The following is a 72,089-nucleotide window of genomic DNA, read 5'->3' as shown; positions in this document are numbered from 1 at the left end:
TCCATCAGCCAGCTCTGTTTGAGTTTAAATTGAGAGCTGAGCTCATTTTGCATATGGCGAATTTAAAACCAGCCTAATGTGGAAAATGAAATGCTAGCATTTGAAAAACACATCTTTATTAACAGGTCTGAGAATGCCATTGACATCCACATTGACGATGAGGTCATGTTTACACAGCGTCTGCTTGAAGATGAGCCCTAGAATACACACACACACACACACACACACACATTCATAAAATATTAACGGCTGTCTTTACCATCTCCGCAAACACCAGACTTAGAGCTGTATGATTAATTGTTAAAAGATTGCGATCTTGATTCATACGATTTTACGCCTGTGTCTATTAAACAAAATCACACTAGAACAGTTGTCATGTTTAGGTATGAAACGGCTCCACAAACAGTCTTTTCTACCACACAGTTTTATTATTTCTGTGATACAAATATTCATATTATCACAGAAGGGATACAAGATTATAGTTTGGATATAAACACTGATGTCTATGGTAGCGATCAAAATAGAAAATCAAGTAAATTGGCACTTCAAATCACGGTTTTATCATTACATGGTTACACCAGTAGGTGGCAACAAGTGACGTAAAATTTAATGTCATTGAATCGTTTATTCATTGATTCAAGAGATTGTTTCAAAAATGCTGATTCAGCCAGTAATGAAACAAGTGAAATATTTATGAGTGAGTCATTGAATCCTTCATTCATTCATTCATTCATTCATTCAAGAGATTCATTCAAAAACGCTGATTCATCCAGTATTGAAACGATTATTAATGAGTGAGTCATTGAATCATTCACTAAACCTGATATATAAAAAAATTCCATCAGATCAATTAAACATTTTTAAAGGCACACTATGCAGGAATTCCGTTTTTGTCAAACAGCGCCCCCTAGAGTCGCCGTAGAGTACTTGTATGTAACGTTACTGTCGTAAATACCACTCATGCAGAGCGTCTCTGCACTTTATAATAATAAAGTAGCCTACGGCGTTTGATGGCTTATAATGTATTGACATGATTGCAGCTAAATTGCACCATTCAACCCGAAAAGAGCTATATAACCATTCCAATAACTCCAAAGCTGTTCAGTTAAGCTAAAAAACTGCATAGTTCCCCCTTTAAATTAACTTCTGCAAATAACATTTGGTCAGAACCTCCAGTAAATGAAGAGAATCACAATCTCTATTTGAATCATGATTCTCAATTTAACCAGAGTCGTGGCTCTCTAACCAGACTTATAGATGATCATGGAGGTAGATCTTCTTCAGACCAAACAAAACAAAAACATCCGCCACTGTGGTCCTTCTATGCTATTTTGAGATGCTTCATTTCAAAAGCTTTATGCACAACTATAGAAGCGTCCCAATTCACGTACTTATGCACTATTCAACAACGTTTGTATAAATCATTCTAATTCTTGTTCTCCCAGTGCGACAAGTGCCACAAAACCTTTCTAAAATGATCAAAATAGACTGCGTTGAAAGGTTAGAAAACCAACAAACTACCTCGGGCTGGTTTGAAAATCGTATTTAGCATGTTAAATGCAATTGCACCCGTCCTGGTGGATAAATAAAGATGATTTTCTCATGGAAAAAAATAGATTATATTAGCTCACAAAACCCGCTACAGGCTAAGCAACAGGCCAGGTAAGCTGTCATTATCCGAAGCGAGATCGTGTTATTAAGATGTCACACGGTAGCCAGTTTAATGTGTACGCAACTTGATTGATTGTGTGAGAGATTCAAGTGATAATGGAAAAGTCACAAGTGATTATGTTTTATGTTTTCTTTGACAAGGAGCACTAGCTTCCATTTCAAGCCTCACGTCACGCTAACCCAAACCCAGGGGTGCGAATAATCACACAAGACCGCTGAAAACATCCAGATCTAAAACAGCATCGGCCCTTTTCTCGCCCTTAATGATGGATGATTTAAAGTGACCTTTCTTTGCGGCGTTTCAGTCTTCAGAAACATCCACACGTATCACATTAGCTGCCAGGCCGAAGGCTGACCAACAGTTGTACCATGTTTGGATTTCGCGTGAAAGAAATCTGTGTGATCGCCAAGATCTCCAAGCCACAGTTTAATACACACGTCTACATTTACAGCAGATTTTGTGCTGAATGTAAAGCGGCAACATCTAATATTGTATAAACAGTAATGAGTAATGACGTGTGTGTGTGTGTAAGACTGATTTCAGTAACGCCGATGGACATCTGAGTAAAAAATGGCGCTCATGAGAAGTGTTCTCCATTATTTTTATAATGTTTTTTTTTTGTGCTAAAATACTATTTTCTATCCCAGTTTATTTGGATAGTAATTGTTTCTAATGGAGAGTCTGTAAATAAATACTTTTGTGAGCCATCATATTTTTTAAATTTGCACTTCATGGTCAGTCAGCTGTAAACAAAATGTCTGTTATTACTTGGATAATTAATGCATTAATATTTTATTTAATAATTGTAAAATAATATCATTTTTACTACACTATTAATGGTTTTCTGTCTTGCATTTTATCTCTCAAAATGATTGATGTCATTTTAAAAATGTGGAAATTAGCAGAACATTTGATTTAGCGTAAACATTTGACCCGGCTACTTGGTCAACTAGTAAATCATGCTGTCATGTTCTCTTGTGTTCGGATGCTGGTGTTTGGGAACACAATCATGTGAGACGCTTGCAGAGGGAAATTAAACCAAATCATTCTGATGACAGTCTTTGACTTTAAAACAACAACATTTGAGAAGCTGCAATGCGATTGGTCCACTGGTTAGTCCATTTATCCAATCACATTCACTGTTGAGGCGAAGTCACGTGAGGTTGTTTTTTTTCGCATCAAGGGATTTATTTTGCTTACATTTGTAGTTTATGTGCATCTCTTCTTATCGGATAAAAAAGATGTATCTGCCTTAAAACTATCTGCCTTGATAGTTCCCAAAAATGAAAATTCTGTCATCATTAACTCACCCTGAAGTTGTTCCAAACCTGTATGAGTTTCTTTTTCTTACATACAAAAGAAGATATTTTGAAGAAAGTCGGAAACCATACAGTTGATGGACCCCATTGAGTTCCATAGTATTTTTTTTCCATACTATAGAAGTCAATGGGGTCCATCAACTGTTTGGTTTCCCATATTCACTCCGTTTCCGAATCATTTGAATCTGTTTGTAACACTGATTCATGATTCTATTAACAATTCTCCAATAACCAATAATTGCTCACACAGCGCGATTTTCAGAGAATGCGATTGCAAGTCCTGAAAATGTACGGGTGTGAGTTCTGTTATAGAATGTGGTTCTCGTAATCACGTATTCTGCGTATTTGTACTTGTTTTAAAGGGTAACTAAACCCTAAAACAACTTTTTTTAGTTAATGATCTGTAAGAATGGAGCTTCATAAATGCTTTTCATTGATTCGAGTACAATTTTTGACATTTGGGTATAAAGTGTTTTAATTCTACAATATATGGTGTAAAACCGTCTCGAGTCTCGAGTGACTTTATTGCATGTGCATTTGTAGGAGTTTCCCTTTCAGATGCTAAATTTAAGGGAGGAGAGTGTTTAAATGAATCACTCAAGGTGATTTACAAAGGCTTGCAATTTACTTCTATTTGCACCATTATTTACCGCCCAAAAAAAGCATGTCTTAAACCAGACGCTAGATTGCGTTTATCATTATGGAAATGATCCGGATACGCTAATTTGCCCTTTGTCTTATATATATGAAGTCATTTTGCATCTCCAGTAAATGTATCTTGATTTAAGAATGTTTAAATATTTGTACTGGAAAACAAGACAAAAAATCCCGCATTTTTTTGCGGTGTGCAGCATATCCCCACTGATGTAAGTTGCGTTGATTTGAACCGACAGCTTTAACTAGGGTTTTCCAGAAGTGTAGCAAGACAAATGGTTTCATAAACAGGTGCATGACACCACAGGGTAATTATACACTAGATAATGGGGAATTAAGGGAGAGGTGATAAATCAATATTCTCTTACACCGACTGCGGCAGTATGTAAAACTACTCTAGACTCCACATCATATTTCAACCAGAAGTTCAAACCACATTCCCGTTATGCCCCTTTGGCAGCTGTATTGTTGAGTCCATGTGCATGCAATGTGTAATTGAGAATTTGCTTTTCCTTCACAGGCATCATTCTTCAGAAAGGTCAGATGCAGATGGCGTGAGTGGCTCGCATTGTGTCCGGTATCGCCGTGATCTCATCATGCTGCAAAAAATAATCAGTAGTCTATTTCTGTCTTGTTTTCCAATACAAATATCAAAACATTCTTATAGCAAGATACATTTACTTGAGAAGCAAAATGACTTGAAATATTAGAACTGAACAATTATGGATCAAAATGAATTGTTAAAAACTAGAAAAAATATCGGCCAATGCGGTCGGAAAAATTATTTTGGCTCTTTACTCTGCTCAAGAAATCCACACTGTAAAAAATCATATGATCAAAATTTTATGACAACATATGTTTTTCCATTGCTTTAATTCATCAAAATGTTTAAATATCAAAAAAATTCTATAAGTTATACAAAATTCAACTAATTTTTAATTTTTAAGTCAGTTTAATGTAATTTACGTTTAAATGTACTTAAGTTTAAGTTTAAGTGTACTTAAATTTAAGGCAGCAACTTTTTTTGTTGTTCTGAGATAAAAAGATTGAGTTGAAAGTTCAAAGTTGGATTATTTTCCTTGTTTTGACTTGTTGAATTGTTTTAATATATTTGTGAATTAATGCTTAAAACAAGAAAAAGTATCTGCCAATGGGGTCAGAAAAATAAACTTAATTTAAAGGGACAAGTTTATTTTTCTGACCCCTTTGGCAGACATGTTTTCTTGTTTTAAACACTTAAACGATACTTTTTTTTTCAGTAAACAAGACCTACAGTATCATGTCATTTTACTTCTTGAGTAAATTTGATTTAAGAATGTTTAGATATTTGTTACTGGAAAACAAGACAAAAATACTCTGGAAGAAAATGATTTTTTTTGCAGTGTTATCGTTGGCTAGAAACTACCAATCCTTTATCGCAAATACGAGTTTCCTAGTCGGAAATTTGACACGAACGCCCTATCGAGTCATATTTACTGCTGGGAAACTCAGTTGGGCGTGCCATAAACTTTATGGTATTTCCTGGTATCCTTTATTAGTTTTTTCCACAACAGCTACAGTACATCACCTTCTATTTTTGTTAAAGTAGAGCATATTTACATACATGAATAATCATTTGAAGCATATTGAATGTTTTATACACAGCAAAAATAGCATGAATTTGTCTGAAATTTCCAGAATCTCAGCAAGCTGACTGTTATATGGCTCTACATTTTATTCAAAATATATTTTCAGTACATTTTGGCTCTTAATTAGATTTCCTCAAGAATTAAGCAAGAATAAATATGTTGTCCTCCATGATTCCCATTCTTTCCGACAACAAAACATCTGAATGCAACACACTCGAAATCACGACTTTTTCCACAAATTCCCAATAGCAGGTGAAGGCAGTATTGATACATTACAGACATTGTAGTCTCAGTAGTTGCCTGATCAGAAACATAGCGTAGTGGGCTTTTGGAGTCGGACCCTGATGCAAACTGAACCTCATCTGCAAATAGAAAATTAGCTTCTGAGGGTTTCTACATGAGAGGAACATCGCTCCCTATTGACTTACGGATCCTTATCCAAGCTCTCAAAATGTGGCCTTCAGGCTTTTGGCGAGCAGCATCACAACCTCAAGAAGAAAAAAAAAGCCTGCTTTCCACTAAAGACATGTCCCAGCATTCAGACTCGAGGTAATGGTGCTGAGAACAGAAGCCAGACTGTGGATTCGGCCCGGTGTATCTGCATACACTGCTCCTGGATTGAAAACGAACATGACTCGGCATTCATTATCCATACCAAACTGTGCATGAATAGAAGAGAGTTTGGGATTTATGTCGCTCCAGGTTGCTGATTTTATGTTGTGCAAGTCTAGTAAAGGTCGTCTAGATAATCCAATTTGAGGTCAATCAAGTCTAACCAAACGCTTTCCATTACAGTAGCGTTCATTGTCAAAGGTGGTCGACGGCACAGCAAGCATGATGTAAGTGCTGCTTATTTTGCAACTAGAGAATAAACACCAGGTCACTTCATCTTTCTGATTTGTTTAAACGGTCTGCCACATAAATGTGTCTCCGCAAAATTAATATTAGGGTACGTTTACATAATAACGATATGCTTAAAATAGAGACGTTTTTCCTTTGAGTTTTCCGCATACAGACGATACCATTGTACAAATGATTCTCATTTACACGGATCCGCGAAAATGACTTAAAAACGCTGTATTCTGCTGCCAGGCCATTAGATGGCGATGTAATGCTGTAGTCTGAATACACGTATGTGCATGACATCAGTGTTTTCAGAGATTCGCGTTTTTGTTGTTTACACCGAGACTGTTTTCAAAAACTTGAAACCGTTTTTTCCAGGCTATGTTTACACAGAAACGATCTGAAGAGAAAACGCAAAAGTGGTGTTGCGTTATCATTTTTTATTCTGCGTTTAGACGAGCGTTATGGGGGGGAAATCTGCGTGCATATGGTGACGCAAGAGTGTGTGAAATTTGATGTAGTATGCACTAGGGTTGGGCGGTATTTCGGTAATATCGTATACCGCGGGGTCTTAAAATAGCAACGGTATCAGTTTCAATACCGTCATTACCGGCACTTATATATAATAAATAAATATAATTTATTCAATGCCTAAAAATGCTTATGTAGTTGTCATGAAGTGACAGTGTGGAGGAGAGAGAGAGAGAGAGAAGGGAGAGGCGGTAAATACTGACAGGCAATTTGTAAATGTTGCAATAAAAAAGGTGACCGCGAGAGATGGAAACACCTCTAACCTAATGTCGCATCTCCGAAACAACCACACACTCACTGCTGCGAGGATGCATTTTGCCCCGAGTTCATTAAATAAGCGCATTCGTTTATATTTGTTAAAATATTATAATGTTATTTTTTTTACGTTGATAATGAAAACTGAACAGCACGAGTAAGATGGGATGCATCGGGAGTCAGACATTGACCACTTAATTAAGTTTCATTTTGTAAAAGGCCTTTCTTTAAAGTGAATTTCGTTTTGTATAAATTGTATCCTAATTTTTGTTTTTTTATCAACCAATAATAAATCAGAATCAAATATATCAGACAACATAATCATGACTTGATCATGCGCTGGCGCGCCGCGGTCACTTGCATTGAAATCTCATCATAAATTAACCGAAACTCAGTGTATGTCTCACAGACATGACAGATATCTAAATAAAGCTTGAAATGTCATTAAACGAAACAATTCAAAACGAAAAGAAATAGGCCACTCGCTGATTATTTAATCCATGATGTGCATTTCTCTCTATGCGCGTTCATACGGAAATGGCGATCATCAAATTAAACGAAACTATTCCAAACGAAAAGAAATCGGCTAGCCTACTCTCTGATTATGTAGCCTAATCCATGATGTGCATTTCTCTCTATCGTTCACTATGGAGATGGCGATTCGTCAATTTCTTTAAACGAAACAATTCAAAAGGAAAAGAAATATAGGCAGCATACTCTCTGATTAATCCAGGATGTGCATTTCTCTCTATTTGCGCGTTCACTACGGAGACATCAATCGTCAATTTCTTTAAACGAAACAATTCAAAACGAAAAGAAAAAGGCTAGCCTATACCTTCTGATTATGTAATCCATGATGTGCATTTCTCTCTATATATGCGCGTTCACTAGGAGATGGCGATCGTCAACTTAATCTTTGCAGCACTGACAGAAAAGTTGTATTAATAAAAATCAATGGACGCATGTCACCGGATTTACAAATGCACTTGTTGCTTGTTGCTTGTTAATTTAATTTAAATGAATGAATAAAATGAATACAATTGTCATAATTAAAATAATTAAATATTATTAATTGTCCCATTTTTGCTCATTTATAAATAGTATTTATATCTACCACCCAGCATCTGGGTTAAACAATTATTTGGCGCCACCATATTATAACGGCCCACGTATTAAAAATAGTCGAGTCTAATAGGGCTACGGCTCATATTACATCTAATGCCGTCAGCAGGGATCAGACACAACGTGCACGGGTTGGCCTTGATTTTTTTTGTTGTGTTTTTTATGCCCGATCTGGTATTCAGTTTCTGAACGCTGTAGACACAAGCCAACAGTTTGGTGACGCTGTCTGAGCCTTATGTCATAATTTTTAATTAGTCACGGTAATACCATATACCCCGGTAAAATAGGGAGGAGGTTTGACGGTATCAAAATTTGGATACCGCCCAAGCCTAGTATGCACTCTAGGCAATGTGAAGCACTGCCACACAACAACACCAAGTCCGCGCGCCTGCGTAAACCTTCCTTCCACTTCTCTCCCTAGTTGCGCGAAATCAAAACATGGCGAAGCGAACAGCAAAAAGACTCTTGTACGTTTATCAGCTGCTAGGGCAACTTGAAGGTCCGACGTATGGAAATAATCCGACATGTTGGTTGTTATTTTCCTGTACTGGTGCATGCCTGTGACGTGAACGCGTACGCGACAAAGCCACCGTGAGCAGATTTGCGTTTTTACCCTTTAGACGGGAATGTGACGGTGGAGCGTTTTTAAGATTTCTACTCTGGAGGGTGATTTCATTTTTTTGCGTTTTAAGCCCCAAAAACGGCGTCGCCGTGTAAAGGAAAAGCACATCTGATTAAATATTTTTACGTTTTCACCTGCGAGCGTTCTCTTGCAAACAGAGCCTCAGGCTCCCAAAACGCATAGTTTTACATTTTTAGTTGAAAACGGTGTTGTGTAAACAGCCCCTAAATCTGATCTTCAATTACTGCACTATATGCAAATATAACGGAGTTTACGTCAATGAAAATTTGTGGTTCACTTTATTTATCATTAGCTAATTTCAAGATCAAAGGACACAATAGGAGAAAGAGCGGCATTAGCACTGGTAAGATCATGAAAAGACCAGGGCCCGTATTCATAAAGAATCTTAATGCAAAAAGTAGCTCCTAGTGACAAAATTCTTAGAAAATCCTTAGAAATGTGGGCGTTTACTCTTAAAATTAAAGAAAAAATCCTAGTAAAGAAAAAAGTAATTCAGAAAGCATCTTAACCCCTAAAAGAGGTCTTAAGGTCAAAATTGTAAGGAGCACGATTGTTAGGAGCACGAGTTGTTGTCAACTCGTGTAGTGCGTTACCTCCTGTTGCGGATCAATCACGCTGTGTCGTGTGGTGTGAACAGCTCAACAACTTGAACAGTGTGAACCGCACAGTTCAGCCCGACGTTTTAAAATCATGTAGTGTGAACTAGGCTTTACTCAGAGTTGCTCTCAGATCGATCCCGAATCGCTCTTAAGCTAAGACTCCTACGTAAAAGATTTTAAGCTAAATTAAGAGTTTTCTGAGAGGATTCTTAGAATCTTTATGAATACGGGCCCAGGTGTAAATACCCTCGGCATCATAGTTATAGAAATAAATGTTCCCTTATGACCATTTCTGTGGTTGTCTTCGCACTGCCAGTGGAAACTTTACCTGGTCATCTATGTCCTGCCGCTCTGGTTGTTGTGCGGGACTTTTATTTTGACACAGAATAAAATATTTTAAAAGATAATTGCGACATTTATCTCACAATTGCGAGATTTCATCTCGCAATTCTGATTTTGTTTCTCAGAATTGCGAGATATAAAGTCAGAATTGCGTGTTATAAAGTCAAAATTGCGAGATATAAAGTCACAATCGCGTTATAAAATCAGAATTCTGATATAAGCTCACAATTGCGAGAAAAAAAAGTCAGAATTGTGTTTATTTCACGCAATTCTGACTTTATAACTCATTGTGACTTTATGTCATGCAATTCTGAGATAAAAAGTCAGAATTGTGAGATAAAAGTCGCAAGTAAGTTTTTAATTTTTCATTCTGTGGCTGAAACAATCTTCCATAGTAAACAGTGCTACTCACTCATGCAACTTTGATGCTTTTATCAGGTGAAATTGAGCACATTAGATTTGAATAGACATTCATGAGGAGTTATGCAATGAATTTTAAAACTTAAAGTAAGTGGGTTGGTTCAGATCTCCAGCCCTAAATATGAGAATTATCAATAGTGATGCAGTTTTTTATTATGATTGTTGCTGTAGGAGGCCTGTAAGGGCTCGAGCCGTGGACAACCAGAGGCAAACCGAGACGCCTCTCTTGGGTTTGGCATCCCGGATAAATCGGTTTCCCTGTCCGGGAGAGGGGCTTCCAGCTGAACCAGCTCCTACACAAACACAACCTTGCCCACTGGCTGATTTTATTTAACCATTGGTCAAGAGTACTTAATAATATTTAAAGAGACAGAAAGATGTCGCTTCGCCAAAAAAGAAAAAAAGCTTAGTTAACTTCTCTGTACTCACTCTAAAAAATGCTGGGTTGTTTTAACCCAATTTTTGGTCAAATATGGACAAACCCAAATGTTGGATTAAAAATGCAATTTAAAATGGTTCATCCATTATTTGACCCAAAATTGGGTTAAAACAACCCAGCATTTTTTAGAGTGCAGTAGAGAATGAGTGAAATGCAAGGAAGCAGACTCTATTGGGAGCGTTCAGCTGGTTAAGAAAAACTCAAGAGGAGAAGGAGAATTACGTCACGTTAGCGCTGATGGCGATCTAGTGGTCAAAAACCGGAGAGTCTAGTTACCGGCAATGACAGACTTAAATACCCAGAACTCCAATATATGCTTGTTATTTTTCTGGCCTGTACTGGGATATTATGATGAGGAACCCCATCACATATATAAAGTACATTTATCTCAAGGAGTTCTGGAGAAAGTATCTGTTACACTGCAAAAAATGCTTTTGTCTTGTCTAAACATTCTTAAATCAATAAACATTCTTAAATCAATATACATTTACTTGTGATGCTAAATGACCTAAGATATTATGTCTTGTTTTAAGACATAGAAAACCACAGCACCAATATAGCAACGCTAAGTAGTTGTTACAGAATTGCTAGATGGTTGCTAGGGCGTTGCTATATTGGTGGTGTGGTGTTCTAAGTAGTTGTTACAGAATTGCTAGATGGTTGCTAGGGCGTTGCTATATTGGTGCTGTGGTGTTCTAAGTAGTTGTTACAGAATTGCTAGATGGTTGCTAGGGCGTTGCTATATTAGTGCTGTGGTGTTCTAAGTAGTTGTTACAGAATTGCTAAATGGTTGCTAGGGCGTTGCTATATTGGTGCTGTGGTGTTCTACGTAGTTGTTACAGAATTGCTAGATGGTTGCTAGGGCGTTGCTATATTGGTGCTGTGGTGTTTTAAGTAGTTGTTACAGAATTGCTAGATGGTTGCTAGGGCGTTGCTATATTTGTGCTGTGGTGTTTTAAGTAGTTGTTACAGAATTGCTAGATGGTTGCTAGGGCATTGCTATATTGGTGCTGTGGTGTTTTAAGTAGTTGTTACAGAATTGCTAGATGGTTGCTAGGGCGTTGCTATATTGGTGCTGTGGTGTTCTAAGTAGTTGTTACAGAATTGCTAGATGGTTGCTAGGGCGTTGCTATATTGGTGCTGTGGTGTTTTAAGTAGTTGTTACAGAATTGCTAGATGGTTGCTAGGGTGTTGCTATATTGGTGCTGTGGTATTCCAAGTAGTTGAATTGCTAGATGGTTGCTAGGGTGTTGCTATAATGGTTATAATGGTTCTGTATTTACTCTATTTTGATCACTAAAGTGTTTATATCCAAACAATAACCTTTTATCCCAGTACTTCTGTGATAATTTGAATAATTTTAAGACAGAAAAAAATATACTGTGTGGCTTAAAATACTTTATTTAAAGCCGTTTCATACCTAAACATGACAACTGCTCTCTAAAATGTAAATATCCCGGTGTGATTTTATCAAAGGTTTAATAGACACAAATTTGAATCGAGATTGCCATCTTCAAACGATTAATCTCGCAGCTAGATATTTGTACTGGAAAACAAGAAAAAAACATAAGTAAGAAATCGTTCCAATTCATCCTAATAACAGTTGTTCGGTCACTGGTGAAGCATCTGTGTAATTGCAAAACAACCACTTTTGCGGCACATATACATGCTGAGGCTAACTGGAACAGTTAACCAGCCAAACCCTGACCTAATGACAGTCTGGTAAATCACCGTCTTTACTCCTCTGCTTTGCCCAAGTCAGTTGTGTCTTCTGCCTGTGCTAGACACACATAAATTATCTCAAGACAAATGAAATGAGTCAAAGTGTGGTTTTCCACAGGACATTTGTGTAAACTCAGCTATTAGCGTTTACAGTAAATAGAGGTTGATCAGTTCACTGACTCGCACGGTTTGGTATTCAGGACCATTTTTATTCATCTTGTCGTTTATTAGTGCTGTTTGTTACTCTCTGTGCCTCATGTAAACTTATATCAGAATAAATTCAAGGGCGGGGCAACCTGTCACTCACATGAGATCCACCAATAGCAAACCACAACCATCCAATTAATTTCCTAAGGACAAAATCAAGCCCCGCCCTATATTTGTTCTTGTTCCAGAAGCGTTTAACTCGGATATACGTCACAACAGGGAAGAAAACACTAGTGCAACTTTCTTTTTCATGCTGACTTTAATATTTTGGCTTTGTTCTAAAACCTAGTTTTGCTGTCTACCTTCTAAGGGGCCGTTTACACGACACCGTTTTCAACTAAAAATGGACAACTTTTCTTCGTTTTGGCCATTCATTTACTCTACGATGGTGTTTGGGGGGCCTGAAAACGCAAACTTTTGAAAACGTGTTTCAAAGTGCAAGTTTTTGAAAACCATATCGTTATCGTCTTCGTGTAAACTACAAAAATGCAAATTTTAGTCTATAGGCACGTAGTTTCTTAACAAAGTTACATCGCCACCTACTGGCCTGGCATGAATAATACAGCATTTTTAGTCGTTTTCGCGGATCCGTGTGAACGGGGATCGTTTTCTTTTTTTTTTTTTGCATACATTGTTGTTCTGTAAACGTACTATAAGACTGCATCATAACTGGAATGGATCACAGGCATCAGAAAGGAAACCTCATACAGTAAATGATCAATCTGGAACACTTAGCAGGCAAAAAATTGCGCGACATGCACAGAAGATTTGACCATTGATTTTAATAGTGTTTGCTTTCAACATGTTGCAAGGAATGCAATTCAAAATCAAATAAGCATAAAAATTAGGGATGCACGATATATCCAATATATACTGTATATCACGATATATCAGATATATCACGGCCATCATATTGGTATCGGCTGATATATGTTCATTTTTAATGTTAGCGTTATCGGCCCGATAAGAAAATTTATAGATATATTAAAGCTGATAAATAATGGATTATTTCGTTCAGCTGAGACTCTTCAGTTGCGCACTGATCAACGTGATGGTGTTGAGTTGCTTGAAATATGATTGGAATCACTTCAAAAAAGGAAAACACAGTTCAGTGCAACACGGCATGGCAAGTCTGTCATAAAAAAATATAATGAGAACGTTAGTTTTGTGTGCTTAGGAGATGGATTTTAATGGTGGGGCTTTTGTTTTTGTAATCAGGCTTTCAAAAATTATACAAACATTTGGGTTTAGATTTATCAGCCAATATATCGGTTATCGGCTTTCAAATGCAAAGATTTATCGGTTATCGGTATCGGCCAAAATTTTCATATCGGTACATCCCTAATAAAAATACAATATTGGGAAAACTGAATGAATTCGAGCGTGCTTTGAATTTCAACTCACATTAAGGTTTTGGAACAGAGCCAATGCATAAGAGTAAGCGCTAGTTAACTGTGTTTGTTTTTAATAGCTGTTTATGTTGCATAGGGGAATTTCACATCTCAAACAAGAGTTTATAACCTACTGCTTTTCAGTTTATAATACAATATCTTTAATAGCTTCTCACAAAGCTACTGTAAGCTAAGCTAGCCATTCATGGAGAAGCAATTTGTGTGCATTCGACCTGTTTGTCTTTATATGACATCATACTTTGTCCTTTTTGAAGTCCTTTTGGAAACACATTCGACTCAAATAAAGCGCAAAACCGTCTGCACGCACACAAACATGTGGCGTGAAAATGCACTGACACATGCCATCCTGACAATTGGATTTCATAAATGCAGCAGATTGGTTGTCCTTTAAACATTTTAATGAAGCAAAATCAAAAAATTATGGCCATGGTGACAAACAAGACCATGGTTTTATGCGGACGCTTCAAACACCGCCTCGCCGCAACAATCACCCCCTGAGCGACTTTATATTGAGCTTCAATCCGTCAAGCGACCATCTGGTGTAACTGTGAGCTTGTTTTGAAGTGCGCTCTTAAAACTGTAAAAGAAGGGATGTCAAGGAACAAAGCATTTCTGTGGTTTGTTGGGTTTTCTCTGTCAACAAAATTGAACCATCTGAACAGATGAGTGACATACGAGTGCCATTAACAGGAAGTACTGGAGAATCATTACTTCATAAGTGTGTGTGTGTCCATCTGTGTGCCGCCACGTTTACATTTGTAGGCCTCGGTTTTTGTCTCACAAACTCTTAATATCTCAATTGTTTCTCTAGGAAGCGGATTAAATGGAGACTTTTGCTCAAGTCAGATGTTTCTCCTCATTTAACATCAGCTGGATGGTTGCTAGACTGTGGGTCAGTGATTTATGTTCAATGATATATTAATATGCAAGTACGATTTACTTCTAAAGCTGTTTTTTGGTGTAATTCTTAACTGTACACATCAGTAATATCTTTGAATTACCTTTATTTGAGGGCTTTTATATAGACCATTGCAATTCATTTCATTGCATTTTTTTATTTAAAAAAGTTCATTTTGCATATTGTTGAGCCTTTATAGTTCAGTTGATGTTGCCATGGCAAAAAGATTTTCTTCAAGGGATAGTTCACCCTAAAATGAAAATTAAGTCATTCAATACAATCATTTACTTTATTAAATCAGATCTTCAATTAAATAATTTACTCACCCTGGTGTTGTTCTAATGCCGTGTGAACTTTTTTATTTTATGGACCCCAAAAGGAGAATTTTAAACGTCAGAAAACATGCCGTATATTAAGTGTTCTGGTGGTTTATGATAGGGTTTGGTGAAAAACAAACCAATATTTAATGTATTATTTAACAAAATTTGTCAGTCTGGCACAGAAGACCAATGGCCAAGGTCAAAAATGTTGTTAAATAATACATGAAATATTGGTTTTGATTTTCACCAAACCCTATCGTAAACCCCCAGAACATTTGGAATCATTGAAATCATCATTCTATGATACTTTTTCATCTTTTTTAGGCTGGTCTCTATTCACTGCCATTATATGGACAAGCCCAAGTGGGACATTTTTTAAAGTCCCTCTGTAGTCAATTGCATCTATTAAAACTCATATTTGATCACCAAAATGTCATATTTAAAGCTTTTTCCTTTAAAAAAAATGTCTATGAATATGCAAATGAGCCCCGCCTCCACTCGCTCACTCAGCTCAGAGATCCACTCGTTGACGATCACACGTTGATCTGATTGGTTACAAGGTCGTTTGTGACGTCAGAAACACCAGCGATTTCTAACCGTGTTTTTGGGTTTAACTTCAGTTTAATGAGAAAATACTCAGCAATGCTGTTGAATTTACACATACTATGAGGCGTGCTATTTTTTTATATTTATATTTATTTCATTATCTTTATCGTTATCCTCCTTGGTATGAACAGGCTTTTACTCAGTATTCTTGTCTTGTTTTCATGTACAAATATCTAAACATTCTTAAATCAAGATACTTTTTCTTGAGGAGTAAAATACAGTATTAAGTCTTGTTTTCTGAAAAATATATTAAAAATGAAGTAACTTTATGCTTAAAAGGAAAATATGTCTGCCAATGGGATAAGAAAAGGGAAAATTCACTTTTCTGACCCCACTGGCAGATATTTATTCTAGTTTTAAGCATAAACACAATTAATTGTGATCAATTATTTAAAAAAAACAATACTTAATATCTTAAGTAAAGTTTGCTTGCTTCTTAAGTAAATGTATCTAGATTTAAAAAAGTTTAGATATTTATACTGAAAAACAAGACGAAAATACAGAGAAAAAAAAACATTTCTGTTCTTTAAAAGTATTTTAAGGCTTGTTTCTTTTAAAATAGTGCCCTCAAAGAAAACTCTGTGTGATTAGAAATTCACAGCTTTGCTGGAGTTACTGCATTACCGCTAGTCGTACATCTAAAAATTACTGTTAACTGGTTCAATTGTTGGTTATCAGGAGTTGTAGGCATGCCAGCTGGAATGAACCATGGACAGGCACTGCCACACACACACACACACACACACACACACACACACACACACACACACACACACACACACACACACACACACACACACACACACACACACACACACACACACACACACACACACACACACACACAATACCACCCAAAACCAGTATGAACACATGTAGAATTGAAAATTTCTTGTGTTGCCCCAGCAACGTTTTTCTACTAAGAACACTGGGTATTAATTATAAGCTTTAAGGTATTAGTTTCTCAGAATATGCTTATTAAATGTACTCCATATAATCCAGTGAAATCATATGTGTAATCCTGGGCGGTTGCAGTGAGATGTTTGCTCTTTACCACAAGGGGGAGTGTTGTTTTCTCAATGCACTGAATCTCTTGCTGAAACTGTACAGAAACTGCATGATAGTTGACTTGAGCATAGAAATGAACTTAGCTTTATATATATATATATATAACTGCTTGAGTTAAGTTATATAAATATGCATCTTTTTAATCTCTTATCAGCCTCTTATAAGCAGATTTGGTGATTTTTTTTGTCTCCTAATGTTCCTTGGAACACATAAAAACAGGCACAATTCAATCAACTCAGTTGTTGACGTACAGTAAGATTACAGAGCTGCGTTTTGAAGACTTTTTGATCTTGAGAACATTGTTGAGATGTCTTCTGAAGCTCTCGAGGAGTCACATGTGAGTTTCTTTGCTGCCCATTTAACCTAAAACGATTGCGATATTAAACATCTCATGGGAACGCATCCATAAAATAAACAACTGGTTAACATGATGTTTGTACCCACAAAGTATCTTTGAATGTGTAAAGGGGCCGTATCAAGGAAGAAAATCTAGTTCCTGCCGCCCCAGAATCATGAAATATTAACCGTGAAACGTATGCATGGAATGATCACTTGATTGTGCAATAGACTTACAGCCAATTTCATTATGAAAAGAGAGGGTTGAGCCTCGAAGCCTTTCATTTGCGGTCTGTGCAGCCAAAGCACGTGTTTCATGCTGTAAAACGCTCTCATCTGTGAGTGTAAAGCTGAAGAGGCGTGGATAAAGCTTGAGTTACCTGCCCTAGACGTTCACCTGCGGAGAAATGGAAAGAATTTAACAAACCAGCAGCAGTCGATGAGCCTGGAACATAAAACCGTCGGCATTCCACCAGAGAGAGAGAGAGAGAGAGAGGAGGAACTTGACGCTCACGGCAGGTTCACCTGAAAACATTCAATTCGCTCCTCCTTGAAAACAGCGTTTGTAAAACCCTCAATCTTGCTTTCAAACCCGAGAACGGGACGGCGAAGCATCCTCGAACTGAACCCGACTATGGCTCTCAGATTTCTAACTTTACAGGGAATCAGAAAGACGCGCCGGAGAGACCGAAGCAGTGTGTGTGCCTGCGCAGGTGGAACGGAGTGGCCGATGTGAGGTGGATTTCTGCACTGAATGGACATCATGGTCAGACCCCTCCGCTTCTTTAACGTGCTCCTGTGTTTCGGCCTCATTTATTCTAGACTCGGGTGAGTGGAGGCGATGCATTATGTATACGCACTTTAAATGCAATGCAAACATGTAAAGTGCTTCTTCTGGAACGTGATGTTTACATACGGGTAGTTGATGCAGTACATCAAAATCAACATCATGATTTTAAGTTCAAATTAAAGCACTTTCTTTAAGCATTTTGAATTTATTCTGCCTTCACTCTTTTTAAATGGTCCCGCGGTATGATTAAAAAGTACAAATATGAGATCATAAAGATGCATTAGCAAGAGAAAAAAAAAGTTTAATATAGTTTTTTTTTGGTGAAAAATTGCACGTCACACTAAAGAACTTGTCCACTTAGCTCAAGCATTTTATGTCAGCTATCTGTTTTCTAATGGGAGAAAGTAAATATTATGCAATTTAATGCATATATTATGCATTTTGCTCCAAAAAACTAACCCTAAATTTAACAAATGTGACATTTTGGATCACATTTGTTGAATACAATCATGGATCAATAACTTTTTTTGTTGTTGTGTTGTGTTTAGCACTTCTAATATAGAAGTTTGCCATTATAAATACATATATGTACTAAAAGTGACTTCAGATCTGTACACCTGTTGCAGCTTTGAAAGCTAATAGGCTTGAACATTGAGGGGTTTAAGGTGGTCGTGTGAGTGAATATGACCTTTACAGCTATTTTTCACCATGTTTTTCTGAGTTTACCTGAGATTCATCTGTGGTTTACTCTCTTTCTCTTGCTTTCACCTCTCTATACCCTCGGTAATAACAGCATGCCGAGTTGTATTTCCACATTCCTTCACCCTCTAGTTTTGCAAGACCTCACCTGAATTCTTTAGTGATTTGTTCGTATTCCTACAGAGGGTCGCCTGTCATCTAGTCTATTCATCATTTACTTTTATATTTAACTCTTTGCTCTCGTTTATTTAGTTTGTGCTGTGCATTTGACACATGCACTGCCATTCGAGGAATTATACTCTCTGAAATGCAAAATGTAATTAGTATATCATATCTAGATCTGCTTCTGCCTTTCTGCATGCACAAACAGATGAAGGATCATAGTTTTATCCATCTTTTGAAGTGGAAATCCATTCATGCCGCTGTTATTTACCCAACACAGGTGATTAAATACAGCTTACGGTAACTTATAAAACAGAAAATCTTTTTTTCTCCTCATTTTTGGCCTCTTGCAAGCACGTTTGTCATTATGTCAAAGCTCTGAGATTAATCATGCAATCTTTAGAAGACAGATGATTGCTCCCAAGACCTCATACGACTGAAAGCATGCCTTAAGATCTTCAGATAATGTGGGGTCTCGTCAGGTCAAACCTGTTTTGTCACCCCTGAGGCTTGATATCTGTCACTATACCCCCTTCACCCTCTTTCTCCAACATGACATATAGGCTACAGCACATGCAGGTACAAGCATAGCATTTCACTCAGCGCATTAATAAAGCTGGCCTACAGATTTATAGCTTGTCTTTAGACTAGTGTATGTTAACTTCAACTCGTTTTTTTCTCCCAAAAAGGTTCTGTCTTCACGTGCTATCGGAATTATCGTAAAGACTAGTTTCCTATTAAAAGATCTCTAGTCAAAATATGAATGCGATGAGCTCGTAATCACGACTTCAAAAGTGGGAAGTAAGACATTTCCGAGCACGTGAACTCAGCACTAGTGATTCAATTAGTAGCCTACTACACAAAACGGTTCTGTTGTTGCAATAATAATCTAATGGAAAAGTAAACAAAGTGAAAAGTAATCTCAGAATGTTCTGTCAATTCAAAGATTCTAACAAGAAACTCGAGATTCTACTGTTGCTATGGAGACTTCCACCGAATACACTTTTAGTCAGCGAGCCATGTGAAAATAACACAGGCTACATTAATTTGCATAAAAGTAAGATGGTTGAGTGAACACACACACACACAAAAAAAGATGAGTGAGGGAGAGTAGCTATATCTTCACTTAGTAAATAAATGCTCACGAACACAAGTCACGTCGCTAAATAGATAAGCAACCGCTATGGACAGAAGACGTATTGTTTATCACATTATTAACTTGGAAAGTCTTCCAAATTGCATTAACTTAGAAAGTCTTATAAAATGCGTTTGAATAGTAGACCTATGAGGCGCGCTAAACTACAATTTGGTTTGCGCGAGACAGCGAAACCCAACACATTTCGCGCCCAAAACAACGCAGCCTAGAAAGAATTCGCACAAAGTCTGTGTAATACACATATGAAAGACTTAACTTCTGTGATAGTATTTAAACCTTTAAGTGACGCTATGCTTGCATTAGGGAGCCTCGGTTACCTCTCCAACGGGCACGGGCGCGATGTCAGTCAGTGTGGCCCCTAGTGGCCCCTTTATCCAAAAGTGGGCGGATGGTGGTGTGATGGTGCCGTCCTCTGCCCAATGGTAGCCCGGAGTCTCCGGAGAGGAGAGAGCCACTTCTGTTTCCATCCCCGAATCCCCCCAAAACCATCAGCCCGCTCCAACTGAACGAACTGCGCGATGACACAGCGTGTCTCCTTCGCACACACACGCGTCTGGGAGTTACGCGCCGCGTAAAGGAAGCTCCGTTACCGAACATCACGGGAACTAAACGCGTTTGTTTCTCTCAGCCCGTCAGAAAAGCGTCCGTTCGCTCCATATGTCACCATGATCCTCTTCTCATCGCGCAGTGTGCTTCTGTCTGTCTACTATCCGCAGATCTTCCTCATCCTCACCAGCGGGAGCTACCTGTAAGTTTACTAACCTCGAAATATCTGTATATCACGTTCATACTAAACCAGGCGAAAGTTTGGGCACATTTGACTGTTTCTTACGATGGCAGCGATGCTTTAAATGCGGTTTACAGACAGACATACAGCAAGCTTATTTACAAAACTAACATTTAAATGCATGGTTTGAGGTGTATTAGTTAGACAGTTGATGGAAAACCACTTAACAAGTGTTTAGCCTGAATGGGATCTCCTGTAATGCTGTTTTAAAACGCATCCCTCACAAAATCCCAAAGGAACATGGACTTTAAACGGGAAGCTTTATAGTTACTGCAAGCTTTTGTGGCGATGTGTACAGGATTCCATTTGGAATTTGGAACTTAATGGTAAAGTCAGTTGTAATCAAATGATGAATCATCCATTGGATGGATCCTTATCTGAAATAAAAAATATTTTTGCATTGAATACTGGACTGTAACATTTAAGGTAGTTTTCATTTGTGTGATATATGTTGGTCTCTACATCATTCCCAGACTCTTTTTCATCACGTTTCTATTATACTATAATGTTAATAGTCACAACAGAGAACAAGTAGACACGTCCAAACCTTTGACTGACTGTGTACAATAATGGATTAATAAAACATTAACATTTAGTATTGATCTATAGGGAGACTTCTGCATGGAGAGGGGGTTTTCTTGAACGAACTCATGATAGATTGAGTAAATATGGTAGTTAATATTTAGATAAGCTGAATGAATGATGAAATGTTGATGGTGTTGGGAAGCTCTACTTGAGCTCATGCGTTCAAATGCAAGATTCGGTTTAATTTGACTGTATTTTGATTTGATCTCTTGATAAGTTCATGATGATACAATGTAAGTAATGTTTGTTTTTAGGTGACCTCAAAATGTGCATCATCTATAAGTTTACAGGTTTTATTCAAGTCATGCAGATTGTTTAATATGACTAGGGTACAACACTGTCTGGAAGTCATTTTTTAGAGTCAGGATGGATAGAAATACCTAAATGTTTGTTACAGTGTTGAAGAGGATGTTAAATCTGGTCCTGGTTGGGAAATGTAAGTGTTGTTCAGTGTTGAAGTGGAATGGGAGAGAATTTCATTTGGCCACTGAGTGGCAGAGAAGTTCAGTAATATTCATATATAAAGTGTGTGTGTGTTCAATCATGAGTTCCTTTGGTTTTACAGACAGACGGTTTCTCAGTCCTTCACCTGCACTAAACAGCAACAGGATCAATGTTACACCCTTTGCATGCAAGTGCTATTGATTGCAATAATACTAATGAAGTATGGGGGCAAGTTGTCACACGGTTCATGTTTATTTCTGTTTAGTCACAAACCTCAAAGTCTTGAGTAAACAAGCAATTGAACATTACAACTGTTATTGCAGGGGCAAGTTGTCACACCATACGGGATATTCCAGTCATATTAAAAGCTATTTAAAGACCTTTCAGCATAATGTAAACAGTAAATGAGGATGAAATATTATGAAACAGCAAAAATGTAGAAGTAAACATACATGCATTTGGCCACAGATCTTATTAATCAATACATTGAATAAAATGCATGTGATAACTTGCCCTGATCTGACTTTTATTACCAGAAAATAATTCAGATATATAGTTGTTTTGTGGTTTTATTGTGTTAAACATACTGGAATTTTACTTTGGCAGACAGAATTCAGAAAATTATGAATTCTAAAAAAAATGAACAGACAACAAAAAGCATTGATAGAGAAAACTAGTGTTGTGTAATTGGACTTTTAAACGCAAAGCTTCATAGTTACTGAGATAATTTTCATGTGTGACAATTAGCCTCAGTCTATTTACACGGAGCTCCACGAAATAATTGGTAACACTTTACAATAAGGTTCATTAGTTAACATTAGTTGTTAGTTAACATGAACTAAGAATGAACAATACTTCTATAGCATTTTTTTTATATTCATTTTGACATTTACTAACACATTATTAAAATCAGTGGTTGTATTTGTTAACATTAGTTCATGCACCGTGAACTACTGTAACATGAACAAACAATGAACAGCTGTATTTTTATTAACTAACATTAACAAATACTGTAACAAATGTTTTGTTCATAGATATTTCATGTTAGTTAGTACATTAACTAATGAACCTTATTGTAAAGTGTTACCAAATAATTATTAATACTTCTGTAAAACGGTAATGTGAACGTTCATGTGATTCTCGTGAGCTTCTGAGCAGCACGTTTGACTGACAGCGATGCATTTGGTCTCCAAGTCTGTGAAATTATATTCCTAATTTTGTTTCCCCAACAGCCTTGTTGTGTGTCTTTGTTCAATGACCTCCAGACGAGGCCTTCATTTCACAGCTGGAGACCCCAAACTCAATTTTTAAAATAGATGTGGCTTTTTGTTGCCCTTTAAGTGGGTAAGTCTATGTATAGCGTTGGTTTGCACATCAGGAACGACACTATTGTTTGCTTTTGCATTTTAAACCCTCTTTATTCGGCACAGTGCAAATTCGATACATTTTGTGGAATTAATGGCTTTAAAAGCGAGGTTAAAAAGGAAGTACGTGGCTTTCACTAATAGTTATGTGTATGTTTCAGTTTTTTTTGGGGAAGCAAACGCATTAGGGAACCTCTCACAGGGTGAATCTACTTCATCTGAATGCTTTTTAATAGTTTTATGAGGAAAATTTGGCGTGGGAAAAGTAAAAAAAAAAAGGGTTGCATACTTAAATGCAAAATACAATATTGCACTGCAAAAAATGACATTTTTTACTTTGTATTTTTGTCTTGTTTTCCAATACAAATATCTAAACATTCTTAAATCAAGATACTTTTACTTGAGATGCTAAAAAATGCCGTAACATATTTAATCTTGTTTTCTGAAAAATTTATAAATATTTAGCTGAAAACAAGAGTCAGAAAAAAACAACATTTTCCCTTTAAATTAAGTTATAATTTTTCTCTTTTTTTCTTGCTTTCAGCAAAAACTCACTTAATCTTAAGAAATGTTGCCTCTCATGTAAATGTATCTTGATTTAAAAATGTGTAGATATTTGTATTGGAGAAGTTTTTTACTTACAGTTTCCAGATTTCAGACATGGAGCATTTGTAGTGTAAAATTAAAGATATAAAAATTTATATTTAAACAAAACCCGTAATTTAACCTCTTAAAACCACCCGCCATCAAAGCAGCATAATTTAATCTCAGATAATAAAAACAACTTATCTTCTGAAAAATATCAATTCACTCTGTCCCATTATCAGTATGAAAGATCCTTTGCTATTCCGAAAGAGACATAGTTTTAATAAACTGCCGTTTTAGACGTATAACTAAGCCCATAAAAGTCACATTTCCATTTTTCTGAATGCTTGGAGATGTAGTCTGAGGTTTGAGAGTTTTCTGGTGCCAGTTCATCCATGTTGGTAGTTTAGAGTTTGTTTTAGCAGGATTTGTTTTAAGTAGAATGGACTGGGTGATAGCTGGAGCCAAGCGCACAGGGAACATTTATTTTCTTGTGTTTAAAAGTAGAGTGCATTTACTCATCCCGGGGATTATTTATTCCTCATTTACCAGGAAATCCTACTCATGTTTGAAATCTTCCTGGTGAGACAGAACTGATTTATTTTGTCATATTTTAAATGGACCACAATTAAACTTACATTTGGGGCTATTTAAGTGTAGGGTCGCTTGGTAAAAAACATGGTTATTTTCAGATGGGAAAATACATTGCGTGTTTTGTCGGAGTTAAAACATTGTGCATTACCTGTGTGGTCAGAAAACACGAGGACTTGTTAAGAAAGCATTAAACATGCAGCTAGCAGGTTGTGATTTGTGTTTTAAGAGGTTGAGGTTGATGTGCATCTTAATAGTTTTTCTTAAACAATCATTTTCAAACGATTCCTCATTACAGAGCTATACAGTTAAGGAGAAAGTAAATGTTTAAAAGTTCAGATCATTTGATTTGGGAAGTGTGATGAGAAATGTTTGAGTTTGCAGACTTTGGTATCTTGGCACAGTTTGAGTTGAGATTTACTGTTATGAGATTAAACAATGCAAAGCATCAATGTTATCAATGTTAATGTGAGAGATGTAAGAGTTTTACATCACAATAACCTGCTCTGAAGGATACGGTCTATATTCAACTTGTTTAACCGAGGACATCACTTGTTTAACCAGAAACAACGTCAGTTGGTACTTTATGACTGTGGATGAGCAGGACAGCCATAATAAGAGGTTTTATATGAAAGCCAAATAAATATGAAAAAAAGGGTGGAGCATTTCATTTGTTTCTAAAGCAGCATGTTCTGTGGTCCACAATCTGATTTATGTGCTATGGGGAAAAAACATTTGCAGATGAAGCTATGTGATGACTGCACCATATCATTAGTTTAGCAAATCCTTTAGTATCATCATACAAATCACACATGGCAACAAAAAAAAAAACCCCGTTATATATATATATACACACATTTGTGTGTGTGTGGCTATTTTTGACATTTGTGTTTTGCACATTGTATGTCATTATGTGGTTGCCAGGGTGTTGTTATGCAATTGTTTATGGTGTTTTGTAGCTCATTACGTGGTTTCCAGGGTGTTGGTATGCAGTTGCTATGGTTGCCAGGGTGTTATGCGGTTTCTTGTGTTTAATGCAGTTGCTACAGTGTTTTGTAGCTCGTTATGTGGTTTACCAGGGTGTTATGCAGTTGCTACGGTGTTTTGAGTGTTTTGTAGCTCATTAAAGTATGTGGTTGCCAGGGTGTAGTTATGCAGTTGGAAGCTACCTTGTTTTGTAGCTTGTTGTGTGGTTGTCAGGGTGTTGTTATGCAGTTGCTAGCTACAATGTTTTGAGTGTTTTGTAGCTCATTATGTGGTTTCCAGAGTGTTGTTGTGCAGTTGCTACGATGGGGTTGTCAGGGTGTTGTGATGCAGTTGCTAATGTTGTTATGCAGTTGCTAAGGTGTTTTGTAGCTCGTTATGTGGTTGCCAGGGTGTTGCTAAGCAGTTGCTACGGTGTGGTTGCCAGGGTGTAATGCGGTTTCTTATGTTGTTATGCAGCTGCTACGGTGTTTTGAGTGTTTTGAAGCTTGTTGTGTGGTTGCCAGTGTGTTGTTTTGCAGTTGCTACAGTGTTTTGAGTATTTTGTAGCTCGTCATTTGGTTGCCAGGGTGTTGTTATGCAGTTGCTAGCTATAGTGTTTTGAATGTTTTGTAGCTCGTTATGTGGTTTCCAGGGTGTTTTTATGCAGTGGCTATGGTGGGGTTGTCAGGGCGTTGTTTTGCAGTTGCTAATGTTGTTATGCAGTTGCTAAGGTGTTTAGAGTGTTTTGTAGCTGGTTATGTGGTTGCCAGGGTGTTGTTATGCAGTTGCTGTGGTGTGGTTGCCAGGGTGTTGTTATGTTGTTGCTAAAGTGTTTTGAGTGTTTTGTAACTCGTTATGTGGTTGCCAGGGTATTGTTATGCAGTTGCAGCACGTTTCAAACCCTTCTGAGCTGTTTTGTATACTTTGGGTAGCATCCTAAATAAAACGAAACCAAGTGACTATTTTGAACGCCGATTTGAAACGCAAATGTGGACGTCACACAAATAGTGAAGCATATGAGATATTTGACTCCTGATTTGATTTCAACAGAGTTTGGCATTAGTGCTAATTGGGGGAAAGGATTTTTATTTATTTAAGGATATTTATTTATTTAAGGATATTTATTTATTTAAGGATATTTAATGAAATTGCACTACTGCCCAAAAGATTTTTTTTATTTTTTTTTAATAAGTCTCCTCTGCTCACCAAGGCTGTATTTATTTAATTGAAAATACATCAAAATTGGTTAAATATTATTACAATTTAAAATAACTGTTTTCTATGTGAATATATGTTAAAATTTAATTTAATCCTGTGATCAAAGCTGAATTTTCAGCATCAATACTCCAGTCTCAGTGTCACATGATCCTTCAGAAATCATTCTAATATGATGATTTGATACTCAAGAAACATTTATAATTATTATCAATGTTGAAAACAGTCGTGCTTTTTCATTTGCATTGCATCCTGGGATTACAAAGGATGCATCCTTTAAAATTCGTTCACTATCAGTTACGTTAGTACTTTTTGAACGTGCCTATGATGCTCTCTAGGTAGGAAGCTCACTAGGTTTGGAACAGATTTATAGATTTGGCAGCAAAACTTCATATTCCTCATAGCGGCTCACTTTTAATGCACGGGTTTGGAAGGCGCTATATTAACGTGTGGTCGAGTGTTAGTTTGTGTTCGCAGAAGGGTTTAAATAAACACACACTTTTAGCTCTCGCCCCTCGCAACTCCATTATATGCAGAAATAGGAGATGTTTCTTAAACACAGACCCTCGACTTCATCACACATGTGCTTTTGTATTTAAGAGTAATTCTTAAGCCTTTGTGGACATGGGAACACAAAACCAGAAAAGAATCAAACCAGCCGCATCCGATTTCCAATGAACATTCCTGGTCTTTGTTCCGCACTGTTTGATCTATTTTGACGTGGAATCCATAAGTCGCAGCTATTCTCCCGACCCGTCCACTCCTGTGTGCCTTTTTTTTTTTGCTGACACACGCATTGCTTGTTGCAACTCGCCTCGCTTGCGGTGGAGTCCTCGCGGCCGGTGACGTCATTCTTCAAAGTTGGCATGCGTTTTTGCATGAGTTTTTACAGCCCTCGTCTCTGACATGTTCTAAAGGCACATATCTGAACGGGTTCAATGCTCGTAAACAGAGTCTAGCTCATGCAAACAGAGTGGAGAAAATACTCGGCGTGCATTTTAAGAGCGCTGTCGAGGGCTGTATCAACACCAAAAGCCCCGTGATGACAGAGATGTGTGCGTTTGGAACACGACCCACTTTGTGTGGTCACAGTTGCATGAAAATATGACGAGAATCGAAAAAAGGGGCATGAAAAATCTGATCTTTATAACCAGTAACACATTGTTCTATTCTGTTCTGTTATGTGTGTAGTATTCCAGTTCTGTTCTTTTCTATTCTATTCAGTTATGTTTTATTCTGTTCTGTGGTGTTCTGTTTTATTGCTCTAATTCTACTCTATCATGGTCAGTGGTGGTGGGGTTCTGTTTTGTTTAATTATATTCTCTTCAGTTTTATTCTATCATGTCGTGTTCTGGTATATTCAATTCTATTTTATTTTATTAATTCGCATGTTTTTCATTTCTATTCTATTTGTTTTTGTCCTATTCTGCTCTACAGTTACATTTTGGATTATTCTATTCTGATTATATTCTAAATTACTGTTCACTTCTTTTCAACTCTATTCTTACATTCTGCTCACCTTTATTCCCTCGTGTTCATTTATGCTGTATTTTATTGTATTTTTATTCATTGACATTCAGTGTTTTTCTTAGTCTACTCTTAATTGTTTTCAGTCAATTCATGGTCTGTCTTTATGACTTGGTCTATTCTATTCTGGTTCTATTCTATGTTACAGTTATGCTTTTGTCTATTCACTTCTGTTCAATTCAATTCTGTTTTGTTCAATTACATTCAGCTAACCTTTAATCTGTCATGTTCAATTATGCTGCTCTGGTCTATTCAGTTCTATTGCATTTTATTCATTCACGTTCAGTTGTTTTTTTCTATTCTATTTGTTATTGTCCAATTCTGCTCTTCAGTTGCCTTGGTCTATTATTTTCATATTCTATATGTTACAGTTATGCTTTTGCATATTTATGTCTGTTCAATTCTATTCTGTTTTGTCAAATGACATTCTGCTCTTAAATTAAGCTATTCTGGTCTATTCAATTCTATTTTATTTATTCACATTGAGATATGATTTATTTTATTTTCTATTTGTTTTGTCTTGGTCTATTCTAATCTGTCCTGTTGATTCTATTCTATTAAAGTTTTTTGTTGGCCTAATCACTTCTGTTCAGTTCTATTCTATTTTGATCAATTATATTGTACTCGCTTCTATTCTATGTTATGTTCTGGTCTATTCAGTTCTATTTTATTCATTACTGTTCAGGTATGTTTTTTTAATGTCTATTTCATTAATTATTGTTCTCTTCAAGTCTGCGGTTATGTGTTATTCTATGATATTCTAATATATTCTATGCTTTGTTGTGGTCAGATCTTTAATAACTGTTTTTAATTCTACATTTTGAACTACTGTGGATGCTTAAAGTCGGCATGAAATAGAAGTTTCGCTGGTCTTTTCTTCCCTGTTGTGACGTATATCCGAGTGAAACGGCATCTGGAACAAGAACAAATTTAAGGCGGGGCTTGATCTTGTCCATAGGGATTTGATTGGATGGTTGTGGTTTGCTATTGGTGCGATCTCATGTGAGTGACATATTGTCCCGCCGCTCATAGAATCAGAATAGAATGATCGAAAACGCGACTGTAGAGCAGAACAGGAGAACACGTCATCAGAGAAGAGAAGAGATGTCGCTGCAAGAGCGATGGGAATTTATTTTGATTCATGATTACGAGGCACATGAATTTAAAAAACAATGATGATGTGCACGGATGAATCATTTATAATAAACACTGCAATATTCCATAATAAAGTAAGAAATGTAAAATTTGATTTCATGGTGACTTTATCCAATTGGCTAAGTTTACATGCAACCAAATAATCCGTTAGTAATTGGATTGACAGCTCAATCGGACTGAAAAGCCTTCATGTAAACACTTTAATTGATCCGATTGAGCTCGATCCGAATGAAATTTTCGATTTGGATTGAAGCTTGTTTCGGATTCTCATCCACAGACGACTGGTTTTGGCCATTTTTACTGTGTGATCAATATAAGCAACACAACACAATGGTTCATATGCTCATTTACTCCAAATTATGACCAGACATGGATAAATATTACTTAGTGTTTAAAACAAATAAAGAACTAATGTAGGATAATAGTTATTATGCGCAAACAGCGGGAAACTGTATATTCGTGCAGTGTGCGCATTTCAGAAAAATCAATACAGATTTGAAGCTTGTGACATATAAACACACACATCAACCCGATCACATGTTTAGCGTTCATGTAAACACCACAATGAATTCAGTCTGATTGAAACAAAAGATATGCATGTAAAGTAGCCACTGTGATGCAAGTGTCTCATTATTGTCCGTCCCCTTTCTTTACTCTTTGGTTTTGTCTCTTCTGTCCCATAGGGCTCTTTCTTCTGTGGTGGCTCTTGGTGCGAACATCATCTGTAATAAGATCCCGGGTCTCGCGCCCCGCCAGCGTGCCATCTGTCAGAGCCGGCCCGACGCCATCATCGTGATCGGGGAAGGGGCACAGCTGGGCATCAACGAGTGCCAGTACCAGTTTCGCTACGGGCGCTGGAACTGCTCGGCGCTGGGCGAGCGCACGGTCTTCGGACAGGAGCTGCGAGTAGGTCAGTGGTCGTCGCAGGTCTTTGTCACGAAGGGTTTGTTTTCGGGGTGTTGTGGACTAAGATCTGCATTCAAACAATATTTTGTTCAATTACAGTACATTCGTCTCATATGTTTAATAAAGGTGCTGTATGTAACTTTTTCACTCAACTAAAGCATAAAAACACCGTAATATGTTTGCAGGAAACATGCTAAGTTCACATACTTGTTTCTTTGAAAAACACTTCTACAGCCAGTTATTTTATTTATTATTGTCAGTCGGTTTTTGTTTTGGTCTGTGTGACTCCGCCCACTGCCAGTTCACCCAATAGTATTTCACTAGTTCGCCTGTCCGTTCAGCCGTAAAGGTTAATAGTGAACTACACTAAGTGTGCTTGCTGTCCTTGGAGGAGGCTCGAACCCGAGGCTCGACTTGAGCTCCGAGTTAAAACCCCTCTATTATGAATTGTGCATAAGAGGATAGGGAATATTCACTGGAGGAGGAGGGCTGCCGGAAGAATTTGTCAATGAGATGACGTGATGTCTGCTGCTTATATAGTACGCTTGTAATGATGATTGACAGGACTGAATGTTTAGGCTCCTCCCGAATAGGGTTGGGTATCGTTTTGATTTGAACGATTCTGATTCCGATTCTTCCTTTCGATTTCGGTTCTTTTCGATTCTCGATTCCGGTTCTTTGAGGGGTGGAGTCAAAACATGTCACAGGCTCATTCCACAGAGGAAAATTTAATTTATAGTTTTAGTTTTGGGAGCTGCGCTCACTCGTTTTCATTCACTCCTTCAAGTGAACAGTATTAGTGGACTAACGTAGGGAATTGGCCCAACGATTCTTTCGGCGATTCCGGATTCAACCCATGTTCTCAAGCAGTGAAAAATAGAGGACACTGACAATGCGCTGACAGACAGGACCGAGCAGGTAATATTTAATATGAAACAAAGTCTCAACTTTCACATTTGGTCCGTCAAAGAAAATTTAACAATAAATATACCTACCGTTTTGTGGCTCTTTAATGTGTCGTGACAGATTGCCTCAGTTGAAGCCAAGTTCAAATCCACCGACGTTAATCTACTAACCCTCCTGACTGCTTTGTCGGAGAGAAATGGTGGATTTTGATTGGTCAGATCACATGTCAATCAAACTCCCTGCGAAGGATGAATTGACGCTAATTTAAAAGTGAAGTACACACTGCCGCACCAGCTTTTTATAAGCGATGTAAAAAAAAATTAATTTAGTTTTTAAATTAGCGCCAATTCATGGCACAATAACAAAACAGTGCTGCTCCGCACGACCACCATTATGCATGCCTGTGCAAACGCGCGCATTTTACGTTTGCCCTTAAATTAGCGATTTAAAATTCCCGGCCGGTGATACTGGTATTACCGGTGTTGTCACACGTCGATTAACCGGTGGGAAAATATCCTCACCGTCACATCCCTACTGTGCTCAATGCCTGCAACAGAACAAGCGAGCGCGGCAAGCACTTCTTTAAATCCGGTGGCCACTATGGACCAAAACTTGCGCGTTTGGAACCGATGATCGGAATCGAAAACAAATTTTCTAAACAATTCCAATGGCATCGTTATTTTTTAAACGGTTCCAAGTTGAAAGCGGTTCTCGATGCCCAACCCTATTCCCGAACCTACGCTTTGAACTTCATTTCGACACCCCGGGATGCCAGTTTGCAGGAAACACAGCGTATTGCAGCCAGCAAACAAACTGGGTCAAAGATGGCAGATTCCACACAACCTAAAAAGCCTCAATATCATCTAAAAATCTCTATGAACGAGAGCATATTAAAAGGCGGATAAATCAACTCATTAACTTATGATGTAGTCTCCTCGGCAACAAGTTGGAGGAGGCGGCGGGAAATATGACTATCTCCGATATTTTAAATTTGGACTGCAGTTCCTATTTCGACCACTAGCTGTCATTCTTACAGACTGCACCTTTAATGCTATTCTGGGCTGCATTTCTCAAAAACATCTTCAGCCTAAATAGATCGTAGAGCCATTGTCATCAATCAAACGGTCTTCGGACAGGAGCTGCGAGTAGGTCAGTGGTCGTTGCAGGTCACGAATCGTTTGTTTTCGGACTAACAATAGACTGTTAGCATTCACATTTATGTCAATTGCAGGTGCTTTGACCTCAGGTAATTCTGTGAATCTCACAAACACATGATGGATAATTCATCTCAAAATCAAGAAGAAAAGATAATAAATAATATTTAGCATGAAGACAGTACAGCCTACCATGATATGGAGGAAAAGACATTGAGATTTTAATAGTTTTGATTTTCAATAATGATCAAATGCATTACAGTTTTAGAAAATATGGTCTTAAAGTCCCCCTGTGGCGAAAATCAAGCTTTTAATGTTGTTTATATGTCTATGTGGTGTTTTTAATATGCTTTAAGACAAACCATGTGCAAATTCATAAGTCAACAGCATTGCTGAGTATTTTCTCATTAAACTGCAGTTAAACCCAAAAACACGGTTTGAAATCGCTGGTGTTTCTGACGTCACAAACTATCTCGAAACCATTCAGATCAACGTGTGATCGTCAACGAGTGGATCTCTGAGCTGAGTGAGTGAGTGGAGGCGGGGCTCATTTGCATATTCATAGAACCGCGTATACTAAATGAGGCAAGGGTGTCGAGTTACATTCAAGATATTTTAAGGCATGAAGAAATTTTTTCAAGGAAAAACATTTAAATATGTCATTTTGGTGATCAAAGATGAGTTTTAAGGGATACAATGATTGACTACAGGGGGACTATAAAAATTCTTTATGCAAAACATTTCTTTCCTTTGATTTTGGGCAGGGCTGAATGTGAATGGGTTGAACATTATCAGGTAAATGTCATTTCTATGATGCTTTAATCTAACTGATGTAGATGTGGATGTTGTTTAAGATTGTAGCGATGATGCAAGCGTGTTTTGTGATGAGCTAGTGTTGTGAAGATAAGCGTCTAGTATAAATGCTGCTTTGATTACAAGGGATTCAGTTTTTACCATGACAAAAACTGTGAACGTGCTGATATGAAAGGAGTGTGTCTGAGCTGTGGGTGAACCCAACATGGTTTGCATGCACACACTTGAGCCTCAAAGGCTTGTGTTGCTGTGATTAATATAGTGCTGATTTACCTCTATTCATTGTGATTACACATTGACCGTACACATACACACTAGGTTAAAAAGATGATAGCTACACTGATAAAAATGATTTTGTGGTGAAGTAAATACTACAGAAAAAACAATGTGATTTACATGAAAAAGTTAGTTCAGGCAAGAATTTAAAAAATAAGTAAAAGTAAATTCTATATTAGTACTCAATTCAAGCATGTAGAAATAAAAGCGTAAATATCAACGTTATAAAATTAAGTAAAACTACTCAGCTTTTCTGATGCTGGTGTTCCCATCATGCACTGGGCCTTGAATAAATAATGAGGTTGATTTTTCACTGTTTTATCATTGCTTTTGTTGTTAGGATTAGTAACTGGCCATTTTGTGACATTTGGATTTCATTTTCTACTTAAATGACACAACTGGCAACTTTTGATATGGTGTCTCACACAATAATCTATTGTATGAATTACTTTGATGTTTCGTAAAGTAAAGCATACACTTTAAAAACGTGGTTTAATTCAATGTTATATTGTTTGAATGAAATGTATTGCAAAGGAAACTTCAACTAAATAGATATTGCTCAACCTTTTACTAGCCAAGTTAAAATTACTTATTTTCTTTGTTACTTTTACTTACTTTAGTTAAGTAGAGTTTACTTAATTCCATATGTGAAATTTACTTAAAAAATATGCGTGTGTAATTTACTTAAAAAAATATGCGTGTGAAATTTACTTAAAAAAAATATGCGTGTGAAATTTACTTAATTTTTCTTTGGCAAGTTTTTGCACGAACATTTTTTAAGTAAATTTCACTTAGTTTTTTTCAGTGTGGATTACTGCATGAAAATTTGATTTGAACTACTTCTGCTATATATAGTATGCAGTTGGTGCAGAATTTTGTGCACCATAAACCTGGATCATAATGAATCAAACACTGCAGAATGAGTTTAATACTTAGTGAGCAATTTTGATGCTTGCTTTAGAAAACACCAGCAAAACTTAAATTGTGAATGCATTGATCCTGCAATAAAAGTCGCTCTTTTTCACGCGATCTCTCTCCCTGTTGTGTTTATACAGTCGAAATGAGCTACAAACCTGGCAAACATTTGCATTTTCATGGCTTTTGTGTGAAGAGGCATTCCTGAGTGGGTTGCAGGGCACTTTGCTCTTTTACACTGTCGTTTATACATTTCCCCTCATTTGAAAGCGTTTTGTCGCTGTTTAACTGCGGTCAGACTGTGACTTCACACCAAAACGCTCTGTAAACTTCCATCACTTCAACCCCACAAAACGCATCGCAGTTCCTTTGAAATTGTACACTTCTGTGGTGAATCTTTGAACTTTTGCTTGAAGGGCTTGTTTACTCTCGTCCCAAAAAAACAACGGATGGAAATCTCATTTATAAACAACTTTTATTGGAGTTTGCAGGAGTCCTGTAGTCTAAGCAGCTTTGCATGTATAGTAAACGGTATTATGCTGTTTTCGTTGTTTTGAATCCATATTTTAAACCTGCACAACAAAACAAACATTTAATAATAATTTAACCTAGCTTTTTTGTTTTGGTTGTAAATTACACTGACTGAAAAGTGTTTCTCGGTGATGCAAAAAAATATTAAGTAGGGCTAACTTAAGATCGATAGTTTTCCTGAGTGGTGTTCAGTATCACCAATCTTTTGACAAAATGTCTTTTTTTTCTGTAAAACCTAAATTTCTTAAGTTGAGCACATAATAATAAAAAAAAATTGGTACGAAGTTATTTTATCCATCAAATGCAAAGTAAAATGATTTTTTTTCAACATGTTGTCGATTTTGACATTTTTAAGACTCTTTTATTTGTAAACTTCATCAGTGCAAGCTATTTTTTTTAATCAAAATGTATTGAATCCCTCCTACTTTATACTCCTCCCCTCCCACCACCATGACATCATTCTCGTACGCCACATCCACTTTTCACATCCATTTTTGATTCATTAAATCAAGTCCCATCCTACTTTATTTTCTTTCTTTTTTTTCATTGATTATCCTGTTCCACTTGAACGTGTGCAGTTGTTTACTTCACGCTTGTTGGTGCATTTATTAATGTTTTGCATGTCTCTGTATTTATTTCATCGACTTTTTATGCTTTATTGATTATGCAAAAGGTCAGCAGAGCTTCACAATAAACTCTTAAAACCTTGTTCAAGAGTGTAGAGCATCTCTGAACTAATGGAGGCATTAGTAATGTCATGCGGCTCCTTTCCGCTTCCGTACGACGTTAAGTGAACGCGTCACTTTGACGTTGTAACTGCAGATCTGAAACAAGTTCACTGTCTCATTCCCTGCAAAACAAACGTGTGTTTCTGCACACTAAAAAAAATATGTTGGCTTTAATAAAAATTTTTTGGTCAACAGATTCCACATAACTGGGTTACGTTAAACAAACATAATTTGTTCATGTAACTTCAACATTATGGAATTAAGTAGTTTTAAGCGACCCAATTTAAGTAGTCTCAAAGTGAAATTTTAAAGGCTTCCTGATATGATTCAGGTATTTTATATATTCATTTATCCATTAATATTTCATTTATTTTAGTGACAAATAATTACATTGATAGACTATAGCTAGCTATTTGCTAGCAGTAGCACATTAGCATCTTAAATGCTGAGATTTACATGCTCCTTCAACCAAAAAAGTAGAAAATAATTAAATCAGTCCACAGTCAAACAAAATGCTCAACTCTTCTCCACAAGAAGTTTAATTTAAATGGTTCTAATAATTACAATGTAATTGAACATTAAACACAATTACACACTATCAAGTATTCCCCATTTCTCAATTTCTCAAAAAAAACATAAAATAACACTTAATTTTAACATTTATTCTCTCTTAATTCAACCATATGCAAAGCATGCTGGGAACTAACAAGCACCGCCCAGTTTCAGTTAATGCAACACAAATCAATCATTTAATCCAACACAAACGGATTAAGTAAACTTTAATTTTACATATTTAAGCAGATTGAACACAATCAAATTAAGTTTGGACAAAATGTACAGCAATTGTGTTGCTTTAGCTCATTTGAAGCAATTTGAACAAGCAGCCAAATATTTTTTTTCATTGCAATATATTTATAGCATTCCAGAACAGACTTTCCGAAATACTCACAGAAATGAAAGACTTTGCCTTTAGATTAACTTTATATTTTCTCTGAGGCCATGCACCTTGCCACTTTCTTCACACGATCTTCATCCAAAACGTTGGAAATCATCACATCCAGGTTTTTTTGAATCGCGAAATTAAACCCTTTACCATTAGTTTAACGATTGATAATTAAGTATATTGGAAAATTATACAGGTTAAGTCAATTAAACGCAATACAATAGTGTTTTGATGGTAAAAGAAATGTATGTGTGTTACTTTAACAAAAAAGTATTCTGGTAAAAAGAACAGTGCCACAAAACCATTTTTTTGGTTTTTTGGTTGCTCTTGTGTTTGCGTTGTGGAGCGTTTTTGCAGTTACACTGTAAAAAATTATTTTTTGGTAAGGTAAATACTACTGAAAAAAAACAATGTAATTTACAAGAAAAAGTTAGTTCAGGCAAGAATAAAAAAAAACGTCTCAGGTTACTACTGTAACCATAGTTCCCTGAGAAAGAGAACGAGACGATGCGTCACTTGACGCTTTGGGAACGCCCCCAGCGTGCATGCGTCTGAGCATCAATGTCAACTAGTCCAATGGAAAGAATGAGCGTCACGGGCGGGTGACGTCATGACCAGGAAGGGATAAAGGCTCACCCGGTGAAACGCGGCATTAGCTTCAAAAAGTCGAAGCAAGCCGATCACAGGGAAGCAGGAAGTATGGCAGGGTGACGCATCGTCTCGTTCCCTTTCTCAGGGAACTATGGTTACAGTAGTAACCTGAGACGTTCCCTTTCGAGGGAACTCGCGATGCGTCACTTGACGCTTTGGGAACGAGAATACCCAAAACGCCAGAATTCCAAGTACCTGAGTGTCAGTCTGTTGGAACTAAGCACTAAGCACCTGAGAACCTGGGGCAGCATCCAGGTCCAAACTATAAAACCTGACGAATGTGAGCGGTGAGGACCAGCCTGCCGCATCACAAACGTCTTGGAGGGAAACCCCAAATAACAAGGCTTTAGAGGCCGCCATACCCCTCGTTGAGTGAGCTCTGACCACCAAGGGACACGGATGGTCAGAGTACTCGTATGCAAGTGAAATAGCCTCGACTATCCACTTGTTAACCGTCTGTTTAGAAGCAGGAAGACCCTTCTTAGGTGATCCAAAGCAAATAAATAACTGGTCGGACTTCCTCATAGAAGATGTCCGATGAACATAAGTATCCAGTGCTCGCACTGGACACAAGAGGTTCAGCCTTTCCTGGTCCGCAGATGAAAAAGGAGGAGGACAGAAAGCCTGCAGCACGATAGGCCTCGGAATCAAGGTCGGCACCTTAGGGACGTATCCCTGTTTTGGATATAAGAATGCCTTGACCATCCCCGGTGCAAACTCAAGGCAAGTGGGGGAAACCGAAAGGGCCTGAAGGTCTCCAACTCTCTTAAGGGACGAAATAGCTAGCAGAAAGATAGTCTTAAGGGTAAGAAATTTCTCTGAAACCGAATCTAAGGGCTCGAATGGAGCCCTAGACAGGCCTTCTAGTACTAATGCCAAATCCCAAGCTGGCACCCTAGTGCGAGTTGCAGGCCTCAGCCTCAGTGTGCCACGAAGGAAACGTGTAATCAGGGGGTCTCGACCCAACGATGTACCCCCAACCAGGGCGTGGTAAGCCGCAATGGCCGCCACGTAAACCTTAAGTGTGGAAGGACATAAACCTGACGTAAAGCGCTCCTGCAAGAACTCGAGTACTGTGTTCACAGAACAGTTAACCGGATCCCACTGATGTTGGTGACACCATACAGAAAAAACTTTCCATTTCAGCGCATATAGTTTCCTAGTAGCTGGAGCTCTGGAGCTTAGGATGGTCTCAGCAGCCTCAGCTGAGAGACCACTCTCTATGAGTTGGGCCCCCTCAGAGGCCAAACCCACAGGTTCCAAATCTCTGGCCGAGGGTGAAATATTGTGCCCCCGGCCTGAGACAGAAGGTCTCTCCTGATCGGGATCTCCAAGGGAGGACCGTCTAAGAGATGGATCAGGTCCGCAAACCAGATCCGACTCGGCCAGCGTGGTGCTACAAGCAGTAGGCTTATTCCGTACTGGCGGACTCGTTCCAGAACTCCTGGGAGCAGAGCAACAGGGGGAAATGCGTACAGACGTAGCCTCGGCCACGTCTGCACCATAGCATCCAGCCCCAGGGGGGCTGGGTGAGTAAGGGAGAACCAAAGTGGACAGTGCGTCATGTGCTGAGACGCAAACAGATCCACCTCTGCTTGGCCGTAAAACTCCCAAATTTTCTCCACCGCCTCGGGGTGGAGTCTCCAGTCCCCTGGCCTCAGCTCCTGCCTCGACAGGATGTCTGCCCCCACATTCTGGTCCCCAGGAATATACACTGCCCTCAGGGAGAGTACCTTCTCCAGAGACCACAGGAGGATCTGGTGCGCCAGTTTGCAGAGCGGACGCGACCGCAGACCCCCCTGACGGTTCAGATAAGAGACCACTGATGTGTTGTCTGTTCGTACAAGCACATGATGGCCCCTCAGGTCTGGGAGAAACTGTCTCAACGCATTGAAGACAGCCATCATCTCCAGGCAATTGATGTGCCACGAAAGATGATGACTTTTCCACAGACCCTGAACCGAGCGGCCTTCCATTACCGCTCCCCAGCCGGTGAGGGAAGCATCTGTCGAGATCGTAACACGATGGCAAAGAGCTCCCAATACCGGACCCTGGGTTAAGAACCAATGTTTCCTCCATATAATTAAGGCACGAAGGCACCGCCGCGTGACCTTGATCTTACGAAGTGGGTTTCCCCTCGGGGAGAACCCTCTGGTCCTTAGCCACCACTGTAAAGGTCTCATGTACAGCAGGCCAAAAGGAATCACGTTGGACGCTGCCGCCAAGAGACCCAACAGTCTCTCGAACTGTTTCACAGTGCGTGACTGGCCTAGCTTTAGCTCTTTGGTGGCTGTCAGGATAGCAGCTACACGAACGGGCGATAGAGTGGCCCGCATCGTCACTGAATCCCATACCACACCAAGGAAAGTGGTTCTCTGTACTGGAGAAAGAACACTCTTCTTGGCGTTGAGCCTCAACCCCAACATCTGCATATGAGCGAGAACAACACCTCGGTGCCGAACCGCCGACTGCTCTGATTCCGCCAGAACCAGCCAGTCGTCGATGTAGTTCAGAATACGTATGCCCTGAAGCCTGAGAGGGGCTAGAGCTGCATCCACGCATTTCGTGAACGTGCGGGGTGATAAAGCTAGACCGAAAGGAAGAACCCGATATTGGTATTCTTTGCCCCCGAAAGAAAACCTTAGGAACTTCCTGTGCTGAGGGAGGATGGAGATATGGAAGTAGGCGTCCTTCAGATCTATCGTGACAAACCAGTCCTCGGATCTGATTTGAGTCGCGATCTGTTTGAGTGTCAGCATCTTGAACTTGAGTTTCTGTACTGAACGATTCAACAGACGAAGATCTAAAATGGGACGCAACCCCCCATCCTTTTTTGGAACAATGAAATAACGGCTGTAAAAACCCGACTCTCTGTCGGGTGAGTACACCTGTTCTATAGCTTCCTTTGCTAACAGGGCCTTTACCTCTTGCTCCATTACCAGAGCCTGCTCGGGATGCACCACTGTGGGCAGCACCCCGTTGTAACGAGGAGGACGAGAACCAAACTGGATTCTGTATCCTTTCTCTACAATCTGCAGGACCCAATGAGAAATATTCGGCAGAAGCTTCCACGCTGCCAGAAAATTTACTAAGGGAACCAGCCTCTCGAGGCTGGTCTCTGGTGTTATCGAGACAGCCAATTCCGGAGCCTGAAACATAATGGCAGGAACTACCTGAACTGGCCGCTCTAAGGCCCCCCTCAGAGGGCGCGAAACCGATGCTGTGCCGTAGCATAGCATCAGCGACTCGCTGGAGACCGCTGCGCCCTGAAGCACCGAGGGTGGCAGGGTTGGCAGAACGGTCTCATGAGGACCCCGAAATGGAACGGGCACCGTAAAATGAGGTGTACACCGCTCCACTTCGGTCGGGGCTGTCCTCACAGGCCTGATGCGTGAACATCAGGACCTTTTTTTTTTTAACCGAAGTCTTCTTCGCCTGAAGAACGGTCCTCAGATCCGGCTTCGACTTAGAAGACTTCGGTTGAGAGGGTTGCGTCTGTCTCCAGTCTCTACGTGGAGGTGCACGAGATGCAACGCTCTCTTTCTGATGCACACGATATGATGAGCTTGACGGCTGGGGCTGCTCACGCCCAGAAGCCCCAGGGGGCTGGACCCGGCGAGGGATAAACTTTTTAAAAACGTCCGCTTGTTTTTTTGACTCCTGAAATCTCTCGACGACCGCGTGGACTGCGTCGCCGAAGAGACCAGAAGGTTCAAGCGGAGCATCTAATAAAAAAGCTCGATCTTTTTCTTTGATTTCAGGCAGATTCAACCATAAATGTCTCTCAGTAGCTACCAAGGCTGCCATAGACCGCCCAATTGCTCTGGCGGTCTCCTTAGTAGCCCTGAGAGAAAGATCGGTAGCCCGACGAAGTTCACGAATCTCGTCATGACTGACTCCCTCACTACTATCCAGATCCCCCAGCAGGTCAGCTTGATAAGCCTGGAGCACTGCCATAGTATGCAGACATGCTCCAGCTTGACCTGCTGCCGTATAAGCTTTGCCCACTAACACCGAAGTGGCTTTAAGCGGTCTAGTGGGCAAAGCCGAGGCTTTCAGAGACGATGCGGGACCAGGGGAAAGATAACTGGCTAAATTCTCTTCCGCCTGGGGCATCGCCTCATAACCATACTCTTTCAGCCCTCTTATTCTCGAATAAGTGTTAACATGAGGGCTGAAAAGACGTGATGAGTATGGTTTATTCCACGATTTAGAAATCTCATTGTGCAAATCGGGAAAAAATGGAAGCCCTCGTGGTGGAGATAATGTGGTTGAAGATAAAAAGCGCTCATCTAATTTGCTTTTAGGACGAGCGCCCTTATTCTCAGATGGCCATTCAATATTTAACTTCTCTACAGCCCGCGACATAACATCCACCAGCTCATCATATGCTGGGGAAATAAATTGTGAATCCCTTTCCCCCATGTGTGTGCTTACACTCTCCACACTCATCACATCAACCTCCTCGGAGGAAGAGCAACAAAGTAGTGGAGGGCTCTCTCCCCGGGCGAAAGAAACCGCAGAGCGTGCTTCCGACACCGGGGAGAGAGCACTGGATCTCTCGGGTAAGGAAGGAGAAAGAGCCCTCGGACCCGTCTCCAACCCCTCCGAAAGATCCTTTTGCGATCCCCAGGAATGCATTCTCCGCGCCGCCTCAGCAGACGCGGGTCCTGATCCCTGTGGATCGCGAGCCTGCCCACTCACTTTATCAAAGAGTGACAGGCGAGAGCGGAGCATGCGAAGCGGTAACATCTCACAATGCTGGCACTCAGCCCCCTCGAAGGCTGAGACCGCATGCTCCACTCCCAAACAAACGACACAAAGCTCGTGTGTGTCCCCACCCGTTAAATAACGCGGGCAGGGAGAAACACACTGTTTGTACACTTGTTTAGTTTCCATCCTTTTCCGCAACAGACAACAGTAAATAGACAAAGACAAAATGACACAGATCGCTTGCTGAGACACAGAAGCCAATGCCGCGTTTCACCGGGTGAGCCTTTATCCCTTCCTGGTCATGACGTCAGCCGCCCGTGACGCTCATTCTTTCCATTGGACTAGTTGACATTGATGCTCAGACGCATGCACGCTGGGGGCGTTCCCAAAGCGTCAAGTGACGCATCGCGAGTTCCCTCGAAAGGGAACTACGTAAATTCCATATCAGTACTTAACTCAAGCGAGTAGAAATGAAAGCGTAAATATCAACTCAATAAAATGAAGTAAAAACTACTCAACTTTTCTGATACTGGGGTTCCCATCATGCACTGGGCCTTGCATAATTAATGAGGTTCATTTTTCACTGGTTTCCAGCTGTATTTACACTGTTTTATCATTGCTTTTGTTGTCAGGATTAGTAACTTGCCGTTTTGTGACATTTCGAGTAAATTTTCTGCTCAAAATGACACATTCAAACACAAAAACGATCCATCAAATGCTACCGTCATTGTGTATTGTCTACCAAGTATTGAGGTCTTTGCATTCACATCATGCTTAACATCTGACATGATGAAGTATAAATTACTTAGATACTCTAAGTAAAACACATACTATAAATGACTGGTATAATTCAATAAAATTGTTCGAGTGAAATGTAATGCAAAGGAAATTTCAACTAAATCGATATTAATCAACCGTTTACTAGCCAAGTTAAAATTACTTATTTTGTTTGTTACTTTCACTTAACTAGGTTAAGTAAAGTTTACTTAATTCCATATTCCAAGTAAATTTTAACTCAAAGATTTCTAATTAAAGCTACTGATAAATATGTTTAGGTTTTTACTTGGCAAATCTTTGTAAATTTACTAGCATTTTCTGAGTGGAAAAAGTTGCCTAGCTTTTTTCAAGTAAATCCCACTCCAAATTTTTTTCAGTGTAAAAGCCTTTGGAGAGTTGATTTGTTCTTCATGTTGTGTTGAGTTCATTGGTAAATGACGTTAAAACCGATGTTTTAGGCGCTCTTTAGAAGCTGCAATGATTCCAGGAATATCTCAATCCACTCATAATAGACTGTATGAAACGAAACTTCAAGGATTTTTTCTAATTGTAAATCCTCCAGATTGTAACCACTAAATTGTTCCTGCTCGTAAGGAGCTCGTCTACGTCGCCGCTAGATTCCTGTTGTTTTCGAAGAGATGATGATCAACAGACCGCAGAGTTAATTCTCTTTCTTTCTCTTTCTCTCTCTCTCTCCGGTCAGTTTTGGCTGTTCTCTGCGGCGCACATTAATAGCTGGGTTATTGAGAGTCTCTGAGCGCCTGAAGAATTTACTCGAGGAAGGATTCGGTTTCAGGCAAAAGAAAACGGTCTGTGAATAAATATCTGGAGGATGATAGAAAGATCCTATCGAGGCATCATAATCCAAATGCTGATTTTGAAGCCAAATTACTGAAGCACTGCTTGTGTCCTTCAGAGAAGACAACAGAATGCATTGCAACGAGATCTATATATTTTAGAAAATATCATTTTATTGTATTATAGTTATTTTTAAAATATATTATAGTTTTTTTTATAAGTACATTAGATTTAATACAAAAATATCAAGAGTTATGTATAATTGTATACTGTATTGAAAATAATAATTTATACATTCTATAAACAAATTCTATAGTAATTTTTTTAAACATTTATATGCTATTTTATTTATTATAAGATATATTATAATAATGTTATTTATTTTATAATATGATTTTTTAATAAAACGTATTATATATGTATATATTTATAATTATTTTTTATAATTTTTTATATATTTTATATTATAAATATATTAATTCAATAAATGCAAAAAGTATCAAAGTATAATCATATAATTAATATATAATAATAATAATAATAATAATAATAAATGAATAAATATTGATAATATAATTTTATATATATAAATAATATTAATAAAATATAATATTGTAATTTATAAATTAATAACAGTATATTTATATGTATATTAATAATAATTATATGTATATTAAAATATATATGAATATATATGAATAAAATATATATATGAATATAAATATATATATATATATATATATATGAATAAAAAATTATAATATTTTAATTATATATATATATATATATATGAATAAAAAATTATAATATTTTAATTATTATATATATATATATATATATATATTTAATATAATAATTAAAATATTATAATTTTTTATTCATATATATTCATTATTAAAGTTGATATATATATATATATATATATATATATATATGAATAAAAAAAATATAATATTTTAATTATTATATAAAAAAAAAAAAATATATATATATATATTAAAAATAGATTATTTTGCCCATTATTTGTATTTTTGTTTTTATTAGACTATTGTGTCATTAGCAACTATATATATTTATATGCAACTATTAGATTAAACACTATTTAAAGTCTTGTAGAGAATGTTAATTGTTTTGCACAAACCGTTTCTTTAATTGTCTAATGAAGTTGATTGTGTATATAATCTAGCATCACTATCTAAGAAGTGTTAAAAAACTAAAAAACTGATAATATCTGTTAGCTTTTAGTGGGATTAAGTGCCTGTTAAGTGTGTGTATACAGTGTGTGAGTGTGAGAGACACACACACACACACCTCTCCCTCTCAGGTGATTCATGGCGCTCATGTGAAAGGAGTTTGTCGTCAGTTTCAGAGAAATATGATCAGAGTTTAACCTCTCTTGCCCTTCCTGGTTTCACAGGACGCTTTGCTCTCGGCAGGTGAGCCTCTGAACCGATGAACAATTCACAAACACACTAAAAGCCCAGGAGAAGATTAATACAGCGTCCCGCGGTTTACACACACTCTCTTCCTCCGCGTCTCTAGAGCTGCTCTCTCAGCGCTTTATGAAGTTCACGGACGTATTAATGTTGTCTCAGATGATGCTATAACAACAGTCAATCATTCTCATCAAATGGACATTTTTTGGTTGATTTTGAGATATTGAACTACAGTTATATCAAATATTTTTTCACTTTTTTCTTTATTATGATAAAAATCAAAACAGTATGTGATAGGAGAGGCATTTTATAAATTATTTGTAACTATACATATTATTATACAAATTAATATATATAATTTAATTGTAATTTGTAATTTTTTATTTGTATTTAATTAATTTAAATTGATATATATATATATATAAATTAAATTTTATGCATACTATTTATACTTTTAATTTATATTATTTGATTTTATAGATTTTTGTTTAATCAATTTGAATTCATTTTTATAAAAAAAATACAAATTAAATAAATTAAAATTAAAATAAATAAATCAAGTAAGAGTCTTGAGCCAGAGCAGCTCAAGTAATTTGATATAGCAATTTATAAATCTTCACAGATTTTTATCTTATTTTTAATTATACATATTATTATACAAATTAAGATATATTAATTTAATTATGTATATTTATTTTAATGCTTATAATTTTATCATTATTATAATCTTATAATTATATATAATTTAATTAAAAAATATATATACATTTTCAAAATGACAAGAAATTATTGAAGATGATTAATTATTTATTAAATTAAATTAAAAAGAAAAAAATATTATTAAAAAAGAAATGAATTATTACTAAAGAGCCATAAAATGAATGTGGAGCAGCTCAAATCATTTAATGAGAAATATCTGAGATGATTAGATGTTTTACTGAAGAACAAAATAATTGATTAACTCGGATTATATAATGGATTATATACGGTGATCCATCTCTGTCTCATGAGTTACAATTATGCAGTTATTTCACTGAAGGTTCGTCTAAACAATTTCAGGCCTTTTTTTAATTTTGCCTGAAGTTCAGTATTGAGTATCAGACCACAGAAACAGAAATCAAAGTTGTTTTGTGAGCGTTTCCAAAGTAAACTCATAATGAAGGAATGACTGAGATCCTGCATGAATCCCTCGTTCATGTGTGGAGAATATAAAATGTTTCTCGATTGTTGTTGTTGTTCTGTGCATCGATCGCCAGTGAATGAAACGAGTTCTGGTGAAACGAACGTCCTTCTCTTCTCTCTCTTCATTTGTGGTGAAATCAAATCCTCCTGAACGCTCAAGCCACTAAACCTAATCGCAAATTACTGTCCAGCAGAGCCTAACAGTATACTGATATAATCTTTCATACGGAAGAGCATTTATGAGTTATGAGTTCATCGAACGCAATATTCTGTTGAATGCATTTTGATTTCACGCAACAACATTTTATCCTCTTCCACAAAATATACATTGAGTCGCTGTTGCATCCTAGATTTGCAGATATATTTGAATATATATATATATATATATATATATATATATATATATATATATATAATTTTAAGGGGGTAATGTTTATTTATTATGCATACTATTTAGAGTATACATGATTAGTATATCATTCTTATCATTTTAATATAATAATAAATTGAAAACTTTTCAATTAATTCTTATATTATATCATTTTTATTTTCATTATAATTTGTTTACATTTTTATTTAATTTTTTTCTTATATACTATTAAATAATATAGATATATTTTTAAATTATTCTATACTTTTTATTATATTTTATTATAAATACTGTAAATAAAATAAGAATTACCTCATAAACATTATATATATATATATGTATATTATATAATTGTATATATAATATACAATATATTATATATATATAATTATATGTGTATATTATATATAATATTTACATTTATAATATAATCAATTAAAATTATATATATATATATATATAATTTTTAAGGGGGTAATATTTATTTATTAATTATGCATACTATTTAGAGTAAACATGATTTTGTATATCATTCTTATCATTTTAATATAATAATAAATTGAAAACTTTTAAATTAATTCTTATATCATTTTTATTTTCATTATAATTTGTTTACATTTTTATTTAATTTTTTCTTATATAATATTATATAATATATATTTTTAAATTATTCTATACTTTTTATTATATTTTATTATACATACTGTAAATAAAATAAGAATTACCTCATAAACATTGTAAATATATAATATAATTATATATATATATCATTTAATATATATATATATATAATTATATGTATATATTATATAATATTATATATAATATTTACATTTATAATATAACCAATTAAAATTATATTATATATATTATATATATATATATATAAAGAGATGATATGCACACTGTAAAAATATTTTTTTGAAGTTAAAACAAAGATTATTGGAGTATGTTTTACAAGAAAATACTATTTCAGTCGCTACTTCAACATGTCATCTTCAGTCAATGTGTTGTCCGTCATTTATTAGTAATTAATTAATCGATTCACTAGCAATTTCTGAGTGAAACTTGTTTCTACAGCATTTTTTCCCAGTGTATCTGAATGAGAAGGAAGTATTGTTCAAAGTGACGTCGCAGTTATCAGAAGGAAATCTCAAGCACATGCATTTAAGCATGAAATCCAACTCCTGCACAACTTACATGGACTTTAATGTCAGGAGCTGCTGGGAATTATAAGCGTGCATTAAATCATGCAACATGTCGAGAGCTGCAGTGGATCTCGAGCTTGTTCCTGCATTAACCGCTGATAAAGGGTCAGAAGTCTCCTCAGGTATTCACAGCTCACACTCTGTCACTGAGGAAGTGTAGATTACTCCGATTACCCAGAAGCCCCGGGGAAGAGAGAGATCTGTTAGACGAATGAGTGTATCCGTATGGAAATGTGTGTGTTTAGTGCAGGTCAGGGATTACATGTTCTCATCAGGGATCGAGAAGTAGGAATATAATGAAGAGATAAGTTATCTATGCTACTTCCAGAACACAAACTTTTTAGAAACATGAATATGGATAGTCGACAAATGGATATTTTATATATATTATAGAACTTTATATGTATCTTGTTATGTTATATATTTTTTGCTTTATTATGACAGGAAAGTGAATAAGAGACAGCATGATGCGAGAGACATTTTATGTATTATTTTTAATTATTATTTTATGTAGATATATATATATATATATGTAATTTAATATATAATTCATTTAATTTGTATCCATACTATTTACTGTTTCATTTATAATTTTATGTATATATTTATACTTTTATTTGTATTTTATTATCATTTATCTATGTTTAAATGATTATGATTATATTTATATAATATGTGTGTGTGTATATATATATATATATATATATATAATATTAATAATATTTACATTTATAATATAATCAATAAAAATTAAATAATAAGAAAAAACAAATAAAAGTATAAATATATACATAAACATATATAATAAAAACAATATATATATTGTTTCATATTTATTTATTCATTGTATACTTTTTATAATTTAAATTTATATGATTATTTATGTGTATATATGTATATATTATATATAATATTTATATTTATAATATGACCAATTAAAATTCACGAAAAATTTAAGAAACTACAATAAAAGTATAAATAGTATACATAAACATACATATAATAAAAACATATGTATATATATATATATATATACACACACACATAAATTATAAGTTATTTTATATATTATTTTTGTGTATTTCTGTGAGTGTGTGTGTGTGTGTGTGTGAAAATAGAGGACAGTGCTGATTCAGCGACTCCTCCAGTGTGTGTGTGTGTGTGTGTGTGTGTGTGTGTGTGTGTGTGTGTGTGTGTGTGTGTGTGTGTGTGCAGGGAAACAGGATTTGGGAACATCCGATGTAAGTAAGTCTGCCTGTCACTATCAGATCCTCATCGCTCGTCTCTGATTGGACAGATTTTAACCCTCATCACTATAAATATAAAGTGCCTAATTTGCATGTGTTCTGAACACATCTGATATCTGATCTCAGATATTGTTCATATGTGAGCGGTTCTGAATAAGACCGGCTTTACATGGAGCAAGAATGATCTAGAAATGCATACGGTCACAGTGATAAACTGCAGTCAGTGCTGGATCACACACACCGCGTGTGGACTTGATCGGTCATGTGTCGTCATCAGTTCAGTTCTGCTTTATTCTGCTGAGGTTGTGTGTGTCAGACCTGTGGCAGAGTGAGTGAGTGTGTGTTTGAGAGAGTGTGTGAGTGTGTGTGAGTGAGAGTGTGGGAGTCTGTGTATATGTGTGAGAGTGAGTGTGTGCGTGAAAGTGTGTGAGTGAATATGTGAATGTGTGTGTGAGTCTGCGTGTGTGTGTGTACCTGTTTGAATTCATCCGAGTGCATTTTATTTCCTTGGTTTTCTATTATCATATTATAATACATTATAATATTTATATATTATAAGAAATGATGCAAATACATATTTTAAGTAATGTAATGACATTGATTGCTTTATTACTGACAGCGTTGAGTTTACAGTGCAGATGCTCTGAACTCATCGTAGCTCTTCTCCATGCTCTCGCTGTGTGTGTGTGTGTGTGTCTGAACTCATCTCATCACTGTAACTCTTCTCCATGCTCTCACTGTGTGTGTGTGTGTCTGAACTCATCTCATCACTGTAACTCTTCTCCATGCTCTCACTGTGTGTGTGTGTGTGTGTGTCTGAACTCATCTCATCACTGTAACTCTTCTCCATGCTCTCGCTGTGTGTGTGTGTGTGTGTCTGAACTCATCTCATCACTGTAACTCTTCTCCATGCTCTCGCTGTGTGTGTGTGTGTGTGTGTCTGAACTCATCTCATCACTGTAACTCTTCTCTATGCTCTCGCTGTGTGTGTGTGTGTGTGTCTGAACTCATCTCATCACTGTAACTCTTCTCTATGCTCTCGCTGTGTGTGTGTGTGTGTGTGGGTCTGAACTCATCTCATCACTGTAACTCTTCTCTATGCTCTCGCTGTGTGTGTGTGTGTGTGTGGGTCTGAACTCATCTCATCACTGTAACTCTTCTCCATGCTCTCACTGTGTGTGTGTGTGTCTGAACTCATCTCATCACTGTAACTCTTCTCTATGCTCTCGCTGTGTGTGTGTGTGTGTGTCTGAACTCATCTCATCACTGTAACTCTTCTCTATGCTCTCGCTGTGTGTGTGTGTGTGTGTGTCTGAACTCATCTCATCACTGTAACTCTTCTCTATGCTCTCGCTGTGTGTGTGTGTGTGTGTGTGTGTCTGAACTCATCTCATCACTGTAACTCTTCTCCATGCTCTCACTGTGTGTGTGTGTGTCTGAACTCATCTCATCACTGTAACTCTTCTCTATGCTCTCGCTGTGTGTGTGTGTGTGTGTGTGTGTGTCTGAACTCATCTCATCACTGTAACTCTTCTCTATGCTCTCGCTGTGTGTGTGTGTGTGTCTGAACTCATCTCATCACTGTAACTCTTCTCTATGCTCTCGCTGTGTGTGTGTGTGTGTGTGTGTGTGTGTCTGAACTCATCTCATCACTGTAACTCTTCTCTATGCTCTCGCTGTGTGTGTGTGTGTGTGTGTGTGTGTGTCTGAACTCATCTCATCACTGTAACTCTTCTCTATGCTCTCGCTGTGTGTGTGTGTGTGTGTGTCTGAACTCATCTCATCACTGTAACTCTTCTCCATGCTCTCGCTGTGTGTGTGTGTGTGTGTGTGTCTGAACTCATCTCATCACTGTAACTCTTCTCCATGCTCTCACTGTGTGTGTGTGTGTCTGAACTCATCTCATCACTGTAACTCTTCTCCATGCTCTCGCTGTGTGTGTGTGTGTGTGTGTGTGTGTCTGAACTCATCTCATCACTGTAACTCTTCTCCATGCTCTCGCTGTGTGTGTGTGTGTGTGTGTGTGTGTGTGTGTCTGAACTCATCTCATCACTGTAACTCTTCTCCATGCTCTCGCTGTGTGTGTGTGTGTGTGTGTCTGAACTCATCTCATCACTGTAACTCTTCTCTATGCTCTCGCTGTGTGTGTGTGTGTGTGTGTGTCTGAACTCATCTCATCACTGTAACTCTTCTCTATGCTCTCGCTGTGTGTGTGTGTGTGTGTGTGTCTGAACTCATCTCATCACTGTAACTCTTCTCCATGCTCTCACTGTGTGTGTGTGTGTGTGTCTGAACTCATCTCATCACTGTAACTCTTCTCTATGCTCTCGCTGTGTGTGTGTGTGTGTGTGTCTGAACTCATCTCATCACTGTAACTCTTCTCTATGCTCTCGCTGTGTGTGTGTGTGTGTGTGTGTGTGTGTCTGAACTCATCTCATCACTGTAACTCTTCTCTATGCTCTCGCTGTGTGTGTGTGTGTGTGTGTGTGTCTGAACTCATCTCATCACTGTAACTCTTCTCTATGCTCTCGCTGTGTGTGTGTGTGTGTGTGTGTGTCTGAACTCATCTCATCACTGTAACTCTTCTCCATGCTCTCGCTGTGTGTGTGTGTGTGTGTGTGTCTGAACTCATCTCATCACTGTAACTCTTCTCCATGCTCTCGCTGTGTGTGTGTGTGTGCGTGTCTGTGTGTGTGTCTGAACTCATCTCATCACTGTAACTCTTCTCCATGCTCTCACTGTGTGTGTGTGTGTGTGTGAGTGTGTGTGTGTCTGAACTCATCTCATCACTGTAACTCTTCTCTATGCTCTCGCTGTGTGTGTGTGTGTGTGTGTGTCTGAACTCATCTCATCACTGTAACTCTTCTCTATGCTCTCGCTGTGTGTGTGTGTGTGTGTCTGAACTCATCTCATCACTGTAACTCTTCTCTATGCTCTCGCTGTGTGTGTGTGTGTGTGTGTGTCTGAACTCATCTCATCACTGTAACTCTTCTCCATGCTCTCACTGTGTGTGTGTGTGTCTGAACTCATCTCATCACTGTAACTCTTCTCTATGCTCTCGCTGTGTGTGTGTGTGTGTGTGTGTGTCTGAACTCATCTCATCACTGTAACTCTTCTCCATGCTCTCACTGTGTGTGTGTGTGTGTGTCTGAACTCATCTCATCACTGTAACTCTTCTCCATTCTCTCACTGTGTGTGTCTCGATGCTCTCTGTGTGTGTGTCTCGATGCTCTCTGTGTGTGTGTCTCGATGCTCTCGCTGTGTGTGTCTCGATGCTCTCTGTGTGTGTGTCTCGATGCTCTCGCTGTGTGTGTCTCGATGCTCTCTGTGTGTGTGTGTCTCGATGCTCTCTGTGTGTGTGTGTCTCGATGCTCTGTTTGTGTGTGTGTCTCGATGCTCTCTGTGTGTGTGTGTGTGTGTCTTGATGCTCTCGCTCTGTGTGTGTGTCACGATGCTCTCTCTGTGTGTCTTGATGCTCTTGCTGTGTGTGTGTCTCGATGCTCTCGCTGTGTGTGTGTGTCTCGATGCTCTCGCTGTGTGTGTGTGTCTCGATGCTCTCGCTGTGTGTGTCTCGATACTCTCGCTGTGTGTGTGTGTGTCTCGATGCTCTCTCTGTGTGTGTCTCGATGCTCTCTGTGTGTGAGTGTCTCGATGCTCTCTCTGTGTGTGTCTCGATGCTCTCGCTGTGTGTGTCTCGATGCTCTCGCTGTGTGTGTGTGTCTCGATGCTCTCGCTGTGTGTGTGTCTCGGTGCTCTCGCTGTGTGTGTGTCTCGATGCTCTCGCTGTGTGTGTGTCGATACTCTCGCTGTGTGTGTGTGTCTCGATGCTCTCGCTGTGTGTGTGTGTCTCGATGCTCTCGCTGTGTGTGTGTGTGTCTCGATGCTCTCGCTGTGTGTGTGTGTCTCGATGCTCTCGCTGTGTGTGTGTGTCTCGATGCTCTCGCTGTGTGTGTGTCTCGATGCTCTTGCTGTGTGTGTGTCTCGATGCTCTCGCTGTGTGTGTGTCTCGATGCTCTCGCTGTGTGTCTCGATGCTCTCTCTGTGTGTGTCTCGATGATCTTGCTGTGTGTGTGTGTGTCTCGATGCTCTCGCTGTGTGTCTCGATGCTCTCTCTGTGTGTGTCTCGATGATCTCGCTGTGTGTGTGTGTGTCTCGATGCTCTTGCTGTGTGTCTCGATGCTCTTGCTGTGTGTGTCTCGATGCTCTCTCTGTGTGTGTCTCGATGCTCTCTCTGTGTGTGTGTGTGTCTCGATGCTCTTGCTGTGTGTCTCGATGCTCTCGCTGTGTGTGTGTCTCGATGCTCTCGCTGTGTGTCTCGATGCTCTCGCTGTGTGTGTGTCTCGATGCTCTCTCTGTGTGTGTCTCGATGATCTCGCTGTGTGTGTGTGTGTCTCGATGCTCTCTGTGTGTGTGTCTCGATGCTCTCGCTGTGTGTGTGTCTCGATGCTCTCGCTGTGTGTCTCGATGCTCTCGCTGTGTGTGTGTGTCTCGATGCTCTCTCTGTGTGTGTCTCGATGCTCTCTGTGTGTGTGTGTGTCTCGATGCTCTCGCTGTGTGTGTGTCTCGATGCTCTCTCTGTGTGTGTGTGTCTCGATGCTCTCGCTGTGTGTGTGTGTCTCTCGATGCTCTCGCTGTGTGTGTGTATCGGTGCTCTCTCTGTGTGTGTGTGTCTCGATGCTCTCTGTGTGTGTGTATCGATGCTCTCGCTGTGAGTGTGTGTCTCGATGCTCTCTCTGTGTGTGTCTAGATGCTCTCTCTGTGTGTGTGTCTCGATGCTCTCTGTGTGTGAGTGTCTCGATGCTCTCGCTGTGTGTGTGTCTCGATGCTCTCGCTGTGTGTGTGTCTCGATGCTCTCGCTGTGTGTGTGTGTCTCGATGCTCTCGCTGTGTGTGTGTCTCGGTGCTCTCTCTGTGTGTGTGTGTCTCGATGCTCTCTCTGTGTGTGTGTGTCTCGATGCTCTCTGTGTGTGTGTGTCTCGATGCTCTCTGTGTGTGAGTGTCTCGATGCTCTCTCTGTGTGTGTCTCGATGCTCTCGCTGTGTGTGTCTCGATGCTCTCGCTGTGTGTGTGTGTCTCGGTGCTCTCTCTGTGTGTGTGTGTCTCGGTGCTCTCTCTGTGTGTGTGTGTCTCGATGCTCTCTCTGTGTGTGAGTGTCTCGATGCTCTCTCTGTGTGTGTCTCGATGCTCTCGCTGTGTGTGTCTCGATGCTCTCACTGTGTGTGTGTGTCTCGATGCTCTCGCTGTGTGTGTGTCTCGGTGCTCTCTCTGTGTGTGTGTGTCTCGGTGCTCTCTCTGTGTGTGTCTCGATGCTCTCTGTGTGTGAGTGTCTCGATGCTCTCTCTGTGTGTGTCTCGATGCTCTCGCTGTGTGTGTCTCGATGCTCTCGCTGTGTGTGTGTGTCTCGATGCTCTCGCTGTGTGTGTGTCTCGGTGCTCTCTCTGTGTGTGTGTGTCTCGGTGCTCTCTCTGTGTGTGTGTGTCTCGATGCTCTCGCTGTGTGTGTGTGTCTCGATGCTCTCGCTGTGTGTGAGTGTGTCCGATGCTCTCGCTGTGTGTCGATGCTCTTGCTGTGTGTGTGTGTGTGTCTCGATGCTCTCGCTGTGTGTGTGTCTCGGTGCTCTCTCTGTGTGTGTGTGTCTCGGTGCTCTCTCTGTGTGTGTGTGTCTCGATGCTCTCGCTGTGTGTGTGTGTCTCGATGCTCTCTCTGTGTGTGTCACGATGCTCTCGCTGTGTGTGTGTGTCTCGATGCTCTCGCTGTGTGTGAGTGTGTCCGATGCTCTCGCTGTGTCTCGATGCTCTTGCTGTGTGTGTCTCGATGCTCTCGCTGTGTCTCGATGCCGTCTGTGTGAGTGTCTCGATGCTCTCGCTGTGTGTGAGTGTCTCGATGCTCTCGGTGTGTGTGTGTGTGTCTCGATGCTCTCTCTGTGTGTGTCTCGATGCTCTCGCTGTGTGTGTGTGTGTCTCGATGCTCTCGCTGTGTGTGTGTGTCTCGATGCTCTCTCTGTGTGTCTCGATGCTCTCTCTGTGTGTGTGTGTGTGTGTGTGTGTGTGTCTCGATGCTCTCTCTGTGTGTCGATGCTCTCTCTGTGTGTCTCGATGCTCTCGCTGTGTGTGTGTCTCGATGCTCTCGCTGTGTGTGTCTCGATGCTCTTGCTGTGTGTGTCTTGATGCTCTTGCTGTGTGTGTGTCTCGATGCTCTCGCTGTGTGTCGATGCTCTCTCTGTGTGTCGATGCTCTCTCTGTGAGTGTGTGTGTGTGTCTCGATGCTCTCTCTGTGTGTGTCTCGATGCTCTTGCTGTGTGTGTGTCTCAATGCTCTTGCTGTGTGTGTCTCGATGCTCTTGCTGTGTGTGTGTCTCGATGCTCTCGCTGTGTGTCGATGTTCTCTCTGTGTGTCTCGATGCTCTTGCTGTGTGTGTGTCTCGATGCTCTTGCTGTGTGTGTGTGTGTGTGTGTGTCTCGATGCTCTCTCTGTGTGTCTCGATGCTCTTGCTGTGTGTGTGTCTCGATGCTCTTGCTGTGTGTGTCTCGATGCTCTCGCTGTGTGTCGATGCTCTCTCTGTGTGTGTGTGTGTGTCTCGATGCTCTCTCTGTGTGTGTCTCGATGCTCTTGCTGTGTGTGTGTCTCGATGCTCTTGCTGTGTGTCTCGATGCTCTTGCTGTGTGTGTCTCGATGCTCTCGCTGTGTGTGTGTGTGTCTCGATGCTCTTGCTGTGTGTGTGAGAGTGTCTCGATGCTCTTGCTGTGTGAGTGTGTGTGTGTCTCGATGCTCTTGCTGTGTGAATGTGTGTGTCTCGATGCTCTCGTTGTGTGTGTGTGTGTGTCTCGATGCTCTTGCTGTGTGAATGTGTGTGTGTCTCGATGCTCTCGTGTGTGTGTGTGTCTCGATGCTCTCGCTGTGTGTGTGTGTGTGTTTTGATGCTCTTGCTGTGTGTCTCGATGCTCTCGGTGTGTGAGTGTGTGTGTCTCGATGCTCTTGCTGTGTGTGTGTGTGTGTGTGTCTTGATGCTCTCGTGTGTGTGTGTGTGGTGTGTCTCGATGCTCTTGCTGTGTGTCTCGATGCTCTCGCTGTGTGAATGTGTTTTGATGCTCTCGCTGTGTGAATGTGTGTGTCTCGATGCTCTTGCTGTGTGTGTGTGTGTCTTGATGCTCTCGTGTGTGTGTGTGTGGTGTGTCTCGATGCTCTTGCTGTGTGAGTGTGTGTGTCTCGATGCTCTTGCTGTGTGTGTGTGTGTGTCTTGATGCTCTCGTGTGTGTGTGTGTGGTGTGTCTCGATGCTCTTGCTGTGTGTCTCGATGCTCTCGCTGTGTGAATGTGTTTTGATGCTCTCGCTGTGTGAATGTGTGTGTCTCGATGCTCTTGCTGTGTGTGTGTGTGTCTTGATGCTCTCGTGTGTGTGTGTGTGGTGTGTCTCGATGCTCTTGCTGTGTGAGTGTGTGTGTCTCGATGCTCTTGCTGTGTGTGTGTGTGTGTCTTGATGCTCTCGTGTGTGTGTGTGTGGTGTGTCTCGATGCTCTTGCTGTGTGTCTCGATGCTCTCGCTGTGTGAATGTGTTTTGATGCTCTCGCTGTGTGAATGTGTGTCTCGATGCTCTCGCTGTGTGAATGTGTGTCTCGATGCTCTCGCTGTGTGAGTGTGTCTCGATGCTCTCGCTGTGTGAGTGTGTGTGTATCGATGCTCTTGCTGTGTGTGTGTCTCGATGCTCTCGCTGTGTGTGTGTGTGTGTGTCTCGATGCTCTCGCTGTGTGAATGTGTGTCTCGATGCTCTCGCTGTGTGAATGTGTTTTGATGCTCTCGCTGTGTGAATGTGTGTGTCTCGATGCTCTTGCTGTGTGTGTGTGTGTGTCTTGATGCTCTCGTGTGTGTGTGTGTGGTGTGTCTCGATGCTCTTGCTGTGTGAGTGTGTGTGTCTCGATGCTCTTGCTGTGTGTTCGTGTGTGTCTTGATGCTCTCGTGTGTGTGTGTGTGTGTGTCTCGATGCTCTTGCTGTGTGTATGTCTCGATGCTCTTGCTGTGTGTGTGTCTTGATGCTCTCGCTGTGTGTGTGTGTGAGAGAGTGTGTCTTGATGCTCTCGCTGTGTGTGTGTCTCGATGCTCTCGCTGTGTGTGTGTGTCTCGATGCTCTCGCTGTGAGTGTGTGTGTGTATCGATGCTCTTGCTGTGTGAGTGTGTGTCTCGATGCTCTCGCTGTGAGTGTGTGTGTGTCTCGATGCTCTTGCTGTGTGTGTGTGTCTCTATGCTCTTGCTGTGTGAGTGTGTGTGTCTCGATGCTCTTACTGTGTGAGTGAGTGAGTGTGTGTGTCTCGATGCTCTCGCTGTGAGTGTGTGTGTGTCTCGATGCTCTTGCTGTGTGTGTGTGTCTCGATGCTCTTGCTGTGTGTGTGTGTGTCTCGATGCTCTTGCTGTGTGAGTGTGTGTGTGTGTGTGTGTGTGTGGATGCTCTCGCTGTGTGAGTGTGTGTGTGTGTGTGTGTGGATGCTCTCGCTGACCTCATCGGGTCTGTCTCCTCATGAATGGAGCATCAGCTTCTGCTCGGGTTCAGTGGGATCGTTTGTTTGTTCGCTCTGAGGTTGTAAATCTCCTCAGCCGTGTCAAACGTGATTTGTTTAGTGGTTTGCTCTCGTGTTCTGAGCCAAAGCGGTCAGTCGGCGTGACGGACACACTCTTCTCCACGTAAGGTCAGCGGATGAACACGTGAAGCGAGGGTAAGCAGAGACACAGCGATCTTGGATTCTGTCGCAGACACTTGCCACTAAACTCTATTAGACATGTGTTTTAATATTCCTCTGTTCTTCCCTTCCAACTTCTCTGAGGGTTTTCTGGTCAGTCCAGTTTTCCACTGGCAGGATCCGAGGTTTTCCCAGGGTGCTCCTCACTCGAGTCGAGTTCTGGCCTCCTCAGATGGGCTTTATTCAATGTGGCGCGTGTGTGTGTGTGTGTGTGTATGAACTCGCTGTGGACAGTAGCCTGTTTGGGAACCGCCTGCGCGAGGGATGGGAAAGATTGTGAGGAAGAGCGAGACTATATTTTAGGATAATTCAGGAAATTAAATTGGGAAGTTTTGTTTGTGAGTCCTATACAAAATGTATTTTTGAGTGTTTCTATATATATATATATATCATATAGTGCAGTGATTGGTTAAACACTTTTTAGAGTGTGTGTGAGTGAGTTTGTGTATGTGTGAGTGTTATTGAGTGTGTGTGTGCTGCATGCATCCAAATGCTGGTCCATGCAGCCACTTTTCTTCTTGGCACTGAACTTTTTTTTCTGCTTTTGCCAAAACACTGGTACTGTGTGTATATGTGCGTTTGAGTCAGAGACTTGAACATGCCAGTTTGTGTGTGTGTGTGTGTGTGTGTGCATGGGGAGTGCAAGTCTTTTCTGTCATCACAAGTTGGCTGGTTTATAGCAAAAACTATAGATATACAAAGATGCTACACTCATATATTACTTCTGAATGGGTGGAAGTACAATGAGCAATATGACTGAATAAGTCCTGCCTTCTAAATAAAAGAGCCAATCAGTGATTCAGTGATCAGTCATTGCATCACTGCTGCTGCTGAAAAATAAGTTTTTTGAATGCTAGAGCACAAGAAACAACATTTATGGGACAGTTCATGTCGGATATTGTTGCTGATTTGAACTATGTTATTTAAATGTGAGTTCTGCTAACTGTTTTTGAGTTTTCAGGATTCCCCCATTCAAATAGATAGGACTTGATGCCTGAAACAGAAGAGCTGCCCGGAGGCGTTGCAAACATGGCAAAAACACTGTTTATAGTCACCAAAATGACACATGATTGGTTGTATTTAATTGGAAGACGAGATTGGCTATTATGGTCTACATGCAACATTTTCCACAAACAAATTTTGAAGGGTGAATCTGGTCCAAAATTAAACTCCAAAATATATTTTAGAACCTCTTTTTTTTTCATTGTAACATTTATTTTCATGCCACTTTTAACATTTCACCTCCAATTCCTATTACCATTCATCAGCAGTGTTTGGCTCTTCTGAGATGATCAAAGTTTGCTTTCATCAGTGAATTCATTTCCCCAGATTGTTCAGCTGATACTGTAAATGTCATCCAGGCGTCATGTTAAATAAAGCTCCAGATGTGTGTGTGTTTCTTGTGGTGGGTTTGTAAGGTGCTCTGGCAGGAGAATTCAGCACTTTGGACAGCACCTTGGCTTTGCTTCCTCACACTCTGAGAATCCTCCAGCTCAACAGCTGCAGTCGCTTGGCCATAGGTGTACAGAAACACTATAATCTTTCATCTGCGAAAGCAATAGTGAATTCTCTTTTGAAATTACATAAAAATTCGAAAATTAAAAAAAAAGTTGTATATTCCATGCACTGTAGTCCATTTTCATTTTTAGTCATTATGTAAAGATACCAAATCATGTTTTTGGTTTAAGATATTGATTATCTGATCAAATCAACTGATTTTGTTGCTCATATAAATACTAGTTTCTAACAGTGTAGATAATTTTTTTGACTTTTTTTAAAGAGCACAAGTGGTGTTTGCACACGCAAAGGTTGCTGCCATTATATTAGGGGTTCTGGCTGGTTGCTAGGGTGTTGCTATGCAGTTGCTTAGGTGTTCTCGTTTTTTTTTTAGTACAATGTTTGCCAGGGTGTTTTAGCTGGTTGATAGGATGTTGCTATGCAGGTGCTAAGGTGTTCTTTTATTGGTTTTTAGCACAGTTATTAAATTCAATTCAATTCAAATTTATTTGTATAGCGCTTTTCACAATACATATTGTTTCAAAACAGCTTTACAGAAAGTGCATTTAAGAAATGTACATAGAAAAATACAGTTAGTTAATCATGTACTAATTTAGGGCATAACATATCGCCTGGGTTGAGGTGTCTCTTCACAGGCGTCGAGTCGTCTCTTCACAGGCGTTTAGTCATCTCATCGCAGGTTTTGGGGCAATGTTATGTGATTGCCATGGTGTTCTGTTCTGGCTGGTTGCTAGGGTTTTGCCATGCAATTGCTAAGGTGTTCTAATCAGTTTTTAGCACAATGTTATGTGGTTGCCCAGTGTATTTTGGCTGGTTACTATGCAGTTGCTAAGGTGTGGTTATTATTTTTCAGCACAGTGTTTTGTGGTTGCTATGGTGTTGCTATGCTGTTTCTTCGTTCTATTTTTAAAAAATAATTTTATGTGGTTATTGGACTGTTGCTATGCAGTTACTAAGGTGCTCTAATTTGTTTCTTGGTACAATGGTATGTGATTGCCAGGGTGTTCCGGCTAGTTGCTTGGGTATTGCTATGCAGTTGCTTTTTTTTTTTTTTTTTGCACAATTATGTGATTGCCTGGGTGTTCTGGCTTGGTTGCTTGGGTGTTGCTATGCAGTTGCTAAGGTGTTCTAATTGTTTTTAGCACAATGTTATGTGATTGCCAGGGTGTTCTAGCTGGTTGCTAGGATGTTGCTATGCCGTTACTTAGGTGTTCTTTTATTGTTTTTTAGCAGTTATGTGATTGCTTGGGCGTTCTGTTCTGGCTGGTTGCTATGGTGTTGCTATGCAGTTGCCAAGGTGTTTTTTTTATTGGTTTTTAGCACAATTCTATTTGATTGGCAGGGTGTTCTGGCTGGTTGCTAGGATGTTGCTAAAGTGTTCTTTTATTGGTTTTTACCAGCTATTTGATTGCCTCTGTGTTCTGTTCTGGCTGGTTTCTATGATATTACTATGCAGTTGCTAAGGTGTTCCTATCAGCGTTGAGGACAATGTTATATAATTGCCAGGATGTTCTATCTGGTGGCTAGGATGTTGCTATGCAGTTGCTCAGGTGTTCCTATATTGGTTTTTAGCACAGATATGTGATTGCCTGGGAGTTCTGTTCTGGCTGGTTGCTAGGGTGTTGCTATGCAGTTGATAAAGTGTTCTAATCAGTTTTTAGCACGTTATGTGGTTGCCCAGTGTATTTTCACTGGTTGCTAGGGGGCTGCTATGCTGGGTTTTTTTTCCATCACATCTCACTTAGTAAAGTAACTGCACACCTCTCCTCAGCAATGGTATTATGTTTTAATAGACACATACTCGGGTTTGCTTAAATCTCAAAGAAAACCTCTAGCTATTTTACTACCACTATTTACCACAAAATACGAATTTAGCTAGTTTTTGCATGCACACGCGTTGGCGTTTGAGTCGTGTTGAGCAGATATCACAGTGTGTTCCCTCTTCCCCCCAGGCAGCAGGGAGGCAGCATTCACCTACGCCATCACCGCCGCTGGGGTCGCCCACGCCGTCACGGCCGCGTGCAGTCAGGGCAACATGAGCCACTGCGGCTGCGACAGGGACAAACAGGGATACTACAACCAGGAGGAGGGCTGGAAATGGGGCGGATGCTCCGCGGACATCAAATACGGCATCGAGTTTTCCCGGAAGTTTGTGGACGCCCGAGAGATTAAAAAAAATGCCAGACGGCTGATGAACCTTCATAACAACGAAGCTGGGCGAAAGGTGAGGCTTATTTTAAATCGACATTTAGGGACTTTGTTTCTTCTTTTTTTGTTGCAGGAATACATGCAGAATATTTCATATTTCAGTAATTCAAATTAAAAGGTGAAAATAATATATTAAGTATATATAACTATATACATATGCATGATTATACTTTTCAGAGGGTGGACATTTCTGTATTTAAAATCCTTTTTTTATTGATTTCATGTAATATTCTAATTTTCTAAGATTTTGAATTTGGGGTTTTCATAAGCTGTAAGACATAATCATCAAAATTATCACTTTTGCACGATATTTAAATTTTTAGAGTTTCACCTGTATAATGGATGGATGCAGTTTTTTGAGCTTCAAATTGATGATTACAATTCACTGCCATTATAAAGCTCGGAAGCGTCAGGGTGTTTATTAATATAAATCTGATTGTTTTCGTCTGAAAGATGAATGTCATATACACCTAGGATGACTTGAGGGTGAGTAAATCATGGGATGAATTTCATTTTAAATTGGACTAATTTAAATTGAAGATTTTAAATTGAACTCTAATCCGTTTAGACTTCAGAAGCTTTTCTAAAACCCTTAAAAGGCTCGAAAGAGGCCAACGTTGACTTGAAGGAACAAATAAAATCTTTGGGGAAAATTTCTTATGCGTTCATTTGTTATTTCTCAAGGGCGTTTTAATTTGACAATTTACCAACATTGGCCGTGGTCGTCTTGCAGAAACATTTATCAATTCTGCTTGACTGCACAGTTGGGAAAATCTTCCAGACAAAGCGGCTTAATCTGTTTTAGATGTCACAGGCTTTAAAACATTGAAGTTTGGAAGCACTTTCTGGCCGACTTTTAGTTAAAAGAAACAAATAACGAATTCTTTCGGAGAAGTTCTTATCCATTAATTCTTTTTGAAAAGACAAATGCATTTAGAGCGTTTTAGCAATTGGCGTGATTCGTCTACACAGTCCTCCAATAGAGTTTAGATGGTGTAGTTCGTCCTTCGCAGGTGGCAAACCGAGGATTCGTTCGCCAGACGAATGCTTGAACAGTTTTCAGCAACTCGTTTCGCTTCAGCCAGTTACTAAGAGCTTTCTCGGTTCGCTCCTTGATGCCGGTTCAAGCTAGGTTTGGCTGCTTGCCGCTTTGGCCATGTTTGTTTGTTTGATAGCTGTAAGTCATTCAAGAACACAAAACAACATGCACTGAAACAGCAGAACCGCATGCACTCCGGTGACAAATGGATCTAATTAATAACACAAGGCTTTATGGTGTGAGCCGGGATTGAGCCCGGTTGCCAGTTGGAGCCGGTCCAATCCCATTGTGGGCCGCTGTATGGAATCATCAAGTCGAAAGCCTGTAACAGGATATTATTGCGAGTCTTTCTGCTGCACTGAAAACACAACCCTCGCTCCATTGAGCCAGGCTTTTATAGAGGACCCACAATGGCATTCATGGAGCCATAGCATCATATGTTAAGGGGGGAACGGGACGTACCATGTGACTCTGAATGGGGGAAGATGGAAGTTGCCACTCTGGAATTTCAATTGCTATCATACGCGTATGTGGTTGGAGCGAGCCGGGCCAGAACTGGTCCACATTAGCACTGTGGATATAAGCGTATCCAGGCAAATGTAAACAGCAATGTGGGCCTTCGGACGGCTTGTGAAGTAACACATCGTTCATTTTGAAATGCCGTTTGCCTGCGGGCACACGCTGGCTCGGTGAACGTTGAATCAACATTAGTCATGAACGCATTTCTCTGCAGAATCAATGTTGATGTATTGAAGCCACGTGGATCTTATTTCAATTGCGGTACGGGTGTTCAGATAAGCAATGGTTTGCAAGGGAACAATATATTAATTGGTTAAATATTGGCTGAAAATCCAGTTTACATTTTATGAAATGAAATTACTGCTTGGTAGAATTAATGAAACATTCTACTCGTTGTTAAAGGTTCCAAAACCAAGTGAGCTGCCTTGCTTATAATATATGCTATAGCCTATATACATTATATATATATATATATATTATATTTTTCATTTTTATATTATTTGTAAGTTAACTTATATATAAACATTATATCTATTTCTACATATTTGAAATTATGTGTAGATATTTCACACACACACTTATGTATGTGTGTATATATATATATATATAGTGAAATTAAAAGTACTAAAAATAATTTTTAATGTTATATATATTACATGCAATTCAAATGAAATAGAAAACTACCAAAATATAATAATCTAAAAATAATGTAAAATGAGATTTTTTTTAATAGATATATCACAATGTATACATAAATAAAAATGCATTTCTATACATGCCTTAAAATGCAGTCTATGTAGGCAGCTTAATAGGTTTTGGAACAAGTGCATTTTTAAAATGTAAAATCATATTGTAATAATATATTTATTCTGTTCATTTTTTAGCATAATCAGTGCCGAAATTTAATAACCAATTTTTATTTAAAATGGAAAACTGGCAGCATTCATAAGTCACTGGGAAAGGTTAGGAAGTGCAAAACTTGAATGTAGATGTTTATAAATGTCTTGCCAGAACAATCCCTCCGACCTCTTTTGTTCTTGCACAGATCCGGTTGAAATCGAGAGATCCCAGTCGGCTTTACCCATCAATGGCCTCGCGTGGGTCAGGATGGTTTTGTGGGATTGATCGATTAGTTTACATGTGTTTTCCAGGGAAATGATAATTGCTTCTGGTGAGGAGTCGTGCCAGACAGAGAAAAGGGGTCTGGAAAAAGTCTTTCAGCGTTTCATACAGTATTGATATCCAATGTAAATCTAAAAATAATACATTTACTTTTCTTTGCAACATACTGTACATGCAGATACATTTTTGTTTGAGGATTTCTTCCGCTATTCGTTCTGTAGCTTCATCGCTGCAAAAGATCTGCAATTCATTAAAAGGCTCAATAATCCACATCTATGGTGTTTGGCTGTAGGAGATTTATATTTATTTTTCCTGCTCTAGATGTGGTGCGCAGGAAGGTAGAGGGAATTACAGAGTGGGTTTGATGGGTAACTGGCAGAGATCAGCGGAGAGCAGTATTAATGTCGCACATTAGATCGTATGCTTTTTCCACTGCATGAACATGCTCGTCTTCCAAACAGCCCAATGCAAACCATAAAAAGATGATTTCCCAAAGCCGTTCGGATATATGTGCTGTGTTTTTGTCTCCAGAGCGTTCTATTTCTGAAGTATGCATAATGTGCAGCGTTTGTGAATTATTTTTTATGCATGGAATACATGAGAGATACCATATCCCACAATGCAGTGTGGTCGACTTGACCTTCCTTTTCCAGTCTGATGAATAAACTGTAGCTAATTATAATTTAAGCCCTTCTTGACTGACATTTTTACACTTTTTGCATTTTAAAAATGCAAAAGAGTTGTTTAATGTTCAAGATGTGACACCTTGAACACTGCAGTATTTATTCCGGAAAAACACTTGCATTTATGATGGGACCCATTGTTTTCTTGCATCATGTGACTCCAGAATGCTGTTGTTTGTCTTTTTATGTTACCATTTTAGCAGTTTTAAATGCTAATCTCACGAGACTTGTGTTGCTGTGATTTTCTGCAGGTTCTTGAAGAGCGAATGAAGCAGGAATGTAAATGTCACGGCGTTTCGGGCTCCTGCACCACCAAAACCTGTTGGACCACGTTACCGAAGTTTCGCGAGATCGGATACGTCCTGAAGGACAAGTACAACAAGGCGGTCCACGTGGAGGCGGTCCGTGCATCACGTCTACGACAGCCCACGTTCCTCAAGGTGAAGAAGACTCACGGTTACCAGAAGCCCTTGGAAACAGACTTGGTGTACATCGAGCGCTCGCCGAACTACTGCGAAGAGGACGCCAAAACGGGAAGCGTTGGGACGCAGGGGCGAATGTGCAACCGGACTTCCCCACACACGGATGGTTGTGACCTCATGTGTTGTGGGCGGGGCTACAACACGCATCAGTACACCAAGGTGTGGCAATGCAACTGTAAATTCCAGTGGTGTTGTTTTGTGAAATGCAACACCTGTAGCGAGAGGACGGAGGTTTTTACCTGCAAATGAACGGGGAACGGGAGGAAGCCAGTTTTAATCGCCGGTTTTTGCACAGCAGAATGTATATTTGCTTTAACACGAGAGTTAAAATACTAAACTCTATCAGTAGGTACGAGCCCAGAAGTACATGCACTGACTCGCGCTCAAGGACTGCAGGATACCAGTGCATTCTGGGATTTGTAGCGTTTCTAGGGATTCGGCACGAGACGTTGCCGCGTTTGGCGGCACAAAGGAACTCGTTTGAGTTGTGTTTAAGGAGCTCAGTGCAAATCGAGGGATGTATAAAAAAGCCTCCTAAAATGCCAACTGGAACCTGGTAGAGTATGTTAGTTATCCAGTCACACTGGATCTGTCTGTTTGAACACTGAAAATAAATTATTATATATTATATGTTATAGTCTCCTAAGGAACCGAAGTGCTAACGGGTAGAAATGTGTTATTTTGTACTAAGTGTAAAAAAAAAAAGAGAGTAATGGAAACAAAGACTTTGTAGAAACTCGTGACTAAAGATGAAACGTAAAGGCCCTGTATTTTCCGACAGAAACGTTTAATGGCTAATGATGTGTTGACTTCCGAAACCACTGTCATTTTTTTTTTTTTTTGCTCGGCTGATGCATGTTAACATCGGTTCATCTTTGCTGAAATCTAGCCGTAGGTATGCCATAGACGTTTGGGCCACTTTTTCTTTTTCCAACTTGGCTAAAGCAGTGTCTACGATTCAAAGATCCTTCCTCAGTTCATGAAATGTGGAACGAGTATATTTCTGGATATGTTACAGAGTGCTGCACTGATATTTTTTCTATTCAGATACGATGCAATTAAAAGTAAAATAAATATCAAGTTGACTGACATTTGCGATTTTATTGACGGGAAAAATATCATTTTTATTTTTCAACCCGAACTATGCTTGATTATATGATTGTGGTTGATTGCTTCTAAATTAAATTTTTTTTTTTAATGCAAAAGTCCATTCATGAAAAGACGTCGACTGAGTTTGGACCCAAACATGTTTTCAAGTGCACATGACATCAGTATGAATCCCAACTCCAGTTTCCTGTACTTCAGAAGCCTGAAAACCATTAAACACACATCACCTCTCAACATAATGAACATTAAGCCTGAAAAGAATCGACTCGTCGCCATTTCCCCATTATAAATGACAAGATGAATTGCATTGGTGGCTTTTTATGCTTGTTTCCTGGCCATGTCAGCGACAGCTTTCCACTTCCATGTCTTCGAACCCCATTTGGGAATGTTGCCTAAAACGAGGCAGGGATATTCACTGTGACTCATATTTGAGGCCGCGCTCCCAAAGGCCGGAAATTGTGCCCGTATTGCACAGTTCCAGTCACTCTTAATCTTAATAGGGCATGAGGAGGAAACATAGATCATTAGATATCATAGTTAAATCAAGCGAGCAGCTCGCTGATCCAGCCTTTCTTTACGTTTCTGAGGAAAACACATGTTTATAATATCTTGTGGTCCGTTCGCTTGATTGTGGCATGTGTGGAGTTATCTTAGGAATTAAAGGGGAAAAAAACAAGAGAGTTTAGGTTGATTCGGTCTCGAACTGTGGTAGATATTTTGCTCTTTCATAGCATTTCAGTTATGTTTCTCCTACAATTCCTTAGGAAAACTGAAAATGTATAGACTTTAAGAGTTATAAAAATGAATTTAGGATCTAAGTTGACTGACGTTTATGATGTTATTGCAAGGAAAAAGAACTTCTGAAAGCCTGGTTTCCAGAATTGTGTAATTGTATATATATATATATATATATATATATATATATAAAAAAGAATATATATATATATACTGTGTATATATATATATATATATATATATATACTGTATGTATATATATATATATATATATATATATATATATTTTTTTTTTTTTTTTTTTTTTAAATTGTATAATAGGGCTGGATTGAAAATATCGATTTCTCAATTTTAATCGATTTTGAAGAACCATTATCGATCCTTAAATTCCAAGAACTGATCTTTTATTCTAAGCTGTTTTTAGCTGATGAATGAACAAAGCTTTGTAGCGCATCGGATCCAAATAAATCGTTATAAGCTTTGTGCTTGATTACTTCTGATATGAAACAAAGTCTCAGCTTTTAAATTCTGTCCATTTTATCATGAAATTCAAACAATAATTGGTGCTCTTTAATGAGGTGTGACAGACCTGAGTTCAAGTGACCGATCATCTCTTCCGCTTTACTACTGGTTACAGCATGAAATAAACATGAATGAACATCAGAAGGTATGTTGAAAGATATAGTACTACCTAGAGAAATCAATGTCATGTCTCATCTAATCACCCAATCAGTGTTTCAACCGCGGAAAGACGCTAATAAAATAGCTTGTAAACAATGTTAGTCAGCTAGAAAAAAATTTACTCTAGAGAGGAACATTTTGCTAAATATATGCACTATATTGCATATTAGTTGTATTTTCCTTAACCTGTTTTTCAATATTTGATGTATGTTTAAATAAATACGTCATGAAGTTACAAATAAATTAGCATTAAAATAACAGTTTGATTGGATTTTAAATACAATAGATATAGGAATCTCCACATATTTCAATTTTAATTTAATTTAGTTTAATTTCTGCCTTAAATTTTAAAGTATAATCAAATTGGCACAAGTAATTTCAACTTAAATGTATCAAAACTGGCGAAAAAAAATTGAGTTGAATCTCATATAACTTATAACTCGTATAACTATAAATAAGTCGCTTCAATTTCACGAGTTGTACATATATTTTTAACAGTAAAGAGATTTCTCCTCCATTTTAAAAGCTGACAAACCTATTTATTTTTGATTGACTTTGGCATCTAAGCGATGTTAAGTATATAAAGTATTTTTCTCAAGAGAAAGATCTGAGAAGCAAGATACTGGCGGTAAACTTGGGAAATCTGTACACAATTCACATTTTAGTTAAATCTACACTATCCAGTTCTCGATTAATATTGTCTTGTCTGTGGCGAGATATTTCTTGATCTTAATGTATATTTAACTGAAATATGCTTTATAGAATATATACCCAAGCTGAAACGTGTTTTTTTTTGTGGAGTTTGGAGGGAAGCTCTCGGGACCGTCATGCCCTCGACTGAAAGGCATTACAGACAGGCAGCAAAGCAGAAGTAAGATGTGTTTTGTTAGTCGTCTGAAGCCCTGGGGCCCGGAACCATCTAAGCTCCATCACTATACCCCGGATTGCCCAAAATAAATCCACCTGTTTCTGGCAAACATTTTGTCATTAAAAAATATGAGAGAGAAAAACAGAGTCTGCAGTGTGTGTGCTCTCCTCTAAAGCGGCTTTTGTTCTGGTGTCAAGATCGTTTGTTCAATGCGAGTTGAACAAATGCCGGCGGCCTTATTCACACAGAAACGGCCGATCGAGAGCCACAATCTCACAAGGGTGAGAGAGAACAACTGTGTTTAATAGATCACTGTTCGTTTCACTTCTTAACAACGATTAGTGACGAATAAAAACGCCGCTCTCTAATTTTATTGCTCAAATGTTACTCTTTTGATAGTTCCCACTTATGATTAAGTCCCAACTTTGAAATATGTATCCTAAAAGTCATTCAGTAAGAGTCTAGAGTTGATTACATGACTGTGAAGCTGCAAAGATAATTTGATGAGAAATATGATTCATCAGAAATATGAATATGAAGTATTCGTATTATTCATGAGTTTGGATTGGAGGTAAAGGTGTTGTCCGATCACTTCATGCTCACGAGGAAATCATGCATTTTGTAGAGTCATATTCAAGGAGAAGTGTGCCGCTTTTGTGCCATTAGTGTATCCATTTGGAAATGCATAATGACTGTTTCCAAACAGGTTTCCTAACCGACCTCTTCTGGACTGAACTATGACCCTGATCATTAAACATCCCCAAAATTACACAATATATGCATAAATTTGACCAGATAATTAAAGGTAAATCACCAATTAAGAATTGCAATAGTATTTTTTTAATAAAACAATGTTTGTTTTTACTACAACTTAAAATGTACAAATAAAAGATTGTTTTCTGATGTAAATATACATGCATATTTGCATATATATGGCAACAGTTATAATATATATACATATTACATACACATTTTATAAAAATACATGCATGTTTACACACACTTATGTGTGTGTGTGTATATATATGTTTTCTTTAGAAAGACTATCAACTGTATCCTGGCATTACCCATAAAGCATCAGATACAGGCGTGTAAATGTACACTGGCGTTAAACCTCACTCGTGCTTTTCAAAGCAGCACGCGCTGAGCATTGTGGGGGATTTTATAGGACCTACCGGGTAGACACACAAATCTCAGACTAGCAATCAGTTAGCGCGGGATGAGCTTATGGATAGCGTGCAGCTGCGAGTGGGAGAGACGTGACAGTCGTAAAGAATAAATTATCTTTCAGAAAAACAAGGAGAAGGAATGGACGGAGGGTGGAGGGTGAAGACAAAAGCGTAACGGGATGCTTTCAGCTGACGTTTGAGATCTTCCAGGACGCACGGTGGAGATTGAAGGAAAGCTGCACACACTCGCTCAGGAGGAATGATAACGTTTGATAAAGTGAAACATTGGCGAACTACTGTTAGCGATGCTCCTGAATCTGAGCGTCAGTTTTGGCAGCTTGTTGTAACACGACTTCAGTGTGAAAACAGAAATGATTTATGTCTTGTTAGTCTTGTTTTCATACTAGGGGAGTGAAAGATAGCGGACCACCCCACCCTGAGACGAGCCTGTTCAGACCTCACAGATGAGTAACAGCACGCTCACAAGCTTTATGTACACTACATGTACATTTCATATATACACATACATATAAATATATACATACATACATGCACTTTTACTTACATGTTGCAAAATCAAAAAGTTTTATATATAGTCTAATTTATTTATAATTTATCATGTTATATAACATCCATCCTTTATGTAAATACATATGCATGTTTACATACATATGGTAAAATGATCAATATAAAATGTTGAAAGTTTAATTAAATATTTAACATATCTATGTAAATGTACTTATTTATATTTTCTTTGTATATACATATGCATGTTTACATTTGGCAAAATAAAAAATTATGTAATATAAATGTTTACATTATATATATATATATACATTATATTATATTATAATGTAATAGAGGTTCTTTGTGTATTTTTTAATGTAAAAACATGCATATATATATATATAAAGTTTTTATAAAATGTAAATGCTTAAATTATATACATATATTTTTTATGAAAATATACATACACGCACACATATATATATATATATATATATATATGTGTGTGTGTGCGTGTATGTATATTTTCATTAAAAATATATACATATATATTTAGATAAATCAATACTCCACTCCTATACGTGTGATCAATTGTTGTTAATGGTGATTTATCTAGTGAATTGTTGCGAATAAAAAGGTCAGACTCTCAATTAACTAGTGTTTGCTGCTGATTTCAGCCCAGATTTGAGTAGCTCTCATGTGGTGCGCAATGACTGATGGGTAAATGTGCCTATTCCTGCTCCCTGTGAATTTATTCTCAGTGCTGTTTGTAGGGCCCTTCAGACTGAACGCGCACACACACACGATGTCCGAGCATCACTGTGAGGCGACTGGATTGACCAGCAGATTTCTAAACAGTGATTTTTCACAGCGGCGTTTGCGTCATGAAGATTAATGGTCGTGGCAGTTATTACTCAGTGAGATGTTGGCATGAGACGTCATGAAAAGCGCTGTTCACATTTGTCTCGCTGGATTGGAAATATTATGTCAAAGTTGTTACGAAACAATGGGAATTTGAGCTGCTGAGCCGTTTAAAACTTTTCATCACACACTAATGGATATTCAATATTCCTGCTTCTGGATCCAAGTCGAGCAGTTTTCTACTGTCGTGAGTGACTTTTTGTTCAGCATCAATGTCTCGTGAACACAATTACTTGGGATTTTACCCAAAATTATGGAGACGCTTGGACTACAGACTACATCTACCATGTTGGCATTGACCTTTAACCTCTATGTAAAATAACTGAGGTGCGAGTATTTTTGTAAATCTGAAGAGTTTCTGTATTTTAAAAGTATTGATGAAGAGTCGCCGTTTGGGTTTTCACCCCGAGGCCTCCGGAGACAAATGTGCCGCTTTGTCTGTTGAGTAACGCAGCTCATAATCTCCTTCATGTTATTTTGACTACTTGTCTCATTGAGAGACAATCACTGTGAGGTTCTCTGTCATCTGGTTGATATTAGTAGTGAGGAACACATGGTGGATTCAAAGGAACAGACTGAGCTCATCTATTGCTGGGTACTGGACGGCCCGAGGAGGAGGAACCCGCGACGTGTCCTGCTACGATCTTCACCACCCAACGGCAGAATGAAACAACAAAGCAAAACAGAAGAATGATGAATGTGAACCGCCAAGAAGAATTGGGGCGTTCTTGCATTCATAAAAGCTGGATGCAATGCAAAAAATATTTTCTTCGTCAGCAATTTTGTCTTGTTATCCAGTCTAAACATCCTTAAAATAAGATTAACTTTGGATGCAGAATAGCATGAGATATTAATTGTTTTCATGCTTATTTTCATGACCCCCTTGGCTGTTAACATAAATCTCACAGAAAATAAAATTCTGTGAGCCTTGTTTTTCCAAGTAAATTAATGTTTTATGGATGTTTTTATCATTGCTGCAATGCAAAATATATATTTTTTTTGCAGTACAAGCGCAACGGAATTGCATGGTATTCCAGATGCTTTATTCAAAGTTAACATTATTTTTAAAGTCCCCCTGTAGTCAATAATTGTATCCTTTAAAACTCATCTTTGATCACCAAAATGACATTTAAACGTTTCTTCTTTGAGAAAAATTATCGTCACGCCTTAAAATATCTTGAATGTAAC

The 72,089-nt window shown here is 38.6% G+C and overlaps 1 protein-coding gene across 2 annotated transcripts; it reads left to right on the top strand.

The window, feature by feature from the left end:
- Window positions 1-17,265: 17,265 nt before the first annotated feature.
- wnt7bb (wingless-type MMTV integration site family, member 7Bb) lies at window positions 17,266-65,993 on the top strand. 2 transcript variants are annotated; one of them, XM_077209766.1, is made up of 4 exons: window positions 17,266-17,864; window positions 29,746-29,972; window positions 60,813-61,084; window positions 64,683-65,993. In XM_077209766.1, the coding sequence occupies exons 1-4, from the start codon at window positions 17,791-17,793 to the stop codon at window positions 65,160-65,162; spliced, it is 1,053 nt and encodes a 350-aa protein (XP_077065881.1). In that variant the 5' UTR covers window positions 17,266-17,790; the 3' UTR covers window positions 65,163-65,993. The 2 variants fall into 2 exon arrangements, with proteins under 2 accessions (XP_077065881.1, XP_077065880.1); XM_077209765.1 differs by lacking the exon at window positions 17,266-17,864 and adding an exon at window positions 20,388-20,591.
- Window positions 65,994-72,089: the final 6,096 nt, after the last annotated feature.

The sequence above is a fragment of the Siphateles boraxobius genome, unplaced genomic scaffold (genome assembly GCF_051911475.1).
Source record: "Siphateles boraxobius isolate OS27281-9 unplaced genomic scaffold, OSU_SipBor_1 62, whole genome shotgun sequence".
Taxonomy (NCBI): domain Eukaryota; kingdom Metazoa; phylum Chordata; class Actinopteri; order Cypriniformes; family Leuciscidae; genus Siphateles; species Siphateles boraxobius.
The sequence above is the reverse complement of the archived record's forward strand: the minus strand, read 5'-3'. Positions and strand labels throughout refer to the sequence as shown.

Bases quoted from the DNA above. Each gene is read 5' to 3' on its own strand.
- wnt7bb (XM_077209765.1), top strand. From the start codon at position 20,509: ATGATCCTCTTCTCATCGCGCAGTGTGCTTCTGTCTGTCTACTATCCG. The intron at 29,973-60,812 runs GTCAGTGGTCGT...TCTTCCCCCCAG, and splicing joins CGGACAGGAGCTGCGAGTAG to GCAGCAGGGAGGCAGCATTC. The intron at 61,085-64,682 runs GTGAGGCTTATT...GATTTTCTGCAG, and splicing joins ACAACGAAGCTGGGCGAAAG to GTTCTTGAAGAGCGAATGAA.